Source organism: Topomyia yanbarensis, chromosome 1, assembly GCF_030247195.1.
Source record: "Topomyia yanbarensis strain Yona2022 chromosome 1, ASM3024719v1, whole genome shotgun sequence".
NCBI lineage: Eukaryota > Metazoa > Arthropoda > Insecta > Diptera > Culicidae > Topomyia > Topomyia yanbarensis.
This window is the reverse complement of record NC_080670.1, coordinates 28,138,818-28,210,906: the sequence shown is the minus strand read 5'-3', so window position 1 is coordinate 28,210,906 and position 72,089 is coordinate 28,138,818. Positions and strand designations below refer to the sequence as shown.

Here is a 72,089-nt window from a genome sequence, read left to right as displayed (position 1 = left end):
ACTGCTTGTCCGTTTGAAGGCAAATTTTTCGAACCGTTTAAAAATTCTGTTCGGTGATAATATATGAAGACATTTTTTGTGAAATGTGAACCCATTGAGAAGCCCAAAAAATTATTTCAAAATCATTCAACGCAGGTCCAATGATGGACGTCTGTTGAACGGCTCGTCCAACGTTGGTCCAACGAACGTCCTTCATTGGACAATTTTGAAACCAACCTTTCTTAGAGGGAAGACATTTGCTGTCGGGCCACCCACATCCGCTTGGAAATAAATCTGACAGGATTCCAGTAGCTGTCTAAAATTTAAAAATAGCGCTGCCAGAAATTAGTTATACAGCGCAAATTCGTTAGTTGGGGGTTCGCTAGTTGGGCTGTTCGTTAGTTGGGTGTTGGCTAGTTGGGGCATGCCCAAACTAAAAGACACTCTTATGTCAAATCTGAAAGTCAAAAACTGATTGACGTTTGAATGTCATTGATTTCAAGGGGCTCATTGGTTGATTTCTGTGGCGATCTAGGAAAAAAGCACACTTTGAAATTCAATGGAATTTTTTGACATATTCCGGAATGTTTTTAGTGAAATAAATGTGTTAAATATTTCGCTTCTTCCATTCAGCATCAATTAGTTTGTGTCGCAGAGAGGTTAGTTTACTAACTTTTGAAGGTCATATCTGATGTATTCAATCACATTATCCAATGATTTTTAGCTAGTAGCAATGTAGTATGTTTGTGCTTTATCGGCTTTTTCCATTTCCTGTTTTATGTGAAGTAATTTATCAAAAAATAATTGATGGCAAAAAGAACACTATTGACATACTTTGCCACAAAAATACAACTTTAAACTGCATGAAAACAGTCCACTTTTGTGAACCGTAAAATATTTCTGTTTGTTTTTATGAAAGAAAACAAAAAATCAGCGTTTCCCTTGGGTAATTTTTGTCAGCTGTCAGTTGCCCCAATTAACGGATACGATTCGCTAGTTGGGGCGCAGTCGTGACCCAACTAACGAATTTGCGCTTTACTTGTTTGAATTTCGCCATGTTCACGTCTCCGTTGTCAAATTTGATGACTAGTTTTGGAACCTAAAAAATACAAATTGGAATTGTTTTGATAATGGTAAGTAGAATGAATTGTATATATGTTTCCAGTTGTTTGTGTGGAGGACCAGTAACAACTTCCGTCTCAGATTCTGTCTGGAAACCCGCGAGAATCGTTCTCTTCGACGGTAATATATCAGATAAATATTCCATACAATAAAGTACATCGAAGAGCGCACAAATATGGACTTAAATAAAAATTATGTTAAATTGAAATTATGAATAAAATTAAAATTTGAAAGCAATGAGAAAATTTCAAGAAAAAAACCGAACCGGGACACAAGCGGTCCTGTCAGGTAGGCCTGGCAAAAGCCCAGCAGAAAAAACCAAAACAAAACCATTAATAACCGTAAGACGAAACATTCTGCCAGAAACGGTTGTTACAATTGAGCCGACAGGCTGGCAGAGTTCTGTCAGCCAGACCCCCAGAAATTAAATTAATTATACCACCCACTGAAATGTCCAAAAAATTGTTCCAAAAACCTTCAACACGGGTCCAACGATGGACGTTTGTTGAACGGTTTTTTGTACGTTGTCCAAATTAGTCCAACGAACGTCCTTCATTGGACAATTTTGAAACCAACTGTTCTTAGAGCCCACTGAGACGTCCAAAAAATTGTTTCAAAATCGTTCAACACGGGTCCAACGATGTACGTTCCTTGAACGGTTATTTGGACGTTGTCCAAATTGGTCCAACGAACGTCCTTCATTGGACGATTTTGAAACCAACCGTTCTTAGAGGGAGGGCAGGCACGTCCGAGTGGACACTGCTTTTACAACCCGCTTGGAAGAAAATCGGGCAGCTAGCAGAAATCCGTCAGGATTCCGGCAGCTGTCAAAAGTATCAAAATGGCGCTGCCAGAATTTAGCTAGCAGACACCCAGTTAAACTCATTCTGGAACCGGTTCGGATTTCTGAATGGAGTCAGTACCCACTGAGACGTCCAAAAAATTGTTTCAAAATCGTTCAACACGGGTCCAACGATGGACGTTCGTTGAACGGTTATTTGGACGTTGTCCAAATTGGTCCAACGAACGTCCTTCATTGGACGATTTTGAAACCAACCGTTCTTAGAGGGTATGGATTCCAAATCAAATGCAACAACCGATTCCGACTCAATCGGATTCAAAATCGGTTGTTGCATTTGATTTGGAATCCATACTGACTCCATTAAGGATTTCGAATCAAATTCCGAATGGTTTGACCGGGCATATTCGTCTCATCGATTCTCTTTTGTTTATCTTTGTTTAATTTTCGCCACATTTGCATTTTGTATGTCATATTACCAACACAAATAGTTTGCCAGATGTAAAATATAAGGAGAAATAAAGATTGTGCTTTAAACACGGTATGTAATTTTGGATTTCCTCTCTTCAATTACTAAAGACATGTTTTTATAGTATACATAAAATTAAAAAGATAGGAAAATACTAGCATAACCCGAAGCGGTGCAAAACCGGTCCTGCCGGTGTGTGGCTGGCAGAAATCCGGCAGGAAATATCGTGTCACTGGAGCCGGTTGTGTCACTGCCCACTGAGACGTCCAAAAAATTGTTTCAAAATCGTTCAACACGGGTCCAACGGTGGACGTTCGTTGAACGGTTATTTGTACGTTGTCCAAATTGGTCCAACGAACGTCCTTCATTGGACGATTTTGAAACCAATCGTTCTTAGAGGGTAGCTTGGTGTCGTTTCCGGCTGAACTTTACTGGGTTGGACTAGAAAAACTCATAGTAAGAGAACTGCGGAGAAAAAAACAGCATTTTTGGCAACGTATGCCCCGGCATTGTATGGCAACACGTCCAATGTTATAAGGATAGGCAATGTTCGATTGGATTCGTTTTTTGACAGCTAAACGCGAGTCCAATCGACCCAAAATGGAGTCTCCGCAGTTCTCTTTCTAGAGTTTTTCTAGGTTGGACCATTGTTGGACGGCGTCCAAATAACCGTTCAGGAAATTGAACCGGCTCCGGCATGGGTTTGACTCCCAGTAAACGAAAAGGCGGATCGGCGGCTTAAACTAGATGCTGAACGTCAACAGGAGTCGAGCGAAACGAAATTGGTTCTGATAAACTTCTGTTGGCATTCTGTGCGCATTTGAACATTTTTCGGGCAGAAAATTAGCTCGAATGACAAAACCGATTCTAGCAAATCCAGCTTTGAAGAAAATCTGTCAGTCGGCAAAAACCCGTCAGGATTCCGGACGCTGTTACAATGTTCCAAATGGCGTTGGTGTAGAAATCAACTGTCCTCCTGCTAGTCATAACGGACATTTCATCGCACCGATTCGCATTTATATTTGTTTGTTTTATTTTCGCCATGTTTACGTTTTAGATGTCAAACATTAAAGATGGACTTAGTTTTTGAAGTTGAAAATTAATTTTGATTATAATTTGGTAACTATTATCAAATTTATGTTTTAGTGTCTGTGGATACGGTTTCTTTTATTATGGCAGTGGCATCTATTCCGCTTCAGATCCGCATCCAATAAATGCGGAAACTTTTTCTGCTATCACTGGGAAGAATACCGAGACGAAGATAACTGCTTACGTTAAATAAATATAATAAAAACGTGATTAATTTGCTGTGAAAGGATTTGTACTATAAATATTTAATTTAATTTGATGAGAAAACCGAACCGGTTCAAAACCGATTCTATCAGAAATTCCCCTAAGAAAAGGATACTTCAAAACCGTCCAATGAGGGACCAACATTGGACGACGTTCAACAAACCGTTCAACAGACGTCCGTCATTGGACGATTTCGAAGAATTTTTTTTTGGGCTTTTCAGTGTTATGCCTCCCCACTGAGAAGTCCAAAAAATTGTTTCAAAATCGTTCAACACGGGTCCAACGATGGACGTTCGTTGAACGGTTATTTGGACGTTGTCCAAATTGGTCCAACGAACGCCCTTCATTGGACGATTTTGAAACCAACCGTTCTTAGAGGGTCTTCTAGTGTTGCTTTTCGGATTGACTACTTGGTTGTTTGGATTTCCCGCTCGTTCACCCGAATAATTTGTTGCTTATCGCTTTTCTAATATGGTGCTCTTTCGTTCATCCATTTTTTTTGCTTTCTCGTCGAATTCTTTGTTTTTTCGATCTTCAGATTTTTTTGCTTCTTTGCACGTGAATTTTATCACTTTTCACTCTTCGTTATGTTTGAAATTTCGTTCTAAAAAGGTTACTAGGATTTGTCATAGTTTTTTGAAGTTTTCGCTGTTCGATTTTTTGCTCATATTTTAGATCTTTCCATTCACAAGTTAGAAGGGTTTAGAAGTACTGGCATGTCGTATTGGAGAGTCAATCTGGTGTCTTATTCAAGTGTCACATTTTTAGGAGAGTAATCGAAAAATAAGTTTCTTAAATATTATTAGCTTTTGTAGCCCTCACGAAGAAAATGTCTTTAAACTAATTTTCTCCTTAGAGAGGAATAAAGCAGATTTGACCCAGTTAACTTTCTTAAACAGACAATAACTAATTTGTCAATTAGTGTCATTATTCAGCGCCATTTTTTGCCGAAGAATGTCGTTCAAATGTTAAGACTCCAGTTGCTTCCAGACAACATTCAATCGATAATTCTTGCCATCGCACACCCTTGGATACCATTTTTCATTTCCATTTTTTCAATATTTTCAACAGAACATGCAACCCTCCAAGCTCATTGCTTTTCACTTGCCCATTTTCCTCCATTCTCCTCCATCCAATAGCCTCTCTTCAATTTGTTAACACTTGCTTTGTGCTGTACCCCTTCCGTCTCCTTCGGTCTCCTATCCTTCCACCACTCATAACTCTTACGAATATCCCTCTGTACTTTCATTCTATCTCCTTCTCTCTCACTCACTCTACCATTCAGCAGTGCAGAACTCAAGAAGCACCACTTAACTGACTGACTGACTGACTGAGTCTCGTTCTTCAGTTTTCGCCACCTACCTCTCTACATCGCACCAACCTCTTTCCAACACTCGCAAATATACTCCAGCGCCTACTTTTCGAGCATATTTGAGAGGGAAGCACGAAAAAGAATATTGCCGGTGGAACTTGCACTCCTAACACACTTCACCGGGGCGAGTACCATCCCCCCCGGTCGACCCCTTTCAGACAAGCCCGGGGACGAATTCCGACGTTTGCCGCGAGTCCGTGTGTTTAGTTCCCTCCACTCGTAGCGTCGCATAGCGGCCAGCCAGCGCAGAGATGCATGTGCAGAGTGCAGTGTGGATGATGATGATGATGCACTTGATACCCGTTTTTTGATGCAAAATGCGACACGATGTCGCGCCCCACTGGATTAGTTTCGAAAAATTGGGTCCGCTCGGCACTTCTGTCGGTCGGGGGGTTGGTGGTATGTAAGCAATATGGCGGCCAGACTGCGTAATTGCAGATTGTACATGCACACTTCGATCCGACGTGGAACGGGCGAGAAGATGGATCAGTTGGGTGGTGCAGTTGCACGGATGGAAAGATAGGGGTCATTAATTAAAGTAAATGACTTTGAAATTAGTAAATAGCGGCGGAGCGGGGTTAAGAGTGCGTCTTCGAGGTCTTGTTGCTGGGTAGTTGGCTTACTTTATTTTACTGGAAAGACAGACCAGAGTCACTGCGTGAAAATACAGTGAACCATTTTTTTTACTTTCTGCAAAAAATCTTCCTAAAGTGAATTGACTTTCAAAAATGCACCTTCACCTTGAAAATGTATTTCAACAATAGTGCAGCTGCCACTCAATTACTGCATCGAAAGAGAAGAAAAAAAATTCTAACTGCCTTCCCGGTCGCATCATCTTCGCAATTTTTGGCAACCAACATACAGTCTTAGAGCAGTCTAAGGCAACTCAAATCCATTAGTGCTAATCTCCTTCCACATCAAGTCGCAATTCACCTGCTCCCAGACTGGCACATTTCACATACATTCGAACGAAAAAAGGGGGGAAATATGCCAGTGTGGAAAACGATACTTCTGTCCAAACTTTACAGACCAGGACAAGACAGGAAAAATCGATCTGCACGAGCCTAGATAAAAAAACGACGCCATCGTTGATGAAACCAACGCCCTTCTGCACCATCGAAAATTGTCAGATTAACATACGACGGTGATGATGAATTTACTCAGTCAACCCTTTCAGCATTTGCAAATTCATTAAAAATTCTGCACGCACAAACAATCCTCCCCTTTCCCTTCAATCTGCGCTTCAAAAGTGTCTCTCGTTTTTCGCGTGTGGGTCGAATTCGTGCAGTTGTTCGGATTTCGCAACAATATCGCACAGATTCGACCCGAGCAAAGAGTGTTATTTTCTTTCGGGACATCATCTTCGAACAGGTAGCGTACCAGCTTCTACCAACTATACTTTCAGCGAGTGTTAGTGATAGTGTTTTTTTCGCGTTGGTCTCCACAAATCAGGTAAGTTCTGTCAATGTCAATTCTATCTCTTTGATCGGTGTGGTCCATTTTTTACTCGGGTCCGCCAGCTGAAGACCCCTTTTTGCATGCGTATCATCGATGTGCGTGTGTGTGTGCCCTTTGGTTAGCAACAAAGGGAAAAGAGCACGTCGCTTGACTGCTGAAACGACCATGATCATCCTCGGGCCGTAACGACACGGTGCAGTGGAACGGGCCCCGCCGACCACACCCAGAGGATCCAGAAAACCGGTTTTCCGGTGAGATCCTGCTGCTGCTGCTGCTGATGCTATTTGCAGAGCAGTAGCTCATCCTCCGATTTGTTAATGTAATTGAAGATACCGTGTTATGCAATATGTGAAACTATCTTCTGTCGGGGTTTTCGGAGAGGACACATGGCGGATGACATGAAACGAAGAAGCTTCGCCCCGTTGTTCCTAACCCTATGTCCTACGGTATCCTACGACGTGTTTGGATGCGTTTGTATGTGGGAAGTGCGATGCTGTGCCTACGTGGTTTTGGACTTGGACCGACCAGGATGAAATTCGCGGCGTGCAAAAATCAATAATACTTCTGGGTGGGTTCGTGCAGCGAAAAGGTCAAAACTTTTTGCCATAAGAAGTGCAGAAGAGCCTTGAAACTATACATTTTATCATTTAGAATTAAAAACATAGTAAATCCATTAAAGTGTAATTACAAAATTAATATAGAATTATGATTGAATAGACAATTTGAGGGCGTTAGATGAACAGAAACATAGAAGGGAACAATATCAAGAAAGCTAAAAGGCATAATTGTACCAAGGAAATCAAGAAATAAACCAAAAAGTGATGAATCGGCGAATGTTTTCGTTATTCTTCTGTTGGAAATCCGATATTATTAGTTGATGCATTCCCAGTGAGCAAATTTTCTGGCAGAGACCGCTCTGCTAGATTTCTGTAAGTCTTGGTTTGGCAGCCCTGTCAGATTTCTGCGCGTATCCTCTCGGGTGAGTTGAGCTAGGGCGAACTCGGTTTCGCTCGCGTTTTCTGGCAAATTTTGACAGGAACCGAGCTAAACCCTGGCATAACTCGGACATAAACTGTGCAAAGATCCTGGCAATTCCTACCTGGTAGAATTTAGCACGAATCGAGCAAAACATCTGACAAAGATGTGGCAGGAAGCGTACAGAGATCTTGGCCGTACATTTCTGGCTGGATTCTGGATAAATGTGAGCAGCATCGGTTGGTTTAACCGCTTCTGTCAGAAACGGTTGTTGCATTTGAGCGAATTCTTTGTCAGAATTCTCGCACAAATCGCGCAAAATGCTCGCAGAAACTCTGCCAGCATCAATTTCGCTTTGCTCAACTTTTGCTAACTTTCTGCTTGCCACACTGACCGGGTTTGCGCCGCCCAATCACGAAGGGTAAACCGATCAAATGCAACAGAAGTCGAGTACCCGGTCAGCGACTCTTTTGATGTAAAACTCAGACTGAATAACCTAGAAAAAGCCGAACATCTCACATTTTTACATGTAATAAAATGTAAGTTTATGTGAATTGGGACGCTCCTTTTATGTGAATCTGGCAAGACGTAAAGTTATATGATTTTTTTTGCTGTGTGTGCGCATCCGAAAATAGACTTCTCTCGATTACACAATTCCTGATAAAATTCATTTCGCGTTCGGTTCCAGACAAAAACATCACATTTGTTAAACTGCCAATTTAACAGCTGTAATAGATCTGTCTGGCCATGAATTTCGAGCCCAGGCAGACAGCCTTCAGACGAAACAGCAGACACCATAAATACGTGGAAAATATTTTCCCATTCGAAAGCACCGCTCTTAGAAAATAATTCATTTGGCAATACAAAACGACATAAACAGCCCGCCGCAGCATATGCTGTGTTGTTGTTTTATGGGGAAATACTAGATTATTGATTATCTCAGCCCGGCTAGGGTGAAGCCTTTTACAGTATCGTCATTGCTTATTCTGTAGCTGCTTACTATAAACAACAACAAATAAGTGTCACTTTTGCAGACTTTAAATCTCGCGTGTTTTTTGAATACGGCCAATAAGCATGCTGTCAAAATTCACTTTGAATGAAAATTCCGGACAAACTGTAGCTCGCCGAGAATGGATGTTAACATTTTATGAAAAAGAAAAGTTTTCTCTTCCGTTCGTTTCTATACGATAAACACTAGCGCCGCCACACCAACCTATCCCAACTATCTGTCAAATCCATTCCAGAACCGGTTCGAAATCCTGAATGGATTCAGTATGGAATCTTTCTCAAAGAAAACAACCGATTCCGACTCTATCGGTTGATGCATTTGAGCTGGAATTCTTGCTGGAAGTCCGAACCGGTTCCGGACTAGTTTGACTGGGTAGAGGAATAACCGCTGTCAATTCTGTCGAACTCAGCCGCAAAAAAAAACATGACGACAGTAGCGCACCTGGTTTGGATATCCCAACTATCTTCGAAACCGTTAGAGATTTTACACAAGTTGAATGCAGAAGATGGACGTCTGTTCTCTGTGGATTTATGATCGGCGAATAATGGTTTGTCCAGAATTTCCTCTCAAAGTGAATTTTGACAGTATGCTCATTGGCTCTTTTCAAAAAAACGCTAGAAATAGGGAAAATAATTATTGGTAGTTTCATCGGCAACACTGTTCTTGTTAAGACGACCCTCTAAGAACGGTTGGTTTCAAAATCGTCCAATGAAGGACGTTCGTTGGACCAATTTGGACATCGTCCAAATAACCGTTCAACGAACGTCCATCGTTGGACCCGTGTTGAACGATTTTGAAACAATTTTTTGGACGTCTCAGTGGGGACTATCACTAAACTTCTTGTGGTCAGTCAAAGACATTAACTATATGTATGTTGACTTTTAATATAAAATGTCAATAAGCTCACGTAATTGAGAAAAAATGGAGAAAAATGAATGTTAGAAGGATTCTGCGTGAAGCGGATAAAGGAAACTAAAATCTGTAAGTTAATGAGTACTTAACCAAATGAAAAGAATGAACTAAAAATTTAACGAAAAATACAGCTTTGATATGCTAATAAACCAGAGCAGATTCAAGGAATAGTGTAGCCGAAACATTGCGAGCAGATGGTCTGCCACAACAAATAATAAAATTGGAATAATTGAAAATGTTTAATACTTAAACTGTACAGCTCTCAAAACTCGTTTCATTGAGGAAAACCTTTTGCACAACAAATAAACAACAATAAAAGGCACGTTTGGAGCTAAGCCAAAGGACCTCAAATTTCGAGAACTGCTGCAGCCAGAGCAGAAACTGGTTCGAATAACTTAGTCTTCTAGATTCCATCGTGGTACCGGAAAGGGACACAGCCAGTGCTAGCTACTCCTCCTTGGTGGATCGAGAGGACGAGAAAAGTGGACGCAGTGCGGTAGAAATTTATGCGACGTACTTTTGCACTTGAAAACTGCCATGTAATGGCTCGTGTGTATTTGTGTGTCAATCTGTAGATAAAGCCCTGGGACGGGACATGCGGATAGATGTTTTCTTTTTCCCTTTTTCATTTTTCGTTTCTAACTTTGCTCATATACGCTCTCATTCTGGTTCACATATTGCTCACAAGCTTTCTCATTCTGGCTCACACTGGTTCAATGTGACGTTTCATAGCTGGATCAATTTGACACTCGTTTTTTTCCTATCCGCATGTCCCGTCCCAGATAAAGCCGAAGTTTGAGTACAAGTTTCGAAAGAAGCTGCCTAAGCTAGTGCGGTACAGTGTTGCCATGTTTATCGACCCTAACACCGAAACACGCTTTCGAAACGTAAACTTGAAATTGACAGTTCTCTTGGAATATTAACCAAAATAACGCGAAATGCGTTCGACAACACTGCCCCAGGCAACAGATTTACATCGGTGTATGTGTCTACCACCAGCACTGTTTCCACGCCGCAACTGGCCGGGTTGCTCCCCGCCAAAGTCAAGGTTATAAGCAATTGAAAAAAGTCGCCCGATTTGCGTTGGTTTTATGCTGGGCCTGGGATGCTCCCGTCGCTGGTTTTTACCCTGCAACCCGGTAGCATAGAAATCGGGCGGCCTACTGCGATGCTGCCACAGTCTCAGCACAGACTCGCCGTCAGTAAAATAGTATATTGTACCTACGGCGACTGTGTAAAAAGGGGAGACGGTCATGGCAACGCCAATGCCGTGGAGTACGGTAGTAGCAGGAGAAAGAGTGGCCACTGTCATAATAAAGCATCGCTACACAGTCCGTCCGACGCTTGGTGCTGTACGTATATTTATGATGAAGGCATTATAACCTCAAACCGTTTGCCGTTTTTTTTTTCTCGCATTGAATTGCGAGCGCCCTTTTCGTGGCAGTCAATGTGGTGCTGAAACGCAGAAGAGTAAGATTCAATTATCTGATAAAATGCTGACTTGCATACGTCGGATAGTAGTTGCTCTTTAGCGAGATCGTGGTCCGGCAGGGGGAAAGAGGGCAAAAGTATCACGCCCTTTGTACCTTTTTCAGTCTATAGGAGGTCCTGGAGTTGAGCAATTTGCACCATTGGAAGGTAATTGCATTTTTGCCAGCTCGAGCTGATGTCAGCTGGATTCGGCGTTAAGTATGTGAATTATTGCCGAACTAGTTATTTTTATGAATTAATCAAACAGTTTAATTTTCTTTAGTGATTTATCATATTGACCAGGTTTAACGCACCGGTAGGTTTGATTGAAAAGCTATGCAAGGGTGGGAATAGGAGCTGCTGAGTCTAGTGGTTAAGGAGTTCCGTACGATACAGTATAAGTTGAAAAGAATTCAATTTATGGACAATAATTTCGTTGCAGAAGAGGATTTAGGTACTAAGTGGCCAACCAACCGTTCTTAGAGCATGTTCAGGAGTGCTTCAGTTCTAGATTCATAATTTTGACAATTCAATAATATAAAACTGAAAATTTTTAAACAAGAACTTGCTGTCCCCAGCAACACCCACTGAGGCGTCCAAAAATTGTTTCAAAATCGTTCAACACGGGTTCAACGATGGACGTTTGTTGAACGGTTATTTGGACGTTGTCCAAATTGGTCCAACGAACGTCCTTCATTGGACGATTTTGAAACTTGCCGTTCTTAGAGGGCACCCTCTAAGAACGGTTGGTTTCAAAATCGTCCAATGAAGGACGTTCGTTGGACCAATTTGGACAACGTCCAAAAAACCGTTCAACGAACGTCCATCGATGGACCCGTGTTGAACGATTTTGAAACAATTTTTTGGACGTCTCAGTGGGCAGGTTTGGCGATTCTGAAACCGATTGAGTCAGAATCGGTTGTTGCATTTGAGTTGGAAACCATACTGACTCCATCTAGAAATCCGAACCGGTTCCGGAATGGGTTTAACTTGGATATCTGAACGAATCCGAAGACGGTTGAGTCAGAATCATCCGGTCAAACCATTAAGAATCCTGATTGAATTCTAGTTCACAGGTAACACGGAACTGACGGGAATAATGAAACGCAAATCAAATTACCCTGCTATGACAGGACTTAAGCAGAAGTAAAGCAATGCGAAACTGGGGTGATATTCCGCATTAGAAACGAAGGGTTTTTTGTATGCAAATTTGTTTGAAAAAGTCGTTTCGACTTGATTGCATAATGTGACCTCTGGTTCTGGCAGGATTCTGTCGTTGTGTTGTGTATCTTTAAACATAATTCGCCTGTCTCGTTAAACCAGCCGAAATTCTGACTAGGTACTGTTAGAATTCCGGCTCATTTGACATGATTTATGTCGGATTTTTTTCCTCAAAGAACAGCCAATTCCTCACGATCGATTGAGTCAATTCAACATGGATTCTGACTGGTTTAATTGAGTCCTGAGTTCCAGCTGGTAGAACTGGATCGAACATGGATTCCAGCTCAAATGCAACAACCGATTCCGAAACCGATTTAGTCGGAATCGGTTGTTGCATTTGAGCTCGAATCCATTCAGAATTCCGAACCGGTTCCAGAATGGGTTTAACTGCATTGCTGTCACTTTCTCCCGAGGAAACAGGACCCCCTTAAGAACGGTTCCCGGTCAGCGTGGCAAGCAGAAAGTTAGCAAAAGTTGAGCAAAGCGAAATTGATGCTGGCAGAGTTTCTGCGAGCATTTTGCGCGATATGTGCGAGAATTCTGGCAACGAATTCGCTCAAATGCAACAACCGTTTCTGACAGAAGCAGTTAAACCAACCGATGCTGCTTACATTTATCCAGAATCCAGCCAGAAATGTACGGCCAAGATCTCTGCACGCTTCCTGCCACATCTTTGTCAAATGTTTTGCTCGATTCGTGCTAGATTCTACCAGGTAGGAATTGCCAGGATTTTTGCACAGTTTATGTCCGAGTTATGCCAGGGTTTTGCTCGGTTCCTGTCAAAATTTGCCGGAAAACGCGAGCGAAACCGAGTTCGCCCTAGCTCAACTAACCCGACAGGATACGCGCAGAAATCTGACAGGGCTGCCAAACCAAGACTTACAGAAATATAGCAGAAAATTTGCTCACTGAGTTGGTTTGTAAAACGTCCAATGAAGGACGTTCTTTTGACCCGCATTGAACGATTTTGAAACAATTTTTTAGGTTTCTCTGGCGAGTCAAAAAAAAACTCTGCTCCGGTTTACACCGATTTGCTAACTACCACTAAAATTCAGCCAAAACTGAGCAAGAATTCTGGCTGGCTCTAGCTAGCATTCCGGCTCCAGTGACAACCGATTCTGACTAGAATCGGTTGTATCACTGGAGCCGGTATGCTAATTAGAACCAGCCAGAATTCCGGTTCATTTTCCGGGTGGACTTTACTGGGCAGAATAAGAAAAACGAAGTCCCAGTAAAGTTTAATCGGAAAGGAGCCGGCTGGTTCCAGTTAGTATCCCGGCTCCAGGGACACAACCGATTCTAGTTAGAATCGGTTGTGTCGCTGAAGCCGGAATCCTTACTGGAGCCAGCCGGAATTCCAGCTCATTTCCGGCCGAACTTTACTGGGCAGTGGCGAAGTCAGGAATAATTGCCCACTGAGACGTCCAAAAAATTGTTTCAAATTCGTTCAACGCGGGTCCAACAATGAACGTTTGTTGAACGGTTAAAAAATTGGTCCAACGAACGTCCTTCATTGGACGATTTTGAAACCAACCGTTCTTAGAGGGTGGTTGGTTCCAGTACACACATCTTGCTTCTATTTATTCTAGAGCAAACAGCAACAAAAAAAACTTGCTTCTTTTGACTCCGTTTTGCTTCCTGAAGAAAAAAAGAAGAAAAGTTTACAGTGACTGTTTTATCCTTGATTGTTCCGGAATTCTGCCCATTTCTTCCTGTACTGGAACAAACTTAATTATCTCCCTATTTTACTCCGAAGTACTTCTAGTTTCCACTGATACTGGAACAAACTTCTTAAATCCACTTTCAACACCCATTTGGAATTCCGAATGAATTTTGTATTTTCGGAATTGGTTCGCGAGCTTGAGCTGAAATCCACCCGGAAATCATTCAGAATTTCGAAACGGTTGAAATGCCTGTCGTTTCCCACTGAGACGTCCAAAAAATTGTTTCAAAATCGTTCAACACGGGTCCAACGATGGACGTTTGTTGAACGGTTATTTGGACGTTGTCCAAATTGGTCCAACGAACGTCCTTCATTGGACGATTTTGAAACCAACCGTTCTTAGAGGGTTGCGGCACTCCACTGCCATACAGAAAAAAATGGTTTCAAAATCGTTCAACACAAGTCCAACGACGGATGTCCGTTGAACGTTTATTTGCCCGTCGCCGACCGTTGGTCCAACGAACGTCCTGCATAGGACGGTTTTAAAAGCAACCGATCATAGTGGGAGCCAAAAAAAAAACATCGCCGCTTCATGCGTGTCTCTAATGTGGTTTTCGTTTGAAGCGAAACTGAGTCAGTTCCTAACCCCAACTGCTGTCAAAATGTATGAACTGACAGCAGTTGGGGTTAGAACCTGACTCAGTTTCAGGTTCAAGCGAAATCGCCATAATAAATCGATCGTCAGCCTTTGCACCGATCGGTTCGGGTTCGGTTTTGCTCGCGTCGCGATACAAGTGCAAGGGTAGCTTGAATCCCGATTTTCCGCGAAATTCAGTGCAGTGAAACACATTTCGTTATGTGTCCGTAGAATCCGAAGTAGAATGACGAAAGAAGGAAGCAATTTCGGGGCTTTTCCGACGCGTCCGCGCGAATGATAAAAAAAGTGCAAAATGGCTACCGCTGGTGAAAATTGCGATGATACGTCATTGTAAGGTGTGTTGGTTTAGCCATTCCAGCGGCGATGATTGTGTTAGTGATGCCCAGTCGGCGATGATCGCATCGCTGGGAAGTGCAGCCAGTTCGTCTGGTTTTTTTTTCTCGAAGTTTATTTTCGAAAAATGTGTAGAAGTTTCCGAAAATGTTATTTTGCACCATAAAGAAGAAAAAAATAGTGTGGGGTGGGACAGTGCCAAATGATATGAGAAGAAATTTCCGAAAATGTGTTGTGTCTGGCCCCAAAAATACAAGGTTGGTCTCTGGGGTGGGTATCTAGTGTGTTGTGCTAAGTTAAGTGTTTGTAAATTTTTACCGTCGGTTCGAGTTTCGTCGGACATCGTTTCTAACAGGTTATTTTTATGGTATTTTAATCTATTTTTCATCATGTTCAAATAAATAATGCGATAATATCAGTCTCCAAAATAGCGTTCAAAGTTGCTTGTTATCAAAGATGAATCTCGTTCACATTGGGTTAAGGGCCATTAACGATTTAAACGACAGCTGACCCCGGTAATTAGTAGCCATTTGAGATCGTTTCCATTAATTTATGTATAAGGTGCTAACAAGAATCCCCCGTCGCAGCCGGAAATCAACCCTCTGAGTCATTGATTTAAATCATTCACTCCGCAATTAGCTCACTGCCCGGTACCCGACAAACAGCCTAACAGGAAGGGGTTGCTCGCAATTGATACTTTTATTAACCATCCAGCAGCAAGCACTAGGTGGCCTACCGTCGCCGTCTGTACATCAGGATCTTTCCGATGAATAATTGATTCGTTGGTCGGTGGCGGCTGGAGATTCCCGCGCCGTAAATTTAACCCTTGCCCACCGCTGCTGTCCCTGAGGTGCAATAAACGGCACCTGTTGTTGGGTTGGCTTTCTTCTCGTCCAGGTTCAGTTTGAAAGTTAGTTTATCGGTATCCCTCCAGGCTGTCAGCCAGCCAGCAGCAAAGTCTACAAGCTAATTAGTCAATTGGAAGGAAGTTTTCATTTTTTCAAATAGACCTGTCTGCCTGCCTGCTGATAGCAACAAAAGTTTTGTACATATTTAACCGATGGAACCAGTTGATGTGTTTAGACCGATTAACAAAACAATCATCGCCCAAAGCAGCTTTTCAGCTGACCAGTTATTAATGGGTGCCCCACCGAAAATTGAAACAAAGAAGGAAACCCGCATTAGAGGCGAAGGGAGAAAAAAAACTATGAGTTATAATAGCAAACAAAAAATCGGCCGCCGACTGGAATGGAAAAATTATGCAAATTATCCACGCGTTATAAAATGTTTAATTATAGAGTTAAAGGAACCGATCTTCAGGCAGCTGCGGGTTCAAAATGTGGGACCCAAATATTTCGGAACCTTTGTGTGGTTGTTTGAATTGATGAATGTCGTAGAATTTGGATAATCACTAATTTTAGATTGAACTGATTAGATAATTATTTCGATTTCAGGCAACCAAAAAATTTTTCATCGCAACAAAAAAACTGTAAAGAATGATTCGTATATATCATGGCTGCCCCGAAGCTAGGAAACAGAACTATAGAAATCAATTTCATAAGTCACCCAGCTTATAGCAGTAAATCTTCCATCCCCCCGATTCTATTGCTGCCATATGTGATGCCGATTCCAAAGTAACCTAATTTAAAAATTCCATCCCAGCAAAAGCCGAAAAATTCCCATGGAAAGGCAAAACGACGATGCTTCTTCACGCACATGTGCCAAATGTTGGATGGGGTCGACCAGTCATAAAAAGAACGATCCCACTCATCACGAGAAAAGCAAGCGTCGGTTCTTGGCCAAGATCGATAGAAAATCTCACAGTCTGTGCAGCACCGATCCATTCGTCCGTTCGTGTAGGAGTCGAATTAATCGTTTTCTAAACGCGACCAGCCAGTCTATCCGCGAAAGTATCACTTTAAAGCATCTAATCTCCACCTCGCGAGAATCGTAACGCTCAAGTTCGCCCTGACCTGAATTTCGATGTGTCTCCGATGATCGCGGCGGTCGTCCGGAGAGCAGACATATCAAATGCCCGCCTGCCTTGTCTGCCTGCCTGCCTTCGTCTAGAACAGTGTGGAGTGATGATTGCGCGGCGATCCGCGCGAATGCACCGCAGTTTGGACAAAGAAAGTCCCCGATAAAAATAAAACCGTGGCGCATCGTGCGTCGTCATTCGTCGGTCATGATGGATCATATTTGTGATCGTGCTTTCATTAGAAGCAAATTTTACCAAATTTCGGCGCTATGAACGGGAAGAAAGGAAAAAAGCATGTTTTGACACATTGGCAGGCGAAACCAACCGTCGACGGTAATAAATTATCCAGCAACACATGTTTTTCATTTTGGTGGAGTTTTGAGAGGGGAAATTCCTTTGCGGTTCACATTCCCGCACTTTGCCGTCGTCGCGGCTGCCGCCACCGCCGCCACCTATCCAAACGACGGTCAGCGGTGATGATGGTGATCGCGACGCAGCTGTGTGACAGTCGGTGTCAGTTCGGTCGACAAAAGCGGAGTTCTTTGTTTTTATTTTTGTTTGGTTACGACTCCTGTGGAGATATGGGGACCTAAGAAGGGCGAAAGGTGGAAATTTATAGCTTTTTAAATCATCAACCGCGGCGGAATCAGCGGAAGTGACCTAGTTAAAAGCACCACGGTGGGACCCTTCGTCGGGTGGTAACCAGTTCGGTGTATCATTTAGAACAAATTCGTTTATGGAATCCCCAATGCCGATGGTGGCAGACTTTATATTACGCATTGCGTAACCGATGTCAACAGAAGGGATGAAAAAATTAGTATTCATTGTAGGATAATTATAGGCAAATTTGATTCAGAGTGATGCAGTAATTCTTCAAATAATTAACGAAAGGGATTATCCCCTTAGGTAGAAATACATATTGTGCATAAGCTGTTGGCTTTCAAAGCCGAACCAAGTTTCGATTTCACTAGTTCCCATCAGCTTAAATAGAGCATCTTTTCTTGCGGAACATCACGCTTAACTCCACTGCTCAATCAAGGACGCCAAGCAGCGTTCATGGGAAGACTTTGTTGCGAAGATATCCCCAAGTTCTACTACGGCAGAGATGTGGCAGACAGTGAACATGCTGAAAGGGAAACGTAAGCATAGCTCAACTGTCATTAAACGATCCAGTGGATACACTGACAAGCCGGAAGAAGTAGCTGATGAACTGGCAGAACACTACAGCAAAATATCCGCAACCTCCAGCTATCCGAAACCGTTCCAACGGAAGAAGGAAAAGGCCGAACGAAACCGAATACAATTTACAATATAATTCCGACTTCACACTGAATGAGTTGCTGTGGGCACTTCAGGACCGGACTGCATCGGTTATCCAATGCTTCAGCGACTGCCATTGTCGGTGAAAATTGCCGTGCTAGAGCTCTTCAACAGAATATGGTGCAGTGGCGTATTCCCATCCTGTCGGAGAACTGGCATAATTGTGCCAATCCCAAAGCCAAATTCAAGCGACACGGATCCATCTGCTTTCCGACCAATCACGTTAATCACGAGCTGTATGGCAAAGGTATTTGAGCGGAGCTAGAGTCGAACGGGCGTCTCGACAAACGACAACACGCCTTCAGGTCCGGTCGGGGTACTGACACATACTTCGCGGAACTAGAGAGGTCTCTACCTGACCGCGATGAACACTGTTTAATAGCGTATCTTGATTTGTCGAAAGCTTACGACACCACCTGGAGATACGTGGAAGAATGATAAACATCCTGAACAGTTTTCTGGCCGAAAGAACGTTCCAGGTCAATGTGGAGGGGCATTTGTCGCCAGCACATCCGCTGGAAAATGGTGTACCACCGGGCTCAGTGCTCTCGGTTACGTTGTTTCTCGTGGCTATTCAACCCATCTTTCGCGTGGTTCCGAACTCCGTACAGATATTGCTGTACGATGACGACATTCTGCTTCTAGTATGGGGGAAGAAAGACCAGTCGTTCCTTCGAAAACTTCAATCCGCAGTGAAAGCCGTCGATAAATGGTCGAGAAGTGTTGGATTTACGATATCTGCAACGAAGTCCAGCATCTTCTATTGCAGCCCGAATGCCCGCCGCGAACCCACGCAAGCGATAAAGAGAGATGGTGTAACTATTCCGACACAAACGCTGCTGAAAACCCTCGGTGTTACCCTCGACCGACCGCTCAACTTTAAAGCGCATTGTAAAATGACGAAAAAAGCTTGCGAATCCAGGCTGCGTATCCTGAAGATGATCGGTGCCAAGTTACCTCGTAGTCATCGTGCGTCTCTACTGCAAATCGGGTCAGCAATTGTTACCTCTCGACTACTCTACGGCATGGGGCTCGTAAGCAGAGGAGCAGATGCAGTCATCCAAATTCTCGCAGCTGACTACAACGGGATGATAAGATTCGCATCTGGAGCATATGTCACGAGCCCAATCCTAGCCAGTATGGCTGAAGCAGGTACTTTGCCCGGTCGACCTAATCGTTCTCCAAACAATTGCACGATTGGCAATCCGCATGATGGACAAAAAGCAAGGATAACGCTGATCTTCCCTTGGTGCATCGAGCTTCCGCTCGTCTGACAGAGGTGGTCGGAGCGCCTCTTCCAAATACTTGCTCTCGTACGCGGTTAACTACTCGGAAGTGGTACGAAGCCAAACCCCAGATCGTGTGGGATGTTAAGAAACGCGTAAAAGCCGAAGATCCTTCTGAAATTGTTCGTCCAATCGTTCAGGAGCTACTGACAGAACGTTTTAGCCGCTCAACAGTCGTGTACACAGATGGCTCGAAAGACGATATCGCTGTAGGCGCAGGAGTTTTCGGAGAACACTTCCAACAATCGATTGGCCTTCCGCCGCAATGCAGTGTCTTCTTCGCCGAGGCTTTCGCAATAAGAACAGCGCTAACTGCGTACCACACGTCAAGAGATCTGCTACTAGTGTCAGATTCGGCTGGCTGTCTATCAGCAATGGAAGCTGGTACATCCCAGCACCCGTGCGTCCAGGAGATTGAGAACATGCTTCGAAACCGTCCAATTAAGCTGTGCTGGATTCCGGGTCACGCTGGCATGCGCGGTAATGAAGAGGCAGATCGGCTCGCTGGAGAAGTCAGGGGCATTGCTCCATTGAATACATCTGTTCCGGGTGCAGACGCCGTCTACCAAATCAAAACAGTCATTCGAAACCATATTGATCAGCGTCCGCTGAAGTCAAGCTTCGTGAAATCAAATTTGACACGGTGAAGTGGACTGACCGCGAGAGCTCGGCTGATCAGCGAGTGCTTACCCGACTGCGAATTGGACATTCTCGACTAACGCACGAGTTCCTGTTGGAGAAAAAAGCCCCACCAATCTCCGAACGCTGCGGAGTAACTGTTGATGTCCGTCATGTGATCCGCCACTGCAGGAGATACGACGAAGCTAGGAAAACAGAACGACATTGATTCGACGAGTCTACGAGTGGCTTTATGCAACGAAGGAGAAAACGAAGAGAAACTGCTGAATTTCCTCAAGGCGGGAAATTTGTATAAAGAAATGTGAAAATTTCGAAATGTACATTGTATAATTATGTAATTGAATGGGAAATTTGAAACTAATTTTCTTCCGACACGAATGCGCCCCTTCGGTGTAAAGTGTCGTTAATAAATAACAACAACAACATCACGCTTAACTAGATGTTTGTCTAGGACCACAAATACAAATCGTGTCTCTGTGTTTAAAGCTAAGCGCTAGCTTAAACTTGGCACTAAGTTAATGTCGGATTCTGATGAGACAAAGTCGAAACGCAAATTCCATAACGAATGTATTCAAATTATTTTTTGTAAATATAAGCGACCACGAGTGGCACAATAGTTAGTTCTGTTGCAATCGTAGAGTAATAAAGTCCGTCCGCAGCAGTGAATCAGGCTTCATTAAGTCTTCATCAGTATTCGACGAAACGGGCAGTATCGAGTCTCGCTCATGGAAAGGTCCTCCGACTCGGGTCGCTTTGAGAATACCCCTCCAATTTCTGTTTCAGTTAGGAACAGCTTTTTTCGTTATCCGAAGAGAGCCAAACGATACCCAGTACAATACAAATAATGACTTAAGCCAAACCCACTAAAACTGAGGATGAAAGAGGAGGGAGGGACGCGTGAAGGTGCTACATCTAGACGTTCAAATGATCAAACACGATACGATGATCAGATAACGACGGTTCGAGCTCGTTGGATGCGAGCAAGTGTTGGCGAACCGTCTGCCATGGCTCTTAATGCTTAATTCCGTCAGAGCAGAGAGTTACATCTAATACTTCTTCTCTACCAGATCGTGCAAATGTTGGGCGATTTCCTACATTAAGTATATACAGATTTGTGCTACTTAAGTATTCCATCAATTTGGTTCCTCTCCAATGGATATCTGAGCTTCTTGAATTATTAGGTAGGCCTCTGTGTCACTGCCGATTATGAGTGAAACCCCCACTTCTGCCACGGTATGCTACAACCCTTTTGAAATCATCAGAAGATGATGATTTTTTATGCGATAAACATACCAAACAATGGACGTATTTCCTGTTTATGTTATCAGCAGCTATATTGCCTATGACAGCACAAATATTGCGAGTTGTGAGGTCGGATATGAGACATGCGTCAATAGCACTTTTGACAAGTCCACATTACTATACGAGTTTTATCATTTTATTGTGTTTTAAAGTTTATGAAATTTGGCACGGTTACAATTGTTGTTCTAATCACCTAGGAACTGATATTCACGGGGAGTTTAATATGCAGGGAAAATACGCATTGTTTGGTCTGAGTAGGAAATAAATGGAACTTTCAATGACAATGCGTACTTTTCGCAAAAGTTGTCGGATATATTAGGTGGATAAGTGTAAATTGATCAATTCACTTGGGCGTTGTCGACTCTATTTGACCGCGGCGGGTGTGATGGTTGGTTCAGGGTAGTAGTTGATACCTGGCATCTAGAATAATGTTGATAGTTGTATATGATTATTTCGCGCTTGGAAATGACGAATCGCTTCTTCCTATCGTTAATGTTTGTTCGAGACGAATACCCAACTAGTTCAAATGGAAAGCTTGAGAAGTTTCTTTTGTTCGAAGGAGTCATTTCCAAAAGTAGAGGTTAGTAGCGATAGTTTCTTCAGTGAAGGAAGATTGTTTTGGCAGAACTATTAGAAAATTGACACTAATTTAGCATTATTTTTCCAATACGGATTATAACTACTAATATCGCCTTGAACTGAGATTTCGTTGAAAGTTCAAGATGAAATATTGTACAGTTGAACGAAGTTTCCCTGCCTATTTCAGGAAGATCATCCGTCTTTATGGGGCACCTAGGGGACCTAATCGAACAACGGAAGTTATATATACTTGTGCCGCGCGTTCGTTTCTTTATCATTCGTTGCTCGGCTTTTGAACGGTTAAACTTTGCACATCTGAACGAGTGCGGTAATTTTGAAAGGTTATTTATATAAGCCCGTGTGTTCGTTTTTTCTATCATTCGTTGCTTGGGTCTTGAACGAGCAACACATGGACTAGAACATAAACCCGTGCTCTGGCTATGGGAAAAGTTTATCGGGCGCTTTTCGCTTTGCTGTGAGGGAGATTGAACTTTGCACACATGAACAAATAGGATGTACGCACCTTGATTTGCGATGTTCATACTCGATTGATTTGGGTTTGGATAGAATGCAGCTTGCAATGTTTATGACTGATCTGGATCTTTACAAATGATAACAGCGATCACAATCCGGATCGTGTAAGGAGAAGGAACTGTTAGCGTTGTTTGCGACATTGAAAGGCTACGTGCGGAATTGAACCACGTAGGGAAAGCATAAGGAAAGAGATGCGTTCTACCGAAAAGTGATCGTCCCAAATAAAAAAAAAAAGAAATCTAACCATTGTCCTATAAACCGTTCTAGCACCTAGAAGCCAAAAGCGAAAATTGTGAAGACGATCTTTATAAAACAGAAAAATGGTGCAGAAAGCGCACCTGTCAGCAGTTAGACACCGGTAAGGTAACTCTCATAATTAAGCTTGGATTATTGCTAACGATTTGGTGCGATTAAGAGTGGGCACAAAAAAAACCCTTTGTTTTGTTATTTTTTTGGTTGGCCCCGTTTCATGTCAACGACCGATATGGGAGATCGCTAGGCTCCCACTTTTATTTCAGGGAATACCCCATGGAAGCCACTTGGGACCGTTGATGTTTCCACTATACCTCAATGATGTAGGTCTAGTTCTGAAGACTCCACGATTGTCCTGCGCGGATGATCGGAAGATTTTTTGTTTTATTCCTTCAATTAAAGATTGCAGATTTCTCCATCAGCAGCCTCAAGTATTCGCTGATTGGAACAATATGAATATGAATATATCTGAACACCCGAAGAATTTAGATTGGATTCCTTTCTCGCCAAGAGATAGCGTCACATTTACAGAAGTGGACTATATTGTTAATGTTTAATATTTCAGTTTTTGGTGATTGGCACCACTGTTATCGATTTTGCTACAGCCCTTCTGAGAGATGCTACTTTCGAAGTCTGGTTTTTAGCAAAGATGTTTAGGAAAGGAAATCCTCATATAACTTCTTGTTTTAGTAGATATTCCTTCTTGTGCGTTATCAATGCCGCCCTTATTCAGAGACAAGGGAGGAAATAAGTTCGTTAGGTTTGTACACGAGACAGATGATCATGCAGATTTTCCCCACAGTAACGACACTTTTCAGTATTCTCACTGCAAGAATCATACGCATAATTATTGTCGCCTTATTGCTGCAACAGATGAATGCTTGGTCAATTCACTTGCAATTAAGGTAGTTCATGATCCACAGTACAAAAAGACGGACAGGCAGACGAACCTGGTACAAGCAGTTATAGCACAATAAAGCGAATCCACCGATGGTTACCCGAAAAGAATGATTGGAGATATTATTTCCTTCCACTTATACTGAACTTAAACCAATATGTTCACCGAAGTAAAAGGTCGCTAAAAGTAGAAACAACGAAACAGGAGTGAAACATGTCGCCATCACAAAAATATTATGCAATAGAGTTAGAGGCTTTCCGTGCGCAATTGCTGAACACGACACAAAGAATCACGTATAAAGAGTCGGACCGCTTACATAACTTCACGAACAGTTCTCTCTCCGCACATATTCTCACTGTTTCCATAAGACGAATGAATCGTAACATATGCCTTATAAGAGTTTGTTATAATTTCCAATGTGTGCTCCAGTCACAATATTGCCAATACAAACTCCTGTCCACGTATACTTTGAAGTATCCAGGTTGAAAAATGGGAGACGAATAACCACTGTACGTTGTTGTGATTCCGGCAGTTCCGGATCGGTTTCTGAAGACTATATAGCATTTTGATTTTTGTTATGGCCTTGTTACCTGATCGATGCTGATTACACCGTCAATCTCGACGCGACGAGCGGGAACGTAGACCAGACACGATAGTCCTCCGTGAAATGTGTTCGCAGCAAGCAATCAACATTCAGGTCAGTCTCGGTACAAAGATATAACTTGACTTCGGGGCGGGTTCTTGGTTGATATGTACATGTACGCTGCATGCCGAACGATCTCGAGGCTGGTTTGGTCGAAGAAGGATAATACTGTCAACAGTTTTGTTATCACCCGTACAGCTCCCATACGTACTAGTTTGACTCAACATGTCTCCTATAATTGATCGTCACCGAACTGGTTCTTCGGTCGATCTAGTTATATATTCTTAAATTTCGTACACAAGAGATTTAATCACAAAAAAATTAATAAAATTAATAGAAAAAGGGCAAAAATTACAATCGCGCTGAATTCTCTTTTTACGCGATGGATGCACGTATCAAATAGAAGAGCAACAACACTGTAAAAGAATGTTTTTAAATTCTCTTTAAATCATAGAGGTTTTAACCACGCGCTATGCCCGCCACTCGCGTATATAGAAATTTCTATAAACTTTAAAAGCAAAAATAGTAATTACGCCCAATACGAGCGATAATGACAAATGTATCTAAAGCAAGATTGAAAAAGCAAAGTTTAAAAATAGAAAAAATAGATCAAGAAAAAGCACAAAAAAGAAAAATATAAATATTTTCTAACGAATAACAAGGATAGCAAAAACGGCTAAAATAGAAAAAATTAAAACCTAGTTAAGATATCAAACCAATATCAAAATGAATGAAAACATAATTAACAGAAAAAAAGTCTTAAAGTCTGCCGAAAATGGCCAACAAAATCAATACAGTGAATACTAATAAGTACACTCGCGTGAAATTGCCAGTAGCTCTGTCATACATAGTAAGGTTTTCAGTACAGTGAATGCTTATTTTGAGCCGCTCAAAATTCTTTCATATTCCGTCGCGAAAACAATCGCTTTGTTTACTACTCTAAAGTATCGGACCAACATTCCTCCCTTTTCCTCCTGTACCCTCAGGCTTGGCCGGCATCGCTGGTGATAGTTCCGTCAGAGCAAACGGAATCTTGCTTGCACTTGTGCAATTCTGCGAGTCCAAATGCTCGTATAAGGACACCAGATGCTTGAAGGATAGACCGAACAAGCAAAAAATAAATGAGGAGCTGAAGTTTCTATTCGCCGTTGTTACGACATGGAAATGATAATTTCTGAAGAACAATTGCAAGTTTAGAAGAACGATGTCTCTGACAGCTTACACTCTGTTGAGCGAATCCTCAAAAATAGTGTAGTTCCGGACTATTGAATTTTGTTTTACTGTAACAGAATAATATAAATAATCACCCAGAAGTATTGAAAATTCATCCAAACAAAAAGGACGTTGGGACTATTTTTTGTAAGCATTTAAGTGCTGAATCGAACGGCCTAATTAGAATGTTTAGTTAAGCTCACGTTCTTAAGTTATGCGCCTTTAAAGCCAAAAATACTGCACAATGTTCAAAAAACTATTTTTACGGACAAAAACACTCCTAAAACTGACAGGTACCGGTACACCAAACGTTCTATGACTCTGTCGATTTTTGTCGTACCCTGAAGGACATGTATAACCACTGAAAAGAATAGCAGATAAAATGAATCTATCAAAATTCAAGTGAAGTGAATTGAGATATTCTCGCATAGTTTTGGAACGGGCGTGATAGGTAGATGACGGAAATCGATGATGAACGTCATTTTGAAATTCATCATGGTAACTTCTGGTTGAGCAAAGTTCCTTACAATACGAGTATTTTTGGAACGGGTTTGTCGGGTAAATAGCAATTGAAAGTTGTCATTTTAAATTTTCAAGTTGTGTCATGCGGATTCCGGAATCTTCAGCTAGTGTGAAAGTACCCATTTTTTCCGGGCATAGAAAATTAGGTTTTACCGGTTGGCATCATTCATGACCGTACGATGGCATCGAAAATCGCTCTCTGACATTAATTCTTGCACTCAATTCTGAAAACATTAATAATGCTAAGCACATCAAAAATTTTGCTTAACCGCTGTCGCCATCGCATATATCAAAATGTATTGAATACATCGATTTCTACCATTTACTCGTTAACTTTCTTCTGAAAATCTTCACTTTGTTTCATATAGAATTGTTGGCATACAGTAAAGACCCGATTTGATCAGCCCCCGATTTTGTCTACCATGTAACTGTTCAATCCTTACTACAGAAGAACTTTTCTATTAGGTAGCAAAAGAAAAAAAACTCATTATTGTTGAAAAAATGTTCTTAAAAAAAGGGAGATTCGATGCGCTATTAATTTTCTTTTAACTTTGCTGAAGAAACCTATGCACGAAAATCGTCTTTGAGGGGATTGGAATGACTGTGTGCCGTCTATCTCAACAACGTTAGCGGGAATGTACATTTTTGTAAACCGCAGACTGCATAGCCGAAACACTAAATTCTGTCCAGATAAGAGAGAAAGTGAACCTAAGGTTAAAACCGCTATAATCAAAATTAAAGAAAAATAAGTTTGAGCAATAGAAAGGTGAAAAAGAAGCAACAAGTGCAGAGTTGGGAAAACACGAGAGTAAGCAATAACCAAAATCTTGAAAATAGTTGAAATTGCGCTGATAGCACAAAATAGAAAATAAAACAGAAATAGCAAAATTATCCTATCGAGTCGTTGATAATCAGTCGTTGATAATCAAATAAAAATGCTCTGTCGAAAGCCAAAAATAAGGATAAACAACACACATATTTGCCTGAAAAGTTTCAAATCAATATCTCAAGCTCAACAGTCCCCTGTATGTTAAAGAGAAAACGTAATTTAGCAACAACGTAAACGAGTACCAAAATGTACAGTGAAACAACTCGACACAATACCAATTTGCTACAGTACACTTCACCGTAAACACTTTGCGAATAGATAATTCACTATTTTGTGTGATACATCGTACTCTACATTTTCGCCCCATAAATTAAGTTGAAACAATGACTATTACACTGAGAAACATTGATGCAACATCAGACGATGACAAATACGCCGACAGATCGATCTGCGAGCCAAAGGTTAGTTGGTTGGTGGGCAGCTATTTCTGAGAAGAGTACCAGTACCTCTGAGCCGTTGTCTAAAGTCTTACATCGAATCTTACATAAGTAACAAGTCTATTAACTCCAATAACCAAATTCTCCATCCTGGTAATCTTGCTATTGTATGGCACGAGAAAGAAATATTTGTGTCAAAAAAATCTGAATATTTAGAAAAAAGAAGATTTTTGAATTTGTTTGACTGAGTTGTGTGAAAAACTGGAAGAATGCAGTTCAAACTGAAATGTTAGCATCGCTGTTTAGGAGGATACTAAAACGACCAACTCTACATTAGTGACCTATGCAGAACAGATTCTACGATGCCCATTTTCCTAACAAAAACATTCTGATTATTTTGGACACATTTAAAACTCCTTACACGAAAACCGTCACATTTTTGCTTGCTCCAGCATCATCTTCTCCCTCTACAGCTCCTCCAGTACAGTACGCCAAAGCGGAACCCTCTTCGCACCAGCGATCGGCCTTTGTTGTGATGATGCTTTATTGGAATTATGTCAACACGGGAAAATGAAGCATTATTTTTCGACAACGACGACGACGCGACATTGATACTGCTAACATTCATTAGACCGGTCCCGCCGAGACTATTATGTCAACATAACCTGCTTCTTTTCTTTCTTTTTCGTTTCATTTCGTTTTCCTTTCTTTCTTTTTTTTTGGCAATTTTCGACTGCCTCCATTATGCAATGCCGCTTCCCTCGCGACCGACTGCAGATGCTATTAATTTTAAATGCAGCCGAGCAAACATATGCAGCAACAGTCTGGCATCTCGCGTTTGTGTTTGTGTGGTCGGTGGGGGCACCACTCAAAAAGCCCTCCGAAAGATTATTTTTGTGTCGTCTTTCAATGTGTCGAATGGAATCTCGATGAGCATACAGCAGCTACTAACAGCTAGCTCATATAGGGAAATGGGTTGAAGAAAAAAAAACTTACTGACAAAGAACGATGCGTTCCTCCTCGTGCACTTTTGAGGTTAGGACTGTGCTGCACCCTGCGGCTGCTCCGGTGTTTGACGGGAAAATTTGCATATGCTTGCTGTGTGCTCACCAGTCTCGGGCGACTTTGACTCGGTGGTACACATTTGCCATTGATGCACGGCGCAGAGCATGGCCTCGGGATGCAGCGAAAAAAAACATAAATAAAAGGGCTGCTTTGTTTTTCAATATATATACTACCACACACACAACCACACATTTTCACATAGTTGTACACTTTTCTGAAGAGTTTAGACTCCGGACTCTGGAGAGGTTCCACTTGTCTTTCAGAGTGGAGGAAAAAAAAGAAAACATCACTCCTGGAACCGCCGGGAACGTACAAGGAAGAAGGAACATTGAGGTTATGTCGGGGAGATGAATCTGCGCTGGCGGACATCATCAAGCAGGAATGTGTGTTAGAAGGCCAGGAGAACTTCTTGCCCGCCGCCGAAAACAAGCAGAACAACACGGGGGGTAGACCGAGCGCCGGAATCAAGACAAGGACGGACCGATGGAATTCGGGGCTTCTTCGCGGTTGCGAGTAGGTATCTTTTAAATATTTTTACTTCGAAGGACCATCAACAACAAACAGTGCCTAATTATACCCACCGGAGAGGTCGGTGAGGTTTGGACATAGAGGGAGAAGAAGGTGAAGTGATTTTGTTTTCTGCATCATTTTCGGGTTGTTGTGTTTTGATCTGGGAAACGAAATCTGAACCAGAACAGGGATTGCGTGATAGGGAAGAGTTTAGCATGATGACGGCGGTGAAGGAATATCGAATGTTTCTCAAGTGTGTAGGATTACGTAAGAGATTGCGCCATCACATCACATACGTTTTAGTGGTGTTCTTCCTTGGAAGTTTTGGAGTGGATTTTACTTCGTATGGGGGTTGCTTTACACAAAAATGCTATTAACCAAGTGGATTCCGGGCGGTGTTCTTCGTGCTTGGTGTGGCTTTGGCAGGGGAGCAGTTGGAGTGTGATTTTTGGAACAATTGAAGCTAAATCAATTGATTCTATGGTAAACCTGATGCCTGAGAAAATTACGCTTGCATCGTTCAGTATAGTAGAATAAAAACGAAGGACTGATACCAATATTTGTGTCCTTTTTACCAATCAAAGATAGCTTCTCTATTTAGATTTCATTGACATTTATTTTTTGCCTTCAAAATAATGTTTCGAAACTAATTTGTTGAGCTACTAGATTACTGAAAGTATTCCACAAGTACAAATTCAGTAAACGTAATATGAACTTCTACTCTCGAAGAGAATAAATCCCGGTCATTAATGACATCCGAACCAGTGATAATAGATAGTTCCAGTCGAAGGCCATAGGCCCAAACATATAATACAGTACCAATTGTTTGGCGTGCCATTAGATTTAGTCTCCCTATATTTTGAAAACGGATAGGAAGGTTACGCACCTCAAAAAGACCTTATGTTAAATTATAGCTCAATCTGACCTGTCGTAAAAATACCGCAAAGCGATCAGAGCTCAAAAAATTTTACCCGTAAAAAAATTACCAAAGGAGGGACGAAATTTCAGAAATCGATTTCGTATTTTTTTGCCAAATGCTTTGGAAATGCATGAAACGTCGAGATCTAGTGCCTGCGATTTACAATAATTTTGTTTTTGGATTGACGTCCGATCTCCAAATACAATATATTTCTGAAGCATATGGCAACGAAAATACGAGTTCGAGTTTTGAAATTTTTTTGGGGTTTTTTTGTTGACGGATGAACATTTTCTAATATTGACATTTGCGATACCATTTAATCATGTACGATTGAACTAGTATTTTGCGAAAGGATTTTTTGCTAAAACGTTTACACAATATCCGTTTGATTTGAAATTCAAAGATCACTTTTACCTCATACGTCCATTAGCACCCTAGTGTTCTAGGCCTTAAACCTTTGAAGCTTATATTTACTCAATACATCACCCATTGGCTAAAAACATGAAACACAATCCTAATCAAATTAACAAATGCGTATTTTTCCTGCATATTCAACTCCTCAAATCAGTTCCCAGCTGGTCATAGTTGATAGTGAGCAAAAAAGTATAAATATAGATTGCTCCGTAGGTTATCAATCTAACCCCTACCGGAGGGCACTTGGCCCTATACCCATCGCTCTATCATCGATATTCGATGTGATATCTGTTACGGAATATTTATTATTGTCTATACAGTAGATTATCCCACAAAACCAGGATTGCCAGGTACTATGGCTCAGAGTGAAGTAATTTGAAACACTTCTACCCATTTTGATTGCTTCTATATTGTGCGTGGGCAAAGAGTCATGTCTCTTATTTCTGTTGTGGAAATTGGTATGTATAAAAATAAGAGAATAAATTGAACCAAAAAATGAGATCTGATTCCAACTTGTACACAATGGTGATAGTTTGGAAAAACGTAAAATAAATCATGCAGGAAAATATCTAGTTGTTTCATTTTGCTCTTCTTATCTCATTCGCTGCCCTTTTTATATTTTCCAATTAGAAAAGGTTCCAATTAGAATGCTTCAAACGATTTGTGCGCAATGAATTCAAGTTTGAGTAGGTGGAAATTACAGAAACGAGATTGGGAGCGCAGCGGGCAAAGAGTAAGATTAAATTATTTCAGTAAGTTTAAGTTATTTATTGCAAACTGGTACATTATAGAACTGAAACACCAAAACTATCCGTTTTGTGTTTAAAATTGGGTCTTCACAAAGAAACGTTATAAACTTCGACGCGTTAGCGCTACACCAATAGCCAAGCCAGGATACCTTATTTAAACCACTTCCGTCAGGATAAGCTTCTTATCATCCATTAGTAATTGTTCCACCTAGCGCGCACTGTTGGTCTTATTCGAATTTGATTAAAGTGAATGAAAACTGCGTTCTTCCTTGGTTGGGACGATTCTATTTTCTGTGGTTCCGAAATTATTTCACAACCAAAGCAACGATGTACTGTACTGTTTGTGCAGTGAATAAACAGAAAAGCGGGAGGTATAATTATCTACTTGCATTGCCGAGATGGATATTTGATTTTTTAAATTGATTAAACGTAACGTTGAATAGAAATTGGCAAACCAGGATGACAATTTACTATTGTAAACATAAAAAAATCAAAGGTTTTTAAAATTTCTAAATGTGAATAATGATTTATGGAATGAAAATTAAAAAATTAACCACAAAAAATAAATTAAAAAAAAAAATAAATTGGATCAAAAAATAGAAATTAGAAAATAAAATTCATAAATTTATTGATTAAAAAACTGAGAAAGCAAATCATTGAAAATTTTAAAATCCATGAAATAAAGAATTAAAATTTCTCGAAAATTATAATATTTAACTATATAAAAAATATTAATTTAATGAATTAATAGGTTAAAAAATCCAAAAAGTAAATAATTTAGAAAAATGAAATATTAAGAAATAAAAAAAATTAAATTTTGAAGTGACAAAAAACATTTTTTTTTAATTTTAAAATAACATAAAAATAACATTTTTTTTAATTTAATAATCTAATGATTAAAAATTTCACGGACTTTTAAAAAAAAAAAGAATTAAAAAATCAAAAGACAGACAAATAAAAAATCACGAAATTAAAAATAATTATTGATTAAAGAAATAATATAATAAAAAAGTATTCCAAAATTCAGAAACATATGGGCTAGAAAATTTTAGGATCAAAGAATTATAGAACTAAAAAATAAAGGATTGAAAATTTGACGAATTTGAAAAAACGTTTAGGATTGATTTTGAAAATTCAAGAAATAACATACAAAATAAGGAAATGTAGAAATCAAGAAATTTGAAAATTAAAGACGAAATTCCGAAATTTAAAAATAAAGTTAGTCACTGATGCAAAAAAACAAATTCCGAGGATTAAAAAATTAAACTAAAAAATTAAGAATTTTACTATTAGATAATAATAAAATTTAAAAAAAATATTTCTTGGAAAAATTCAGTTGAAAAACCTAAAAATAATAAAATTTAAAAATGAAACTATAAAAAAGTACAAAATTAAAAACATTAAACAAATAAAAAATAGGATATTTAAATTAAAAAATTTCAAAATTAAATGCAAAAATTAAGAAAATTGAAAAATTAAGGTATAAGAATGAAAATATACAAAACAATACATAGTTATGAGATTAAAACATCAAAAATTTTAAAACTTCAGAAAAAACTGGGAAAATGCAAAAACATTGAAGATAAAAAATCACAAAATTATAAAAAAACTAAAAAAGAAAAAAATTAATTGAATTGAAAATTGACAAATTATGACACTTAAAAATTATGAACTTTAACAATTAAATGATTAGAAAATTACAGAGCTAAAAATTACGAAATCAAGAAAATTAAACAGCTAAATTTTAAAATTGAAGAATAAGAAATTTAAAAAATTGAAAGATTAAGAAATATAAGAATAAACAAAAATTAGTAAATTACAAAGTAAAATATTAAAATATCAAAAAATTCAAAAATTTGAAAAATAGGAACTTAAAAAATATATGTAATAAAAAATTGAACAATTCAGAAGATAAAAAAATGTAGATTAAAAAATCTTTGAATTAAATAAAGTGAACAAAAAAATCAGAAAATAAACAAAAACACTTAAAAATTGATAGATCAAAAGAATTAAAAATGAAAAACCAAAAAATCAGAAAATTAAAAAATAAAGAATTAAAAATTTAATTAATATTAAATAATTCAAGGAATTGGAAATCCATAATCAGATTAGTGAATCGAAAATTAAGAACTCGAAAAAATAATAATATACTAAAATTTTACAATTCAAAAATTAAAGCTTCAAAAACTCAAATATTCAAAGTTCAAAATTTCGGAAATAAAAAAATTCCAGAATGCAAAATTAGAAAATTGAAGAATCAAAGAACTCAAAAATTAAAAAAGAGAGAAATTTTAAATTCAAGAAAAATAAAATCAATCATTTCTAAATTTAAAAATTATTTATTAACGAAAAACTGAAAAAAAAAAATACAAAATTGGAAAAATTAATAAGTTCGGGAAATGAAAAATTATCAAATTTCAAAATCAAGAAATTTAAAAATAAAGCAATTAAAGACTACAAACGAACAAAAATTTCAAAATTCAAAGCTAAATACTAAACAATAATAAACTCAAAAATTACAAGTTGAAAAACTGAAAGAATGGAAAATTAAGGAATTTAAAATATCAAAATAATAAAGTGAAAGAAATTTAATATTAAATTACAGAATTAAAAAGATTGAAAAGAAAAACTAAATAAGTTCAACAGGCTAAGAAATTTAAAAATTAAAGTAAACATATGGAAAATTTAAAAACTCTAGAATCTCAAATAAGAAATAGAAATTTCTTGTGTTTTCATGAGTCATGTGGTTTAAGTTTTTTTTTAGCAAATGTTCGTCAGAAAAGGCTGAGATAGAATGACCGGAGCGGTGGGAAAGAAAACATGGCGAAAATTGCCCTTTTTTGTTGGACACACTGGGAGTAGATGTGTCCTCGAACAGGAATTGATGAATATTACTCTGTTTATTTCTATGGGAAAAAAATTTATCAAATAAGAAATAATAAGACTATTGAAAGTCAGAAAATTGAAACAATAAGAATTTAACAATCTTGAAATTGAAAACTTTAAGAAAAATAAAAAATAAGGTTTCTAAAATGAAATAAAAGTGATGAAAAAATTTAAGATTGAAAAACTAGATAATTCGAAAAGTTAAGAATTACAAATTTTAATTTTTTTTTAAAACTAAACAAAAAGTTAAAAACTAACTATTTTAAACTGCAAAAAAATCTAAAATTTGAAAGAAAAAGAAAGAATTTGGAAATTAGATAATAATAAAATTATTTTATCTTAATTCTTTTTAATTGGAAAATTCAATTTATATCCAATCCAATAAAATTGCAGAATTTTGAAATGAAAGGAGAGAAAAACAATACACAAATAAAAAATAGGAAATTTAGAAATTAAAAAAATTAGAGATTTTAAAATAAAATTAAAGAATCAGGGAATCAAAAAATTGAAAAGTCAGTAAAATAAAAAATTAAAGTATGAAAACATTTAGAAAAGCATAATTAAGAAAGTAGGACATAAAAAATTTAAATGTTTCAAAATTAAAAATAAAATGAACTTAAAATTTTAAATATTAAAAAAAGTAAAAAAAAGTATTGGATCAAAAAATTAAGAAATCAAGAGCATTAAAGAATTAAAAATTTATAATTAAAAAATTAAGCACTTAAAACAAAAAAATGCTAGATCCAAAATTAATAAATTAAAGGATAAAAAGAATATCAAACCGGAAACTACTTTCAAAAAGCCAAGGAATAAAAAATAGAAGATTAAAAAACTGAAACATTTAAAAATTAGAGAATTACGATTTCGAGATATATGAAAAATCAAGAAATTTGAGAAATTTTATGTAGAAAAAAAATAGAAGAATGAAAAATTAAAAAATTAAAAAATTATAAAATGAAAAATGAACTCAAAATTGGGAAATTAAAAAAATAAAGCAAATTAAATATACAAAACAATTCAAGAATTTAAAAATAAAACATCACAAAATTCAAAAAGTTCAACAAAACATGTAAAATTTAGCAAATCAAATATTACATGTTAAAAGAATTTAAAAAAATCAAATATTACATGTTAAAAGATTTAAAAAAAGACATAAAATTAGGGCATGAAAATTTAAAAAAAAATAAAATTTCATGATTCAGCGAAAATTGAAAACTTAAAAAATTAGGAGGTTCAAAAATCAAGAAATTGAAGAATAAAAAATCAGCAATTTAAAAAAAACTTCAGACAATTAGAAAATGCAAATATTCAAGAATTTCAGATATAAACATTAAAAAATTATGATTAAAAAAAGTAAAACATTGAAATGAAAAAATAAAATTTATTGAAAATTAAAAATTCAAATACCTAGGTATTTCAAAATCAAAAACAAAATATTTTTAAAATTAAAATTCTAAAGATTTAATTGAAGAATCCATAAAAACTAAAGAATCCAAGAAAGAGTTAGGAAATTTAATACATCAAAATATTCGGAATTTTAAAACAGAAATATTAACATAATAAAAAAATAAATGATAAACATTGAAAATGATTTTTTTTTATTTCAATTATAGAGGTTTTAACCTTAAGACCATTCGCCTCTTCGGGTTAGAAAAATCTCTTAGGAAAAATTTCTAACCCTATGTGCGGGGTCGGGACTCGAACCCAGGTGCGCTACGTATTTACCAATACGCTACGCCCACTCCCGAAAATGAAAAATTCAAAAATTATTCAAAAGTCAAAATTATAAATGAAAAGTCGAAGATTCAGGGATTCAAGGATTTTAAAAACAAACCTTGAAAAATTTAAGAAAAATAACATGACTAAGAATTATTACCTTTAAAAATTGAAGAACCAAAAATGAATATATAAAAATTTAAATTAAAAAATTAAGCTGTCCAAATCTGTAAAGGGATCATCCATAAATGACGTAGCATTATATGGGAAAGGTTTGCATTTTGTGATGATGTGTGACGACGGGGGGTAGGGGGTCATGTCAGGCTACGTAGCTTTTTGCCTTTCTCATATAAAGAAAGGCTATGCAATCACTGTAAAAATGGACTTTTTAACGGAGGCCCGGAGGGCCGAGTGTCATACACCATTCGATTCAGTTCGTCGAGATCGGCAAATGTCTGTGTGTGTGTATGTATGTGTGTGTATGTGTGTGTGTATGTGTGTGTGTGTCATTTAAACTCACACAATTTTCTCAGAGATGGCTGAACCGATTTTCGCAAACTTAGTTTCATATGAAAGGTATAACGCTCCCATAAGCTGCTATTGAATTTTTAGTTGATCCGACTTCCGGTTCCGGAGTTACGGGTTGAAGAGTGCGGTCACACAGCAAATTCCCATGTAAACTGGTACCACCATGATGTTCGAATGATGTAAAACATATTAAAATTGATGTAACATTACTCTAGTTTGCGAGTCTGGATCACTAATGATCAATCAAAGCAGCTTTGACCACATTGGCCACCTATGATAGTTCATGACGCCCGGGGAACCCGCCAAGTTCCTAAGCTAATATCACACCCATTCCCCAACGAATTCTCTACCGATTTTTACAAACTTGATTTCAAATGAAAGATACAGTAATACCATTGACTGCTGCTGAATTTCATTCTGTTCTGACTCTTGCTTCCGGAGTTACAGGGGTGTTAGTAAGGATACACTGGAATTTCCCATATAAATCGGTACAATCGTAATACCTCAGAGGCTAAAGGCTAAGGCTAATGACTATTGAAATGGTCACCAAATTACTTCTAATCGCAGATCTAGATCAATGATTGCCAATCAAACATTCTTTGAATATATTGTCCACTATCGACGATTCCGGAAGTCCGGAATTCCGGGCATATTCCACAAATAAAGTCACATTGGTTCTTCGGTGATGACTGAACCAATTTTCTCAAACCAAGTCTCAAATGGAAGGCAAAATATGCACAGCTGAGAATTGCATCAGAGCGCCTCCGCCCCCCCCCCCGCCTTGCCCTTACATCTCCCTCCTTCATCACTACCGTCCCCTTGGACCACCCTCACGCCCGCATTTCCTTCATCCACCCCGTATACCAAAATAAGATGAAGGATTTCTGACGCATCCTCCACTCCCACTCTACTAACCCCCCATTCCCTCCACTTTTAAACCCATTCCACCAACATTTCAAAATATAATCACATGAAGATAACATTGAACTCATGCTGATTAAGCTAATTAAATACTATTCTTTTGCCTTTCTCATATAGAAAGGTTACGCAATTGCTCCCAAAACCGACTTTCTAACCGAGGCCCGGAGGGCCGAGTCTCATATAACATTCGACTCAGTTCGCCGAGATCGCAAAATATCTGTGTGTATGTATGTGTGTATGTGTGTATGTATGTATGTATGTATGTGTATGTATGTATGTATGTATGTATGTATGTATGTATGTATGTATGTGTGTGTATGTGTGTGTATGTGACCAAAAATGTCACTCATTTCTCTCAGAGATGGCTGAACCGATTTTGACAAACTTAGTCTCAAATGAAAGGTGTAACGTTCCCATAGGCTGCTATTGAATTTCTAATGGATCCGACTTCCGGTTCCGGAATTACAGGGTGATAAGTACGAACACGCAGAAATTGTCGATTTTAATAAATTCTGCAATGAATGTATAAAGGCGAATTTTTTTCCAAAATATGACCACAACTGCTTCGATTTGTAGTATTAGATCACTAACATCCATTCAAAGTCTATTTGGCCCCATTGGCCACCATCCTTGGTTCCGGAAGCCCTGGCGGAAGTATCTAAATTCAGAATAACAGTCACATCGGTTTCTCAGAGATGGCTAGACCGATTCGACTAAACTTGGCCTCAAATGAAAGATGTTGCGTCCCCGTAAATGGCTATTTAATTTCATCCCGATCCGACTTCCGGTTCCGGAGTTACAGGTTGTGGCGTGCGATCACATAGCAAATTGTGATTCAAACCGATACTCCGATGAAAGCAAAAAAGGTAAAAATTTCGCTAAAATGTCTCTCAAACAACTTAAATTTGCTGTTCTAGGTCACCGACGGCCAACCAAACTTTCGTTGACTACATTGACCACCATAGATGGTTCCGGAAGTGCCCGGGAAAAGTTTCATCTGAAAGGTATCACGCTCCCATAAGCTGCTATTGAATTTTTAGTCGATCCGACTTCCAGTTCCGGAGTTACGGGTTGAAGAGTGCGGTCACACAGCAAATTCCCATATAAACTGGTACCACCATGATGTTAAAATGATGTAAAACATATTAAAATTGATGTAACATTACTCTAGTTTGCGGTCTGGATCACTAATGATCAATCAAAGCAGCTTTGACCACATTGGCCACCTATGACGGTTCATGACGCCCCCGGGGAACCCGCCAAGTTCCTAAGCTAATATCACACCCATTCCCCAACGAATTCTCTACCGATTTTTACAAACTTGATTTCAAATGAAAGATACAGTAATACCATTGACTGCTGCTGAATTTCATTCGGTTCTGACTTTTGCTTCCGGAGTTACAGGGGTGTTAGTAAGGATACACTGGAATTTCCCATATAAATCGGTACAATCGTAATACCTCAGAGGCTAAAAACTATTGAAATGGTCACCAAATTACTTCTAATCGCAGATATAGATCACTGATTGCCAATCAAACATTCTTTGAATATATTGTCCACTATCGACGATTCCGGAAGTCCGGAATTCCGGGCATATTCCACAATTAAAGTCACATCGGTTCTTCAGTGATGACTGAACCGATTTTCTCAAACCAAGTCTCAAATGGAATGCAAAATATGCAGTTGAGTATTGCGTCGCCGCCGACTTTCCAACCGAGGCCCGGAGGGCCGAGTCTCATATAACATTCGACTCAGTTCGCCGAGATCGCAAAATATCTGTGTGTATGTATGTGTGTATGTATGTATGTATGTATGTGTGTGTATGTGCGGATTTGTTAACAAAATATTCACATCGGTTTCTTGGAGATGGCTGAACCGATTTTTACAAACTAAGATTCAAATGAAAGGTATAATATTCCCATAGGTTGCTATTGAATTTCATTTTCAACCGACATCTTGTTCCGGATTACGAGTTGAAGAGTATGGTTACAAAACAAAATTTGTTGAATTGTCCACATCGGTTTCTCGGAATTTTCTGAACCGATTTTAAATGAAAGGTCCATCAGCTGCTGTTAAATTTTGTGTGGATCCGAGTTCTGGTTCCTGAATTACAGGGTGATACGTACGATCACGCAGCAAATCCCGATTCTAACGAATTCTGCGATGAATGTAGAAAGGTGGAATTTTTTTCAAAATGTAAACACAACTGTTGAATTTGTAGATCTAGGTCCCCAACAGTCATTCAAAGTCTCTTTGGCCACACGGGCCACCATCGACGGATCCTGAAGTATCCAAATTCAGAATAACGGTTATATTGGTTTCTCGAAAATGGCTAGACCGATTTGATCAACTTAGTCTCAAATGAAATTTGTGGCGTCCCCGGAAACTGATATTAAATTCCATCTCCATCCGACTTCCAGCTCCGGAGTTACGGGTTGTGGAGTGTGATCACATAGAAAACTCCGATGCAAACCGATACCGCGATGAATGCAAAAGGTGCTCTTATATATACTTACCAAGTGTAATAAGAATGAAAAATATTTCCATAATGTTATATTGTACGAACCAGCTATTAAATCATAGTTTGGAGAAATGAGAAAGGCACAATTGCACCTCTAGGTGGATTAAAATAGGTTTTTTAAAGAGGAATAACTAACATCGTTTTTTAATTTTTTTTAAATTGCGGGGACAGGCGGAGAGTTACCGTTAAGCTACGTAATTGCCAGGGGGTATTCAGAGGTTTGTGACGAAATGCTACGATGGGGGAGGGGGGTGTTAAAAATTACTCAAAAAATACTACCTCATTAATGGATTATGGTCCCAAATTTGAAAACTAGAAATTTGAATTGCTTCAATTTGGAGATTCAATTTTTTTTTAATTTTATGATTAACCCTTTCATGCCCAACTTTTTTCTAGTGCATGTAGGGTTTCAAAACTATTTTCCCTTGAAAACAGTGGGGTCAAGAAACATGAAAAGCCTATTTTCATAAAGATAGACAGTCCATGGCAGTGCTAGAAGCTGGTCAATTTTTACCTTCTAATGCTCAATACAATTGTCCTAGAATAATGACAATAGTCTAATTGCGTGGAAAACGTAGCCAACGACAGTCTAAATTGATAAGTTTGATCAGTTTTCAATAATATTGCACCATAACAAAAATATATGAAAAAATCTTTTTCCGTCGTCAACGTAAACTGTCCCTGGCAGCACTGTTTCATCGGAAACCAATCAGACTAATTGCAATAACTTCAGTTCTAGGGCTGATCCTTGCAACTGTTAATACTCAAATTAAAGGCAATAATCACATTAATGAGCCTTACTTGTTTTTGTGAGCAATTCTCGCCACAATCAAAAGTTATAGCTGTTTAAAAACGTTGTTGTCCACAAACAACATGGGCATGAATGGGTTAAATTTTAATTTAAATGAATGAAATTTACCATCGTCAAACCAAATCAAATCGAACATCGTTAATAACTGGAGATTCTCGTGTCGGAGTGCCGTATCAAAGCTTTATTTTAAAACCTTTTGCTACGCCATTACGGCATTATACCTAACCGTTCGACAACGAGCAAAACATGTTCTCCTTCGCAACGTATGTACACGAGTGATTCGACAACGGACTGATCTATCCGCTACGTTTGACAAAATCATCCATAATACCGCATCAGCCAAACTAGACAAACTTCCCTGTTGGTTTCGTTCCCATCTTGGTGGAAGACTGCTTCAAATTGGCATTAAAGACTGTCTATCAGCATAATTTTTCAGTACATGCGGTATCGCCGCAAGGAAGCCAGCTCGACCCGGGCATATTTCTACCTTATTTCAATGACGTCAATATCAACACACTAGAACCCCAACGCGAAGAATCTACGACCAAGAGCCAGAGTTTTTTCCGGTTTTCAGAATGTTCTGAGCAGAGTTGCCACTACCTTTGACTCCCTCTTGACGAGAAATACGCTCAAAATTTTATTTTAGCGCCTCTTAAACCGCCATTACGATCACTGGGCCTGTTGGAGTATACGCAAACAAGTGAAAAACCAAGTAGCATATTTCACTGTTATCCCTAAAAGCTAAGGTTCCAAATCTTCTGTGTGTCACCTCAGCGGTTCCAACGCCAACGTGTCTAATTTCGATGCAAAAAGCGATCAGATCGGCGTTTGTTCACTTTTGAATGGTTGAGAAAATTGGTCAATTCCTGTGATCTGTTCTTGACAGATAACTTCCCAAGTAAAAAATCGATCTGCTGGAATTAGGAACAGACCCCCGTCAGCGGCTATTATAGAACTGTATCTGCCTACAAGAAGCAGGCTCGAGTCGTTAATTACCAAAACAATTCAAAACTTTGCTTTATACAGACCTAGGCTAGATAAAAAGCTAAATAAACCACGCAGTCATTATGCCAAGTTCTACCTTGTTCTGCTTCTAGTTCTAGCTGCTTCGCGTTGATGAGCACCGAAAACGCCGGGGTAATTTTTCAAGGTCATAAAGCAATAAAAGTGTTCTCAGAATGACGCACAAAAACCTCATCATTTTAATGGATTCCAATTCCCATTCCGCAGTTTCCTCTTCCTCACCGGAATTTCGGACATTTGGATGGGCGCTTCTAATTAGCACACTCCCCTCTCCTGCTATGTCTGTGCGTGTGTTTCTTCAAACCCCCAGTCCGGGCTAGATTTCGGCAGAACATGCCAAGAGTGGTTGGCGTTTGGGAGGAGTCTGTGCGGCTCCTAGGAGATTCTATCCCGCACAACACACCGTTCCACCTAGTTGCTAGTCACAAGCAACGACTAGACCTGGGTTGCTGGATGGTCTCCATGGCAGCCATAATTGTGAGTTTTGCTTTTTCACTCTCTCTCTCTCTCTATCTCTCTCGCCCTCTGACGGAGAGATTCTCGTTCTCTGTCACCCGTTGCCATTATTCCTACCTTCCAAGGACACACTTTCACTGCCCGGCTGGCTGGCTGCCTTCCTCCGAGGACGATCTGCGAATGGAGGGGAAAAAATCTCACTTTCCTTCGGCTGACTGCCTGACTGACGAAGCGGGATAGCATCATGTGCTCTGGATCTGTATTTCAAGGTTCCTATCTCGGGGCGGAAACTGTACCAGTAGTGGTAAATGTGCGTGCGTACGGCAAAAAAAACAACGATCAACACAGACGAACGGACGGTGTCTAATAGTCGGCTTTTTCCTACTTTTCTGGAACCACGGTGTTGGCGCGGCATGGATGGATCGGAAGAAGTACCAAGGGGTAGTGCGTGTGCGTAATCTCGCAACAACCAAACGAGAGTGAGAGTGATCGGATTTTTCCCCGATTTCGGTAGGGACGTACGGTGGCGTGCGTGCAGGACTAGCTAGCGAGCGTTTGGCTGTCCTGCTTTAGCGTACAGAACAACGCACTGTTGTTCCGCGTGGTGGAGCATTCTAGGTATATGTATGTAGCACGGCTGCTGTACCGTTGTTCAGCGAAAAATAAAACTAATTTTGATCTGGTTAGGTTCTTGGTTGGACTAACCTAGAAAGATGCGATAAACCAATAGCAGAGAGATTTTGGGACGTTGTTGGAGCAGGTTTTTTTTTCTCCGCGCCATAAATTTTGGTAGGGCGTTTTTTCGCAGTAGGCTGGGAAACTATTAGCTCCTTTCGTAGAAGGGCGTTTTCTAAACATAAATGAGAAGCTGCTGTTGGCAAGTAGGCATTTATATACTAGCAGCTAATAGGGATAATAATACAAAAAATGGCGTCCCATTAGTTGAAGTTTATTTTATCATAAAGTTGGTAAAAATATCTAAAGAAAAACAAAATCTAGATGATGAAAAGTTTTACCAAATGATAATGCGAATTGGAATAAGTTTCAATGATTTGATCATGATGAACTATGAACCTGTCTAAAAAGGTGACCCATTTTAAAATTTTGGAAAATTGTGGTGACAAATTTTGCTGTAATACGTTTTGTTATTGTAAACAGAATCACAACATTGTGGCACTATTCAGTCGAATAAAGTTACCAAATCTGTATAAAGGGTGTTTGGTTCATGGTTAAGAATCTCTCGAGGGATGATTGACTGTCATATTTGGAGAAAAAAGTCGTTCTACACCTACCATCAAATCTCAACCGTTACTAAGTTATTGAACTTTTTGTGTTAAAAACTTAGTTGTCTTAAAATAGCTCTAACTCAAAAAATATAGTTTGTATTTCAAATCTTTTAAATCCGTTGGATAGGTGACAAAATTTTCCATTAAAAATGTCCTCAAATATTTCAACTAATGAGGTTAAATAACCTTTTCACAGTATTTTATTTAAAATTTAACAATTTTGATCGATTTTTGTTCATTTTGCGAAAATCTTAATAGTTAACATCACCATTTTAATAATTCAAATTGTTAGTCTTGAAAAGTTGCATAATTTGTTCTTTGACACGATACACTTATCTTGTCTTGTTTTCATGTGTTTGGGTTATTGAACTTGGATATTTTTATCTCATATTCACTAATACTAGCTCTTTTTGAAAAAGTATGGAACTTATTGTACCTTTTTTATTTTTATTCAAAAGCCAGGAAAATTTTGCAGAGAAAAATGTATTAATACCTTTCATTTAGGTGATTTAGTATTCTTTTACAAGTTAATTGATTTAAAGTTAGTGTTATTATTAGCATTTTCGTTATTTTTTTTAAATAGTAAATAATAAACAAATGAACATCAGTGATGATAAATTTTGTTTATTAATAATTAGAATAATTACAAAACTCTCCAAAAAAACGCTAATTTTGAGTTATTTTACTAGTAAAAAGTCATTTAGTACACTTAACTAAAAGATATCTGTACATACATCGAAAAGAAATTTTCTCAACTTTCCAATGAAGCCCTGGTAATAACGATATAAAGCATATTTTTTTAGATTAAAGTCTTTTAAGCACTTGCAGGTCGATTACAGGTAAAAATTAGAAGTGAAATTACAAGGAAACGAGAAGAGATAGGAATACCATGTTGAAGAACAAATTATAAATCGTCCTCAAACCCACCTTTTGGATAATAAATATTGCTATAATCATAATTCATTATTTTGAGAAAATTAACAAAAATCTCATCAAAAACACCAACTTTGAACTACTTTACAACTAAAAGGTAACTAAAATTAACTGAAAGATATGAGAACACCATTCAATAGAAAATTTCTCACCTTTCCAATGGAATAAAAAAATTAAAAATGCGAGGTATACTTTTCGAGTTAGGGGTATTTTGAGATAAATAAGTTTTTTACACAAAAAGTTGAATAACTCTGTAACGGTTGAGATTGGTATGTGTAGAACGATTTATTTCTCCAAATATGACAGTCAATCACCCCTCGAGAGATTCTTAATCATGAACCAAGCACCCTGTATATAAAAGTCAATGTTTGTATGTATATGATGTATAGACTCCCAAACGGCTTAACCGATCGCCGTCAAAATTTATACGTAGTAGGCATTTGTTATGGAGCGTGTTTGTGTGCTATTGATCTGGGAATATCTGCCCGCCAGATGGCGCTTCGAAACGAATTGTGTTTTCCTCCTATTTCGATGAAAGTCGCAGCAACGCGCGATGCGTATTAGCTAGTTTGTTGTAAATATTGAATTATGAATGGTTCCCATAAATCCCTCTCCTAGGTTGACGGGTTTGACGGTATTGCAAACATCTTCAAGCATATTTGAGCAGACACCTGCTTTAAGATGGTTATTGCATTACGCCTCGATAGTGGTGCATCGAGGAGACCGAGAGGGCTTATGGGCCTTTTTTATGTTTTTTGTTATTTCATACTCTGCACCAGCCCAAACTAACTGTCAACTAAGAGCCTGTGCACACTGGCCTGGCCGATTGGCGGGTCGCCGTGGATTGACTTTTTCTGTGGGCTGTGTTTGCAGACATTGTTCAACAGCTTAACGGCTGTCTTTTTGAGCACGGCTCGCAGTGGGAGTCATTGTGTGTCGATTTATCGGTCGACCTCGTCAACGTGCACAGGCGCATTAAAAAAAATAACAGTTGAACCCTATTAGTTGTGTTGTGTTGTAATAATTGTAGTTTTTAGTACTAGTGTAAAATTGTTATGTGCTAGTCGTATGTCTATCTGTGTATGTGTTCGTCTGAGTATTTGTGACATATGGGTCAGGGAATGGATGCAGAACTGGCTTATATGATAGAATAGTGGGTAATCCTTCCTTGGATCACTTTTTACCGGTGTTCAATTCGTGCATTCGATTCGACTCATTCGGATTGGATAAATGAAGGAACGATTAATTTACCGACGCACATCAATCATCCATTCCCGGTCAGCATAGCATGAGAAACTTTTAACGGAATGCAATTGTCGTTAATAGTAAATATATATCATTTTCTGGCATTTAGGCGATTCCAAGTAGTTTTATTGGGCTCTATCCCATTTGGCATAATGTCATTTGGCATAATACCCTTTGGCATAATGCTATTTGGCATAATGACCGTTTGGCATAGTGACCATTTGGCATAATGGCAATTTGGCATAATAGTCATTTGGCATAAAGGTGATTTAGCATAATGGTAATTTGGCATAATGTCATTTGGCATAGTGGTCATTTGACATAATGCCATTTGGCATAATGCCATTTGGTATAATGCCATTTGGCATAATGCCATTTGGCATAATGCCATTTGGCATAAGGGTGATTTGGCATTACCAATTAGCACCCCGCATTTGCTGAATGTGCGCAAACAAGGAGAATGCCTATGCGTTATGAGTGCAGGGAGAATGGTTATTGACGGTCCAGGAAAGATCAACATTGTCTACAAGACATTCGACTAGTTTATTTCGTCTGCGTTTTACTATCGAGAGGAGCACTGCACTTTCCCTTTGGTGTTTGCTCTGATGACAAGCAAATCAGAATCTCTCTATAGAGCAGTATTGTCTAAGCTTATCGAAATTGCTGATGAGATCGACGTTGAATTGCATCCAGAAGTGATTTTAACAGATTTGGAAAGGCTCTTATCAATGCGTTTGCCAAAGAGTTCCCTCGTTCAAGGCATAATGGATTTTTTTTTCATTTAAGCATGAACTGGTGGAAATATATCGTTTGTTCAACAAAAATGAAAACTATTTTAATACATGCAAAAAACCTGTTTTAATCCATCTAGCGGTTCAATTATGTCTTTCTCATTTCTATAAACTACGGCTCGGTGGCAGGTTATTTTCAACATAATTGTGGAAATGTCCATTACATCAAGGGGTGAGTCGCTTAGAACAATGTGCCATACACACTGTATCACCTACGATAACACGATATAAGATTACGATTCACAGTAATGCACGATCATTTCACTCGTTACCACAATGTGTGGCACAATGAGGCACACTTTTGGCAACTCAAAAACTGTCAACAAAGTGTAGTTGAATAATCATAGCAACCATTGCTTTTGTTTTACTGAACACCATGGCACATCGTGGCACACCACGGCACATTGCGGCACAAGCTACCACGCTGTTTGTTTGTGAGCACAATTCGATTTGTGCTAAGCGACTCACCCCTTGCATTACATTCTTAATACACTTTGCACTTATACACAATGGCTTGCCAGCCACGAACTTGATGAGATACGTGTCGACGCTGAAACACTTGAAACAAAAAAATATCATACTTAATAAGCCTAATCAGCATTAGTTCAATGTTATCTGCTTGCTAACTCATTTTATCATGCGGGGGTGGGTGTATGAGGAGGACGAAAATCCCACGAACGAACGACTCCCCAGCTTAATTTGGTATGCTTTGTGATATGATGGTGGATTAAAGATGATAGGGTTGGGGGGTTATGAGGGCTGGGTGGGGTGTTGGTCTGAGGAGTGATTTAAGGGGATTTTAAAGGGAGGGGAGTGAACAGTAGAGGGGGAGGGTAACTCCTCCCCGTATACCCTCAACTACGCGCCTGTTTAAATCCAGAAAAATTATGCCAGTGATTTCATAACCTTTCTATATGAGAAAGGCAAAAATGTACCAAAATCGAAAAAAGTAAATTTTTGTCAGTTTTTTTTTTTTGAGTTTGCATCAAATCTCGACGTTTTATGCACCTTAAAGACATCTGGCATCAAAAATAATAATTCTATTTTAAATTTTTCCTATAGTTTATATGGGAAATTTCTGAGTAGCCGCACTCTTAAACCCGTAATTCCGGAACCAGAATTCCGATCGATACAAAATTCAATAGCAGCCGATGGGAAGGTTGCACTTTTCATTTGAGACTAAGCTTGGGCCAGCCATCTCTGAGAAAAATGAGTGACATTTTTTTTACACATACGCACTTACACACACACACATATACACACACATACTTTTTTCTATCTCGACGAACTGAGTCACTTAGACCCTCCGGCCCGGGATTGGATTGGCGATTTTCAGAGTAATTGCATAACCTTTCTATATGAGAAAGGCAAAACAGAGGATCTTGCATTTTTACCTGCCGAAAAAATATCTGACGCCTACGCAAACATCAAATCATCAGCACCGACTGAACTTACTGGATTTTTCAAGTATGTTGAAGAATATTTTGGGTTTAAGCAAATCCAGACTAACAACAAAACCAGGTCGAGTACATACAACGGAACCTTTGTATCCTCCTGATCTTTGGTCGGTTTACCGAAACGTGAAAGATGAAATCCCACGTACCACCAACCAAATTGAAGCATGGCGCGGTCATTGGAATCGTCTGGTGGGTCGCAGTGCTGGTCTGATACATATCATCGAAGAACTGAAACTAGAGGAAAAATTTATCGCTTCACAAATCTTGGCGCATATGTCACTAACCTCCGAGAAGAAGCGTCGTACCAAAAATTAATTAATTGACGCGAAACTGTGCAAAATTGTTACGAACTTACAAAATTTTGATACTATTGATTACCTTCAAGCAATAGCAGCAAATCTGGGCTCGCAACAAAGATGATTTTTTTAAATTAATTTTTCTAATCCCTATGACGGTGAATACGAATAAAATCATTGAATATAATTTATTTTGTTTTAATTTGCACATAAACTATTGAAAGAAACAGAACCAGAACAAATGCTTAGTTTACTGAATTTATTTACACAAGGATTTTAAAAGTAAAATTTGCTTTGAGTAAGATATCATTGTGAAAATATGAAATCAGGAATTTGCAAACTTTCGCATTAAAGAACAGCTCATAATTAAAAGAAGGATGAATTTTCAGTAAAGTATGTCATTTATCTTTCAATAATTAGGATAAGTACAGACTAGATAGTTCGGTATAAATCATTGATGATTTTCCCTTCTTTTGAATATGAGCTGTTCTTAAATAGAAAGATTGTCAAAATTTCTATTTAAAATTTACATAAGTGGAATGAAATCCTTAGATGCTAACTTGTCGTTAATCCAATGTTCACTTTGCCAAATAAAAAAATATACCAAATAGAATTATGCCAAATGGCGTTATGCCAAATAGTCTTTATGCCAAATGGTCATTATGCCAAATTGCCATTATGCCAAGTCACCTTTATGCCAACTGACTATTATGCCAAATAACCATTATGCCAAATGGTCATTATGCCATATGACATTATGCCAAATGGCATTATGCCATATCACATTATGCCAAATGGGATAGAGCCGAATTCTAATGATATGTAAGAACCCACTTTCTTCTGGAATCTGAACCGTACATAAAAAATTAAGTATCAGATTCACGGCCCGCGCGCGATCATTCTAGAACACACGCGAATATGCGAAAGGCACACGGTTATGAAATAGAATTTATACACGCGAAGTTCATACACGTTAGCACACGCGACATACAAACGGACACGCGATCGAGCACGTTAACGTACAAATGTTTCGAGCCCTTCGCGATGATACACGCGATCGCGAGTCCCTACGCCCGCACATACCAGAACCGTACAATGAATATCACATTCAGAATCACGGCCCGCTACAATTGGCCTATTGCAGTGTTTTAGTGGGCGACATTGCCTGTCTCGTCTGCAAATTGTAGTATGTGATTCTGACGGGGAGCCCTGCCGAGAACCTAGTTCTACAGCTCCAGTAGGACAACTCTTGAAAAAAAAATTCTTGCAGAAGAAATGAGTTGATGTCTTCAGCAAAGTTGTGGAGAATGCTTTTGCGAATAATATTGTGAAATTTGCTTAGTCTCTCCTTTAAATACTTTAGAATTTATAGTTCGTTTTATTTAGACAACCCTCAAAAATATTGATATTATGTATCTTTCCAGATACTAATCCCACGAGTTTCATATATTCTATGACGTTTTCCTAGTTATCAAAATACACAATTTTCAAATTTGCCGGTTCAAAAGTTATTACTATTGAAACTTCCACCAATTTCATGAAAACATCGAACAGTTTTGGAACCGCAAGAGATAGAACGATAAACTCCTCTAAAAAATATGTATCTTGACCAAACGAACAACTTTCTGGAATATGCTGAAACTTCATCTATGATATTTAAGAAGTTATGTTACAGAAAAAGTTTTTTTTAAGAGGTCATTCACAAACAACGGTCTATAACTTCGAGTATGCTATAAATAGAGATTTTTGGTTTCCAGCAAAAATGTTCGCAAAACAAGTTCTTAAACATTTCTGAAGACATCACCTTACTTTTCATTCTTTCAAAAAAAGGTTGTAGCTAATATCTCACTGCAAGGGGCATTAATCACCAAAACTATATCACCAAAATGAAGGCCCTGGATCATCATAAAACCTCCCACAACACAGCATTGCTGTACAGTTTACAGTTTTCGCGTGACTTAATTGATCGCGCCGTGTGTTGGCTCAAAAGCTATTTGATCACTGGCTGACCAGATCAAACGGACACAATTTTTTTTTTGGATGATTAGACGTGTCATGTGTCCAATTAGATTTTAAACAGCTTCCGGGTCAGAAAGTGTGAATTCTGGTAAGGGATTGCTGAGTGTTTTTTTTTTTTTCAAATAAATATAAATTTGTTCATGCGGACGTATTTGCCGACAAGCTGATGATCTGGCGGAAAATCTGCAGCTGCGGCAAAAAGACTTCGGTTTTCATTACAGTAAACAGCAAAAGGCTATATTTTTCCGGAATCGGGATACATTCAAATGCGTGTATTTGCTTAACCATTCTTTCTATCGAAAAATATTACGGAAATTCAAGTACATTTTTTTCTAACGACGTAATACAGGTCATTTGTTAGTTAGCTATCGTTAGTTCGAGAAGTTCACGCGCTGTTCTGTTAATTTCGCTCTTAATCCGGCGCACAGCTTCTTAGATCAATTATCATTCATCATTCCACCACTGTTGCTAGTGACTGCTCTCTTAATTAGCGGTTTCCGCTTAATTATCGCCCAGTACATCGCTAACTATGGGGCGAGCGCACGAGCTGGAGACAATTTGATCTTTTGGGATTGTCGTACCATTGTAGCGTGTCCTTCCTGTAATGGCAGCTGACTAGATCTGGCCAGAATGTAACTGAGCAATCATGGTTTGTTGAGGCGCCATTTTTTACCTGTATTCAGATTGCTATCTTTCACGAAAGTGATGGTTTTCTTGCCGCAGGAACAGATCCCTTGCCAAATCATATTTTTTTCACGAAAACAATCCTTAATCAATATAAAATGATGGTTTAAAGCAAAATACTCAATCTAATCTTTGTGATTTGCTTAGTATTTGTGAAAAACTGTTTCGATCAGGCTCTCTGGAGTATCACTCATGAAATTAATCTGAGATGAATTACCGGATCCCATCCGAATCCATGGAAGGATACCATCTTGAAAAGGATTCCGCCCTGAAAATGCTGAAAAAGATTCCAGCATAGCATAGATAGAGAAAGATTCTATTCCTGAGAAGGATTGTATCAGAATCCTGCAAAAGATTCCATCACAATCCTGTGAAGGATTTCAGCAGAATCCCGATAATGGTTCATTCATAATTCTGAGAAAAATTTCACAGTTAGATTCATGGGGGCGCTTTTCGAAAACATGGAAAAACGGAATGGATTTAATGGAATGATTTGTTGAAGCTAACAAAAAAAAACAATTTCCTCGGCATCCCATTCACTTACAAATAGCTACTCCTGCTACACAGCAATAAAGCAAAATACAAATAACAGTCGCCTGGATCTAATGAGAAATAAAGTACTGTTACGTTTATTTGTGGGGTGGTGATCGCAGTTTCGTTTGTTGTGAGTTCAGCGAGACAAAGTGAGGTGGGAATTTAGGATCATACTTCGGTTCGACACAGAGGATGTTGATTTTAAACATTGCCGTGTCCGTCCTTCCGTTCCCGAGATGGAACTATTTTTGAAGTGCGAAGTATTTAAGCTTTCGGAAGTTACCTTTCTACAACTCCATCATATCCAACATTATACACTGATAGCGTTCAACAGTTTCGCTGACGAAGCTTTATTGTGCTTGAAAACCTGCAATATGATGCACAACTACACGTTCTGTCAGCGTGTACTTGCCATAAGTTTATTGCAAGAATAATGTCGGAATATGGAACCGAAACCGACGGTTGTATCGTGAGAATGTGTGTAATTCCCTCTTATCTGATTCAAAAATACCACATAGCAGGCTTTTTTTGTAAATCTTAGACCACATTATGTACACATCAAGAACAGATCTCCATGTGCCATTTCTGAACGGTGCACTACGGAAACTTGTACTCAGTTGAGCTGTGAATTGACTCTATAGTTGGTAGTCACGAGAACCCATTAGCTAAAAAGCTGCCACAAACTTTGCTCACCGCATTATGCGCATTATTCGATCCAATAATCCAACGGGATTTTTTTTCCATGATTTAAATTATCATTCCCTGAAAATTCTAGATTATTCCAGGTCCAATTAAATTCCCCGATCCTTCAATTTTTATTACCAGGAATCCTGAGAAGGATTCCATCAGAATTTTTAGATTGATGCTATCAGATACTTGAGAAGGAAATCTTAAATCGATTCTATTAGAATCCTGAGGAAAGTTCCTATGAAGGATTCAATTCCAATCCTGTAAACAACTCTAACGGAATCCTGCGACGGATTCATTCCTAAAAATGTTGAGATTTTTATCTGAGTTTAGAGAAGAATTCCATCAGAATCCTTAAGACAATTCATAATAATGAGAAGAATTCTATTAGAATCCTATGAAGCGTTCCATCAAAATCCTGAAAACGATTCTATCAGAAACCTGAAACAGAATTCCATTATAATTCTGAGATGGATTCCTCCGCAATTTTGAAGCCCTTGCACGCAATTCTCTACTGCTACTCGTTCGAATTGACATAATTTTTTATTGCTTTGGTGATCCCGATCAACTCATTTTCTCCGTCGTTATTGTATTCGTTCATGTAACCTGACGCTACTTCTGACGAAGTTCATAGTCAGATGATCTAGTTTCCTTCTTGCACTTTCGCATTACGCTATGTATTTGTCTTTGTTGGCGTTCTCCGCTTCGTTGGCGGTGCTAGCTGTAGCTTTGGAGGTACTAGATGCAGTCGGCGCTAAATGACTATTTTAGCCAACGATGTTCAAAACTGTGATTCGATTTTAATTGTACACTCAAGTTTTTTTTACGCGGTTTTTTTGCGCGGTATTTTTACGCGGTTTTTTTACGCGGATTTTGAAATTTACGCGGTTTTCATTTACGCGGATTTTGAAATTTACGCGGTTTTCATTTACGCGGATTTTGAAATTTACGTGGTTTTCATTTACGCGGATTTTGAAATTTACGCGGTATCCATCAACGAGGTTCCCTTTAACGTGGATTCTTAAATTTAAGTGGTCTTCATTTACGCGGATTTTGAAATTTACGCGGTTTTCATTTACGCGGATTTTGAAATTTACGCGGTTTTCATTTACGCGGATTTTGAAATTTACGCGGTTTTCATTTACGCGGCCTGTATCCCCCGCGTAAAAAAAACCTGAGTGTACTAGATGATTTTTACCAGCACATTCGCCGGGTTTTCTGTGATATTCCTACAATACTGTCTGCTGCTATAATATGTACTTATACTTGAGCTCACGGTGACAGATGTTAAGAAAACGATCGAGCCTGCCACTTTCTCACTATTCAAAAACCGTTAAGAGAATCAAAGGGGTTAGAAGTTCTTCGAAATTTCAAAAGAAATGGATCTCACTGCCCCTTTCATTGTCCGTGCATCCATGGATCTTGATCGTCCCGAACAGGCGAATGGATAGGACAATACTTAGCATCAACTGTCGCGGTGTAACTTTACAGTGCGGAACTTTTAAGAAGTATTCTCAATTTATTTTCTTTGCGCTTTCACAAAAAGAAAAAAAATTAAGAAATTTTCTTAAATCCCAAATTTTATAACCATGAAGTAACTTTTCAAACATGACGGTATAGACCATTGCCGAATAGCCCAAATATCAGTTGTTATATGCGACTGCCGTGCGTGAAAGCTATAGGTACTTTTACTAAGATTGGTACCATGTGGTACCAACCTTATAACGACTCCATTATGAAAGCTGAAATAGCCTCGTTCGCGGGATTCGTTAAACCCAGAAAAGTCTACTGACTGAAACGCATCTCATTGGTGTGGCAAATTATTAGTTTGGTCATCGTGTTTCTTCTCAGTTCCCAGCAACAAATTACAGGAATTACACAGGGAAGTAATATAGAATCATTACTGTATATGCTGTTTTTCAAGGATGCTGGTGTGAATGAGTTTACATTAGTAACCTTGTCTACTCTACGAAATGACAACTTCCGCTCTCGTAAATCGATTACCGTGTATCGTGGGGCAATGTCATCAACGAGAGTCTCACGATAGTGTGCTAAGCGTAACGGCAAATCGAATGACTCACTTTCTGTCCTACCATTCTGGCCATGCACAAATTTACTGATTGACTTAAAAAATGGTTGAAAAAAGAGTGTGGTTTTCCATTCGAAGTTTCATAAGTTGCAGATCATTTTCTAACAAGCTCAAATGGTGATAACGGGGATAATACAAAATTTTAGGTTGACATCCTTATTCTAAATTAAATATGTTACACATGTATTTTGATTCGTTCATATTACTATTGCCGAAGAAGAAAATATTTACATCTAAGGGCAACTCATGAAACAAAGAATGGAAAAAAGGTTACTATAATTTTACCAGCAATATGTGTCATCTGGTTTAAACCCGAATGAACCCCAACTTATTCCCTTACACGACGGAAGCATCTAACTTATTTCGACTATATAGAGATTTTAAGCTCGAGGTCATTCACCTCTTTTAACTTGGGTTAAAAAAAATCTAATTCTGTGTGCGGGGTTGAGAATCGAACCCAACCACGCTATGTCCATCTCTAGCTCACCTATTTCAATAGTATAACAAAAAATCTCTTCGCATATAAGTTTATTAATATATTCGTCCAAAACATGATTGTGCAGTATCTCGTTAACGTTATACAAGGGGGCAATAAAGCAGAAGGAGAGGCCTCTCATACACAAAATTATCTTTATTCAATCGTCTCCTTAGAGAGTAATATAGCAAACTAGTTATTGCGATAAGTAAATGTTTCATTCCGTTTCCACTTTTCCCCTCAGGAAATATAAATCTTTAACCTTGAGATCATTCACGATCCTCAGCACGAGTTGATGTTCGTTTCATTTTTTACTACACAACAAGTATCTTCTTTGGAAACCAACGCCACAAAAGCACCCGGTATGAATAGCATAAATACGTAACCGCTGTTCCACTACTGTTGAGTGGGGCAACCCAGCGGCGCCGATGGGCACCCGCGACGAGGGTAATTAAAAATACATGACTTCTTCAAAATGGCAAAAAGCGCTCGCCGTCCCATTCAATGTTGGCAAGGAGGTTTACCACCCCCCCCCCGCCCCCACGACTTCGGATCAGCTAAAGACGTCGTCGTTCTTTTGTTCTGCGAGTCAGCGGTTATGACGATGTTTGCTTAGCATAAATTTGAAATCGCGTAGCTGAATAGAATGGGTTTGCTCCTTCCGCGCTTTAATTCGGTTAAATCAACACGGGGCGTAAGCAACGGAGAGGTCGTCATGATTTTGGTGGAACCGATCTCCAAGTCGGGTTGGTCGGTTGGTTGGTGGAGCTGGGTGCTTGAGGCTAGTGTTGCTAAAAATCTGAGCACTATTGTGTTCCGCTTTGTAGGTTAGCGCCGGTTAGGGGTGAACGTCGGTAACAAGGTCACCAGCGGGTAGCTTGAATCAAGAGGGTAAATTTAGTTTTATTTTGATATTTGAAGCAAAAAAAAATGGTATTCCGTTCTGTATAAGCTAATTGCTAGTTTAACATTCGTTATGATGCATGTAAAGTTCAACTTTTGACTGGAAATCTTGAATTGTTTAAATTAGTTATGGAGTTTGCGTTTCGACTCCGTCTCATCAGAATCCGACACTAACTTAGTGCTAGGATTAAGCTAGTACCGGACTGACGCTAGCTCCAAAAACGAAGACACAATTTGTGTTCCTGGACAAGTTATAGGTTTTTGTGCCCTTAATGCGCGAAAGTGGTTTTATCCAATTTCTCCCTAGTTGGTGATAAATTGGTTTTACCTAAATTGTTATCCTTTGGGAGTAATAAAACATAGTTGGATGATTTGTTTTATTCAGACTTGAATCCTTGAATGTCACAATAGCTCTATCGAAACGTTTAATTTGGTGCCCGATAGCCGAATTACTATCAAAATTCATAACAATATACCATACCTATATCACCAAGAAGCAATTTGAGTCCTCATATATACATATTTTACTTGAATGATGTCAATATTTTATCCTGGAAATGCTCTAATCCTGCCGATGATAAACACCGTTTCATATGAGGAGAACTGAACGCTTGTTTGTCTCAAAATATCATTCCGATTCTTGCCTTCATGTGTCACTTATCACTATTTTTATTGTTTATTCTATTCAACAATTACTATTTTTATTCTTCAGTTTTTCGAACTTTTTCTATATTCTTTCGTACTTTTTGTTCCTCATTCCATTTTCCAATATTTTCAATATCTGTGCTGTAATTTTTTTCCTGGTCATTAAATTAGTGTTCAAGTGATTTTTTTCAGTTCTTTCTCTTGAGCGTTCTAATTTTTTCTCAGTTTCCATGAATGCATGTTACATACTATTTTCTTCACTTTTTTCTTCATTGCACTTTTCGTATTTTTTCTGATTACTTATTTTATTTAGATAAAAGAAGAATAGATCGTCACGAAAAGTCAAGCAATCCTAACATCCTTATTTTGCATGTAGATTTGTCTGATTTTTGATCTCTTGTTTCTTATTCATTTTGGTTCATTATTTGTTGTTGTTTTTTGTGGTTTGTTTCGTGTTTTTCTATTCATAGGTTAATTTTTTTAATTGATTGTTCCAGTAGTTTGCTTTTTTGCTTGTTTTTTTTTTGTTTTTGGTCTTCCTTTTGGTTTTTTGTGTTTTTTGTTGATTGCTTCTATTTTTTGTATGCTTGTTTTGTGCTTCTTGATTTTTTTCTGTTTTTTCGCTTTTTGTTTCTTGTTTTATTTAGTTTAGTTTTATTCTCGTATCTTTCATTTATTTTATCCTTCTCCTATTTTCTTTACTGCCTTGTTTTATTGGGTTCGCTTTTTGCAGACGTTTTGTTGTATTTTCGTCTTCGTTTTCATTTTTTTGCTGTTTAATGTTTTATTTAATGCTTTCTCTTTTGCCTTTCTTTTATAGAAAGGTTATGCAAGCACTCTGATATCCATCAACGACATCCTGGCCCGGAGGGCCAAGGGTCATATTCCTATTCATTTTTTTTTCAACTGAGAGTGTTTTTGGAGTTCAGAGGCGTAGTTAGAGGTGTACGGAGAGAGTTTCCCCCCTTTAGCTGATAACTCCTCCCCCTATTTAAACCCCTCTTAGATCACCCCTCATTACATCCCTCTCAGACCACCATCCCATCCATCCCCGCTCCCCCTCTCTGCTCAACCACATAGTCTTTATACCACATCACTTCGCACAAGGCATACCAAATTAAGCTGGGGAGTGGACCGTTCGTGGGTTTTTCTTTCTCCTCACACACCCACACCCGCATGTCAAAATTAGTAAGCAGGAAGACAACATTGAACTAATGCTGATCAGGCTAAATAAGTATGATATTTTATTTTGTTTCAAGTGTGTCACCGTCGAGACGTAGCTCATTAGGTTCGTGGCTGGCGAGCCATTGTGTAGGTGCATAATGTACTAAGAATGTATTAGACATTTTCACAATTATATTGATTATTAGTCATAGTTTGGAGAAATGAGAAAGGCACAATTTCACTGCAAGGGGGATTAAATCAGGTTTTTTTTCTTCTTATTTTTGTTCGCAGATTTTTTGCTTATATCTTTCGGTTTTTTGATTTGGTTTTTGTTTCCTTGCTTATGTTAGGTGGTTTTATATCTTTGTGATTTTTGTTTACTACCTCGTTTTTCATTTGTTTGTTTTTTGATTGCTATTCTTGTGTTTTGTTCTGTTATTGTTTGATTCGCTTTTTATATTTTGTTTTTTTTTCTAATTTGGTGCTTTTATTTTTTGCTTGCTTTGTATAAGGGGCTTTTGCTGTTTTTACCTTTTTTATTGTTTTGTTTTTCGTGTTTCTGGCGGTTTACTTTGTTTTTATTTCGTGCTGCTGTCTTCATTATTTATTTTTTGTTTATGGTTAATGTATTCCAATTTTTTACATTTTATCTAATTTGATTTTTGTCTTGTTTATTCGTTTTAGCATTTTTTTAACAGTCTGTTTTTTATGATTTTCCTGTTTAGGGACCATTCATAAATTACGTAACGCAAGATTTGCCCAAAATGAACTCCCTCCTCCCTCCATGTAACAAATTCTCACAAGTTTCTCTTCCCCCTTTTACGTTTTCTGTTGTTTTTTCTTTTCATGTTTGGTTTTTGTTTCTGCTTGTGATATTTTTTGTTTTGTTGAGTGTCTGATTTTGTTCTTGTTTTTAGATTTTTTGATGATTTTGCACTTGCTTGTTTCCTTTTTCGTTTTCTATTTATCATTACGTTTCGTTTTTATTCGCCATTTCTAGAGAAAATTTTCAATAGGACGTAAGTAACATTGAGAGCCTCTCTTTGTTTACTTTCTCTTTCGTTTATTACGACGTCATTACAACACTTTGTACTAATTTTCCAGTACATATCGAAAACCGACGGTTTTTACTACAATATTATGAAAAGAGTAGAGTAATAAATGTTAAAATGGCCGAGTAATGAACAGAAGAGAAAGACCTCAAAGAGAATCTCTCATTGTTACTTACGTCCTATTGAAAATTTTCTCTAGATTTGTTTTTTTGTTATCAGCTTTTAATGTTTTTTATCTCGTTTTTGTTAATTTTTTTGTTCCTTGCATTTTGAATTTTTTTATGCTTCGTTTTCCGTTGTACTGTTTATTCTCTCGTAATTTTGTTTCAAGCTTTTCGTTTTGTTTTTATCATTCTTTTATGTTCTATATCATATATTTTTAATTTTTGCTTTGCTTTTCGTTTCGTTTTTCGTAGTCTATTTTTTATTCGCTGTTGTTTGCTTTTGTTTTTTTGCTTATTGTTTCGTTTATTGGCTTGTGTTTCGTGTTTTCTTTATGCATTACAGTTATTTTTTACTACTGTTTTTTGTTATTCTTGTTTTGTTCTGTTCATGTTTGTTGTTTTACCGTACCGCGAATAGCTTTTTGTTCTTTGTTTATGTTCCTGTATTTTTCTATATTTTGCATCGTTTTTTTTATTTTTTTGTTTTTTTTTGCTCCATTTGTTTATTAGTCCTCTGTTGTTTCTTGTTTTCCCCCTTATATTTACATCTTTATTTTTTTCCTATTGTTTGTTGACTGACTGATTGATTGTTTGTCATAGTAATATATGTTGTTTATGCTGTTACGGTATATGTTCCCTGTTTTTCCTTTGGTTATGTTTTTTCATTTTCGTTTTTTTGTTTTCCGTTTTCGTAGTTTTTACAGCACGTGGGTCTTTTTTGTTATTCCTTATGTCTATTTTTGTTTTTTTGCCTTGTTTGTTAGAAAAATTCCTTCCTTTTCTTTCCTTTCTTCGTTTTCTGCTTTGTGTATATTTTTTGTTAATTTTTGTCCTGTTTTCTTTTGATACTTTGCCTGTTTACTTTGTACTACGTTTTTCTTTATTTCGTTTTTATTTATAATTTTATTGTTCTCATCTTGCATTTAATAATTTTCGGTTCTCTTGTTTATGCTTTTTGCTTTTTTGTGTTAATTTTCACGTATCTTTATGTTACTTATTATTTTTAGGTTCTTTTTTGTACTCTTTTTTGCGTTTTGTTACTTGTTTCGTATTTTTTGCATTTTGTCTTTCTTTTTTGTTTTTGATTATTTCTCTATTTTTTTTTCTTTTAAACCTTTTTTCTTATTTATTTATGTCTTCTCTTATTCTTGAAATTTCAAAATCGAATTTGTATTCGAAATTCCAAATGTCTTTAAAATGCTTGAAAGGTCGAGATTTGATGTGATCTCAAAAAAAAAAAATTTCACAAAAATTGCCTTTCGGAAAGGTTATGCAACCACTCTGAAAACCGCCAACTTAATCAACCTAATTTTTTCCTTATATAGGTGATCTGTATTTTAACAGGGGCGGAGCTAGGGCTATGCAGTGAGAAGTTGCCCCCCCACATTACACACTACCCTTCGCGAAACACCCTTCCTCTCCTCAAGTCCCACCCCATCAAGCCACCTCCCCTCAAAACCCCTCATCAGATCCTCCTCAAACGACCACCTAATGCACCTCCTCCAGACCTACCACTCTCTCGTCCCAATAACCTTCACCTAGTAGGCATACCAACATAGACTTGGGGGGGGGGGTGGTTCGGTTGTGGGTTACTCATCCCCTTCACGCACACACACACAGCCCCGAATGATAAAATAAGTTTACCGAAAGACAACACTGAGCTAGTGCTGATTGAGCCAATTAAATATTATACGGACCCCTCGGACCCTCCCCCTCCTGAATCCGCCGCTGGTTTCAAGTGTTTCAGCGTCAACACAGAGCATCTCGAGTTCGTGGCTGTCGATCCATTGTATGTATGTGCGAATCGTACTGAATATGGAATATACATTTCCACTGGTATATTGAACTTAACCAACCATGGAATCGTAGTTTGGGCAAATGAGAAAGGCACAGTTGCACCACTTGGTGGATTAAAATAGGTTTTTCTTTTTGTGCTTAGTATTTATTTCTGCTTGCAGTATTTTTTGATTTGTTTGTCATATATTTTTTATGCTTTTAGGTTTTTTGTTGGGCGTTTTTAAGCTAGTTTTTTTTTGTTTTCTGCTTCTTATTTTAGGTTCTTTTTGCTTTTTAGTTTGTTTTTATTCTCCTTTTGGTTGTGATGTTTTTATTATTTTTGCTTTAGTTTTCGTTTCATTTCTTGTCTTTCTTGTTTTATCATTGTTTTTTTTGTTTTGCTTTGTATTGGTTTTATGTTTTCTCGTAATTGATTTGTTTCAAGCTCTTTGTTTTGTGTCTATTTTTGTTTTATTTTTGGTTTTGCTATTTTGTTTTATTTCGATTATAGAGGTTTTAACCTTAAGGTCATTCGCCTCTTCGGGTTAGAAAAATCTCTTATGAGAAATTTCTAACCCTATGCGCGGGGTCGGGACTCGAACCCAGGTGCGCTGCGTACAAGGCAATCGATTTGCCAACTACGCTACGCCCAATTATCTAATCTTTTCATTTTCATGGCTTCTTTTTTTTGTTTTTTGTAACCTGTTTTTCTTCTGCTTCGTGTTTTCTGTCGTGGTTTTTTCTAATTTGTTTTATAGCTTAACTTTATGGCTTTTATGCTTTTTTTGCTTTCTGTGCTGTTAGTCTTGATTTTCTTGTATTATTTATCTATTACGTTTGTTCTTTTTTTCATTTTACTCACCTTTATCTGCCTTTATTTCTGTTTTTTAATAGCTTGTCTTTCTTTTTTGCTTGTTTTGTATATAGGGTTTTTGTAGATTTTTTCCGTTCGATACTTGTCTTTTGATTTTTTTTATTGCTTTATTTTTTATTTTCGTTTTTGCCTTGTGTCTTATCTTTCATTTCTCATGTTTTTGTTGACTGCCGTTTCTTGTTTTTTATTGTTATTTTGCTTTGTTTTTTCTTGTCAGCTACTTTTTCTGTTTTTTTCCTTCGTTATTTTTATCCATTTTTCCTGTTCGTTTTGTTTTTGTCTATGTTGTTTTCGTATTTTTCTGTGCTTTGTTTTTTTGCTTTTTTGTTATTTTATTTTTGTTTTGTTTTTAGCTTTGATTTATTATTTGTTCATTGGCACTGTATATTTTTTTGGTTCATTTGTGTTTTGTTATCGTTGTTTGGTTTTGTTTCTTTTTTTGTTCCTTGTTCGTTTTTTTCTTTGTGTGTCCAGTTTTGCGTTCCGTTGAGGCATCATTTTAGGCTTTTTATCTAGTTTTTTAACTGTTTTTGATTTTTGTTCGTTTTTTTTTGCTTTCTTGGTGTTCTTTATTCGTTTACATTTCATTTCTTTTAAATTTAATCCTTTGTCTGTTTTTTTTTTAATTCATTTCGTTTATTTGATAGGCACAAATGCGTTAGCTTGGCGGTGCCAAATTCTTTTGTTTTTACATTTTGGATATTTTAAAACTAGGAGGTTACAATGGTGAAATATTTTTTTTTTTAAGAGAAAAATTTTACAGCTATCTTAAGACTAGAAATAAGATTCTATATACAAGAGAAGGAGCAAAAGATTTTTTTTATGAAAAATTTTAAAACAAGGAATTCAATAGTAATAGTTTTTTAGGAAATATTTACAGTTATCTTAAAACTAACAATATAGTTTGGTACACAAACGGGGGAAAAAATATTTATGAGAAAATTCACCGGTGTTTTAAAACTAGGGATACAATTCTATTTACAAGATGGGGGACAATATCCTTTGTCTGTTTGTTTTGCTTTATCCTTTTATGTTTTACAATTCCGTTCGTTTTTATTTTATCGGTACTTTGTTTATATTTCTTTTTGTTCAAGTTTATTGTGCTTTTTGTTTTGATATCATCTTGCGGTTATTTATTTCTTGGTTGGTCTTTTTTATTGTTTTTCATTTATTGTGCTGCTTGTCTTGATTTCAGCTTGAATTTCGTATTCAAATTTTATGTATTTATTTAAATAAACCTTGTTTTTTTCTTCTCTTTCTTGGCTGTTTTTGCGTTTTTGTTCTTTGTCTTTTTGTTTTTATTTTTTTTTGTTTTCTTGTCCTTTTTTATTTTTAGTTTATTCTTTGGGTTTTCTATTTTGTAGCATTTTTCGTTCTTGACTCGTTTTACTTGCTTATTTTTATTTTCTGATTTTCGTTTAGTTTCTATTTTGTTAAGCTCTAATTTGTTTTTGTTGTTTTTCACCTCTGTCCTCTTGTGCGATGCTTTGATTCCTGTTTGTTATGTTCTTCTTGTTAATTGATCTTTGCGTTTTGCTTTCTATTTTTACTGCTATTTTTTATATTTGAACTGTTATTTTCCTGCTCAATTTTTTTCTTTATTTGCTTATTGAGGTTTTTTGTCCAAATTCATTTTTTTAATTGTTGTTGTTAGTTTGTGTTTTGGCATTTTGTTTTCTTTTCTTTGCTTAATTTTTGTCGTATTGGTTTGGCTCTCTTTTTTTAAATTTCAGTTTCGTTGTCTTATTTCATTTTTTTCAATGTATTTGTGGCTTTTTTTAGTTTATTTTTTGCTTCGATTTTTTTGTTATTCGGCCTATGTGCTTGTTACTTGCTCTTTGCGCTTTCTGTCCTATATTTATCATACTAGTTTTTCTGTTTTTTTGGTTACTATTTATTAACTCTCTCTTCCTTATTTTTTCATGTTCAGGTTCTTTGTTTTTTTTTGCTTTTTGTGTTGTTTCTGTGTTTTGTGAGCATTTATTTGTTATTTTTACCTTATTTTGTCTTACTTTCGCTACCTATTTTTTGAATGTTTTGTTTCTTTTTGCTTTATATTTTCCCATTTTTGGGAAAGGCGATCGGCACAATATGATTAATTATCGCGCAATAATCAGCTCTCCAATCTTCTCAAGATTAATATCAGTGGTGCTGTGTTAGGCTGTGCAAAGTATTACATTTCCTCCAACCAACATGGATGCCGAGTTTCGTCTTCAAAGAGCATGACAGTCATGGAAGCCAAAGCAGAGATTGATGACATATACACTGATATGAAAGCAGTATTCGACGAAATTGGTGCCAAGTTACTTATATATATATATATATATATATATATATATATATATATATATATATATATATATATATATATATATATATATATATATATATATATATATATATATATATATATATATATATATATATATATATATATATATATATATATATATATATATATATATATATATATATATATATATATATATATATATATATATATCATCTCGTCGTTTCTTCGCAACTTGTGTTTCGGTTGAAGTTTTATTTTTCCAGAAGAATTTTACAACGGAAATTCTATGGCTGCATATCACCGTTGTTCTTGAATAAATCATGTGTTCCACAAGGCAGTAACTTCAGTGCCTTGCTATTCGCACTATTTTTCAACGCATATCACATTGCTATTGGTAGCTAATTGCAAACTGTTTTATGCAGACCACTCGAAGCTCGTTCTTCGCACTGTACGTACATGGTCTGCTACAAAAATAAAACAATCAGGATATATTCTTAATGCCAGTACCATCACAGCATTAGTCCTGAAACTTTCCAGTTCGCTGAGAATCGGTTGCGAAGTCTATCGAAACAGAACCAATGATTTATATGAACTAATATTTGTTTCGCTACTGCTCTTCTGGTGAATGTACTTGAAAATCTCTCGTACCATACTCTATTCAACAATTCAAGTAGAACCATACGGCACAATGTTGTGCGGAATGCAAACAAATGCCCTTGAGAGAATTTCCAATCAATAAACAAACAAACAATTCAAACTCCACTCCTTTCCGAAGTTGACTCCATTTCACCACAGGTTCCATAGCAAGCTTATGTATGCCGGGTTCCTGCGCGTATCTACTGGCTGGATAGAAAATCGATTCTCCCAGTCCCTGCAGCCAATATCCGAATACCCTACAATTCATCCCACCTGAAACCTGTCCCCGAAACGCAAGGTAGTCCTACATTTTTCATATATCCTACCTTCACCCGGCAAGTTCCAGAACCCTCCTATCTAGACCCTGACCATCAATCTTTCCACCGAACCGAAAAGGATGGTCCCGCTCTTCGAACACTGTTAGCCCCATAATCTATTTAAACCCTCCCCCTCCCTCACAGTACCTACCATTTTCATCCTTCATCATCGCAACCAATACCCGACTCGAACGGCTTGCTGCGATTGACTATGATGGAACGGGTACCGCGTGCGGGTCTCGGTTCCGGACGCCGAAGCGATCGAAAAATCGAGAGTTAGAAAGGAAAAGTTTCCCTTCCATCGTTACCCTAACCCCCAATCAACCAAAAACACCATCCGACCGCTCATCGTTGAAGTTGTGGAATCCCGGCCAGATACTGCCAAACTGGGTCCTTAAACAAGCACCGGTGCGGTCAGGAGTCGGGAGGAGAAGACCGTTGTCAACGGCAGTACATATACCGTAGAACATACTACATTCAGGCGCAGGACAAACAGAACCATAAACGTCCACACAACGACGATGTAAACGACCGGGAACTGGCTGAGGTACATAACATTAATCAATAAAAGCCAATTACATAACTGGTAATGGTAGCCGGCTTTTCGTGCGGGGTTCCTCCGGGCCTGCATTTGTTGTTCGCCCCAACTAATTGAATAAACAGTTCGTTCTACAGCGTCCCGAAAATGGTGTTTGTTGGAATAGATATGAATTGCGCCGTAGATACGTCAACTACGTCCACAGCTCCTTTTGGATTCCACTCCGTAGTGGGGAGGAGAGCCTACTGGGATCCGGTGGGACCTGCAATGAAAATGGATTACGTGAAAGTCAAGAAGATCTCGCAACGTGATTATGGGTTTACAAAAGACGTCAAGGCCAACTAATTGAAATTGAAGAGCTCTTTTATTATCTTGCGGTTTTTTGCTGTTGTTTTTTTGCAACGGGGTGGGATAGGGTTTTTTTCTAAGAGGAAAATGGCGAATTTTGTTAACAAACTTTCACGAAACTGATAAGCTTCATTGTTTTGAGTTTTGTGCAAAGTTGCGACTGATATACGTCTTTCGACGAAGCTTTTGAAGGGTTGTCAAAAATTAAATCTACCCACAAAGAAGCCATCTTTTATTTCATGCTAAACTCCCTTTTGAATAATTTTATTACGTCACTGAACAAATAACCAACCAAGCCAACAGTCCTCTAGAGGGTTCATAATTAGATTCCCTCTCGCTCTCGTTTTTCATTTTACGCTCCAACTCGAACTCCGTCAATCTCCGGCACCTTCTGGAGTGGAGCAATTTTCTACGGAAAAACGTTATTATGTAGCAACATATTTACACAGAAACATGTCGTTTCTACAGCAACAAAAAACAACCCGCTCCATGGCCTGCTGTACCTCGCCTGCCTCTCAGGCGTGCCAGTTTTTCTCACTCGAGTGAGAAAAACTCCTCTCCGTTGATCGTGAAAAGAAGAGGGGATCACGCACACATTCAATGCCCACGAGTAACGGTGCACGTGTGTTTGTATTCGTACACCCTTACAAACCCCCATTGACGGCGTGGGGGACACATGCGAAGAGATGGCCATGAACATGAAAATGAAAACTATTTACACTGGGTTCGGTTTCACCTCCTGGTCGGTCACACCATACCTTCCACCACCTGGGCTGCGGACGCTGCCTGCCTGAGAATTGAAAAGAGTAGGCAAGTGATATGCCGCCCGCAGAAGTTTGCATGAGACAGCCGGCCCCGGCTATCGAGGGACGACGGATACGTTTCGCTTTCCGTTGGCCTTCTTTGCTCGTGACACGACGGAATGGCCATCGTATGCCGCGGCTGTTGTAGCAAGCCACAGCTAGTCACACCGCCGATGACGACGCCAACGATCGGCGGCCGTTCCGTTCCGGGACGAGGTCGTCAATTTAACTCCGAATGGTTCCGTACTCTTCGAGCCGAGTGTTGAACGGACGGGAGAGATTTTGCTAGGGTAATTGTTCCCAGCTGGTTTTAATTTTTGAGGCTAAGAAAATTTAAATCGAGGATTTATGTTGGTGAATTCGAGTAAAGTATTCACATTTTTACAGTTTTTTTTATGAAAATAACAAGACTATATATAAAATAATGTTTTTCAAATTTATTCAAATATTTAAATAGATTTTTTGCAGAATTTTTCGCAGGTCTGTTTTTTTTGAAAAAAAATTATCAAAATATGCAAAAATGGAGTTTATTATTGTTTGTGTAAAAAAGATTCTGAGAGACAGGAATAACTTCTCAACTAGCATAAAAATAGATTATGTGGTTTTTGAGGACGATTCTGATTACAGAATTTGAAAATTCAAAATGGCGGTTGCACAATAGCATTGCACAGTTGCCAAATTGGATCCGCCATTTCGAATTTTACATTTTTGACGTCAGAATCAAGATCACCGACCCAGAAAACCCCCCTGTAAAACGTTTTAGACCAATATAAAAAAAACCCGAAATTTAACCAAGCACAGTCGCCATATTGGATCCGCCATTTTGAATTTTACATTTGCGACGTCAGAATCAGTGATCCCGAAAACCCGATGTAAGACGTTTTAGGTCAATACAAAAAACCTGAAATGTAGCTAAGCGCAGTCGCCATATTGGATGTGATATTTTGAATTTACCATTTTCGACGTCAGAATCAGAATCAGCACAATAGCACAATAGGCTGCACAATAGCATCGCACAGTCACCAAATTGGATCTGCCATTTCGAATTTTACATTTTCGACGTCAGAATCAAGATCACCGACCCCGAAACCCCCCCTGTAAAACGTTTTAGGCCAATATAAAAAATAATTTAACCAAGCACAGTCGCCATATTGGATCAGCCATTTTGAATTTTTCATTTGCGACGTCAGAATCAGAATCAGTGATCCCGAAAACCCCTTGTAAGATGTTTTAGGCCAATATAGAAAACATGAAATTTAGCCAAGCACAGTCGCCATATTGAATCCGCCATTTTGAATTTTACATTTTCAACGTCAGAATCAGTGACCTGAACCTATCTAAAGCTAAAAATAACAGTATTAACAATGATAAAAAATTGGAATTGATTTTTGGAACATTGAATTTTCAAAAACGCGTTTTTAAGGATTTTGTTATAAGTAGAGCAAAGTGAGGTCAAATAGGGGTAGGGATACAACAAGTATAGGGTTTTATCTTTGCTATGCTATTGCAAAGGACGCTCGTGTAGCGTGAAATAGATGCGTGCTCGTGTGAAAGGAAAGTGCTCGGTGCCAGATATTTCGCGTGAGTTAACAATATAATAATTCAAGGTGTTTTTGAAGTAAAAAAAAAAATATTATCAAAAAAGAGAAGGAAAAGGAATCCAAAAAAAATGCTCCGAAGCGCAAACGTGTTCGTCGCACAGCTAAGCAACATCATTAGCCGGAATGCACAACTTCAATTCTACACTCTGACGAGGATACCGAAGATATCGTTCGCAATTACAAAACCAGACGCATGTTTTTTTTAAATATTTCCTTCCGCGGTTTCATGATTTTTCACATCATTTGTCACTTCCGTCAATGGATTGCATTTATTATTTGTGTTGTTTATTTTTAAATAATCTGCCGTATTCATACTCTTCAGATAAAAGTTGAACCGCTGACTTTCTTATATATTGTTTTATTGAACTTCGAATATAGTGACCTATCGTACTTCCAGTTTTGAAAAACATCGAAAAAAGTACCTTCGCTTTATTGGATTTAGATTTAAACAGTATTTAGCCTAGCATAAAATCATTATTGCCAAAACGTTGCAACATGTAAAACCTTTTGTTTGTCAAATCAATTCGGTATTTTCAAATTTGTTACCTATATTTAGTTTGGGTTAGTTTAAATATAGTGCCCATTTACTTCAGGTCTCTACATAAGATTGCAAGAGTATTCTAGACGAGGATCATTTATTGAAGGTTAAAATGAAGTTTAGGCTTACGGAAATCGCCTGTATGCAATTCCATCATATAAACCACCGAGTACTGATAACCTTCAACAAATATGGTCAGACGAAAAGTTCTATTTTGCAAAACAATCTAAGGCACGAGATTGCGAGTGACAGCGTTCGAATTAAAATCATCTTGAATATGGACGATAACAATATCGAGGTACGACTGCACAATTTGCCGCCATCCTTCATCGGTTCATGTCGGAAGAGGTCATGGATTTACAATAGTGTTTTTGTGGTTAGAAGCCGATTGAACTGATCCGTTTTCTTCCTACCTAATTCTGTAATATAAAACACAAGGCACTACCATGACGCAGACAACGCTTTGCACCTATGAACGGTAAAATTTTCACGTATCATATTAAGGATAAATTTTCACGAAGCAAATGCGTGCGATGCTGTATTCTGATTTTTGACCAGTGAGTGCAATAAGTAAGGACGTGAACGACGACGAGAAAGATATTTATGAGTATATGAAACTATCGACTTTCGCTAAAAATATCAGCTTTCGCAGGATATCTGTAGCTGTAGCTTTGAAAGCGACACTTTCATTGCAACTGAGCCCGTTAACTGGCGAATTTACGCGAGCGAGTGTCTGGAAAAAACGTTCGCTGTTTTAGTGGGTAAGAGTCCGTCTCCTCTCATCAATAAACATAGATAATTTGTCAAATGGAGTCGATCAATTTAATACTCAGCTCTTTAGCTTCCAAAATTTTTTTTTCAAATTTGAGTAACTGACTTGATCTATATTTGTCAGAAAGAATACTTATGATTGTCCTGGAACCACTTCCTACATCTTCTACTGGTCTCTTCCGAATTCCACCGTAGTCGCTAGCTGCTCACTAATAGTAATTTTGAGTTCCACACTTCTGTACATCGCCATCTCCCTCGCTCAGCTTATTACGCTAGCTAGCCGGACTCCCCGTCAATTACCATGCGGCGGCAGTCTCTTCGGATTGTATCTCATTGTCTACCCCGGCACCAGTAGTAGTAGTAGTAGTAGTGATAGTATCCGTTTGGCCTTGTGGCGAGCTTTCGACTTCGTTGACAGCTGCGCACTAGCCGTAGTCTACCAGTCGCGCCCCGCTCACACCACCTACTACCAGCCGTAAGCTACCGTCAACTTTCCGGAAGTAGTAGTATCCTACCGATGCAGTCATACTTTACATAACGCTATGTGGTGCGAGCTCCCCCGCTTCCCGGTAACGATTTTAAAATTGAAAAATTTAAATTGAAAGTGAAAATGCATTACATGGTAGTGGTGCTCTGCAGTAGTTGTCGCCGTCGTCATTTTGCGTTGTTTCCCACTGCTCTATATACATCGCTTACTGGTGTGTGGGTGTTTTTCCTGCTGCCGCAGGATCCGCTACACAGGGGTGCCTGCTCTCACGGTCAGGGTCTTGCGCTTGGGTGTGACCATCATTCGGTCCGGTATTTGCGGGGTCCCAAACCCAACGATGGTCGGGGACATACTTTGGAAAGGAGAACGGAGGTTGGTTGTTTGAAGTTGAAATTTATGGTTTCAAAAACAAACAAAAAACTCTTATCGGAAAATAAGTTCCAAGTTCAACTGCGCACATATTAGGGTTGCTTTTCACCTGTACTTTTTGCGCGGGGGAAAAGCGAATGATATGGCGGAGATTTTTGTTTTTTAATAGCACTAGGTCGGATAAAGCAGGACTAGCAGCTAGTCTGGAACGCTGTCGGGATTAAAAAGTTGGCAATGATTAAATTTGTTGATTTCAATGTTCATGCTTCGAAAGTTTTTGGCACTGACCGAGTGAAACAGATTGGCTGGAAGAAAGTTTTTGATTTAGTTGCTATTCAAAACTGTGGAGATGGTCGCACTTTCGAAGGAGTATTTGAAAAATATTAGTTACTCGTTGAAAGTTTGTTGAGAGACTACAATTGAGTCACAAGGAAAAATATCTGAAGCGACTGTGATATGACAACATATTTGAACAGATTTATTTTGCTTTAATTAGTCGTCTTTTTATTTTACTATACTGTATGCCTATTTGCAATACCTTATTTGTTTGATAAATGTCCTTCTTGTTGGTCTTAAAAAACACGAAAGATTAAATTTTTGATCCACAGCTACATATTGCTTGCTGAACCACTTGATTGGGATTAATAATAATAATTCATTCTCGACTTCTCCAGACATCCATAATAACAGAATATCACAGTGTATTTGTTTACGGCATTTGCTTAAATCATGATACCGATAGTGGCTTCAAATCTTGTTACTAAGTTTGATAGTTTTCGAGATGGTTAGACAGTTCCAGTGTTGTGCTGCAAGATTTTTGGAGATTCTTCAAGGTTTTTAGCGACAAGGCAAGATTAGTCTTGAAATGTTGTTGAAGTTTGTGTAAAACTTTTGAAAGGGTCAAATTAGCCGGAGAGACCGGCGTCGGCGGTAAAACATGATGATAAGTTATGTTCTATTAATGACCATGCGGTAGACTTGGGTGCAACGCCCAACTCCTACTTAACAGAAGGCAAAAGACTCTTCACATTTCCCTTCGATCATGTCTATATGAGCCTGCCTAGTCCTAGTTTTCCGTTCTAAGATTATAACTGACTCACTCTAGAATACCGATCCGTCTTTCAATTTCATTGCTTTCGTTGTCTCTTAGTCTTAAATTTGCCGAAAATAGCCAACAAAATCGATACAGGAGAACCTTGCGGCAATTGAAACATCGTAACATTTTTATTGTTTGTAAATATTCAAAAATCAAATCGAAACTCCCTAATAACGTATTCTTTTTTCTAGGTTCCTATAAACCATTGTGCTACAATTATATGAATAATTTCTTACACGGAAGTCATCTGCAGAAGTCACCACCGGATGCCCAACCCTGATGGATGCAAACAGATAGCAAATGCTCACAAAGATAGGAGGACTAGAAGTTACGACGAACTAAATTAAAGCAAACAACTGGCGACGACAAAAAACGTAGTGTTCAAAACAGTTTGATTGAAATTAGGATAAACTATAAAATTTCTTCGAAACATCAGTAGTTTGCAAACTCGGTCAAAACACGAATCTCTGGACAATCCGAACTGAAACTAGGATAAATTGTAGAATTTTTTCGAAACATCGGTGGTTGGCTAATTCAATCGTAGAACGGATTTCTTGACAATCCGAAATGGTGGAAATAGAATGCTTCCGTGCAAATATTCACTGGAATCCCTTCCGCGTTTGTAAGTTGTTGGGTACATTAACCACTGCGACCTATTGATCTATTGTGGTTCAGCCCCTGTATAATATATGCCTATCAATTCGGCTAGTTACCATTTGTTTGAGTAACCTTACTGAGCTCTTACTGAATTTATAGCATTTAGGTACCGTATGTCGTTGTACTCAAACCACCATGCAGTGTGGGAAAATTTGGACCATGAGCATGGGGGAATTACAGGCTTTTCGTTTCCTCGGGATACGATCAACTCAGTCATTTCTGCGTGGTGTGAAAATTCAAACGTTCAACGGTCGGTTTGAGAAATAGATAAATTTTGATAATTTACGAGTCATTTTTTGGCGACTCTTAAATTTATTCGATTCATACCCATAAGTGCACCGAATTATGCGACAGCATGGAATCTACTTGCGAACCTTTACCAAAACCCTCGAACTTTGAAGCAGAAATGTGTGAAGCCTTCATTCGAGTTTCCACCTCTTCGATGTGAAACGGCGCGAGCCCTACTTACGTTAATGGATGAACGCTGAATCAGTTGAAGGAAAAATTGCAGTACTGAGACCTATACCTTGCACATAACAGCATTGTTTTGGACATAATCGCACGAAGCGACTGGGGGGAGCTTTGCCTCAGGACATGAGACAAAACAGCTTCTACAGGCCGTTTTGGTGGAATCCAACGGGGAAAACAGATCCAAATGGTGAGTGAAGCGAATGCGACTATGTGAAAAAAAAAATCCCCCAGAGGCAGGATTCGAACCAGCAACCTTTGAGACTCCCAATGCACTAACCCTTATGTTATCCCCGGGATGTGATGACGTCTCAGAAAGAACATGAATGTCGCATTGGCGTCAGTGATCGTACCCTGCCTGCAAAGCGAAATCACAACTACAGCGCAGACATCAGACGATAATAAAAACC

General features: G+C 38.2%; 1 protein-coding gene across 1 annotated transcript; it reads left to right on the top strand.

Annotated features, from left to right (window-relative positions):
* The first annotated feature begins 18,465 nt into the window (after nucleotides 1-18,465).
* On the top strand, nucleotides 18,466-69,081 carry LOC131694619 (uncharacterized). The gene is made up of 4 exons (XM_058983101.1): nucleotides 18,466-18,743; nucleotides 18,801-19,183; nucleotides 19,309-19,960; nucleotides 68,727-69,081. The coding sequence occupies exons 1-4, from the start codon at nucleotides 18,466-18,468 to the stop codon at nucleotides 69,079-69,081; spliced, it is 1,668 nt and encodes a 555-aa protein (XP_058839084.1).
* Nucleotides 69,082-72,089: the final 3,008 nt, after the last annotated feature.

Coding starts and splice junctions, on each gene's coding strand:
- LOC131694619 (XM_058983101.1), top strand. CDS start 18,466: ATGATAAACATCCTGAACAGTTTTCTGGCCGAAAGAACGTTCCAGGTC. Junction 18,744..18,800: donor GTGAAAGCCGTCGATAAATG/GTCGAGAAGTGT, acceptor CTTCTATTGCAG/CCCGAATGCCCGCCGCGAAC. Junction 19,184..19,308: donor AGCCAGTATGGCTGAAGCAG/GTACTTTGCCCG, acceptor CTCGTCTGACAG/AGGTGGTCGGAGCGCCTCTT.